We start from the raw sequence: 72,089 nt of genomic DNA, 5'->3' as shown, positions 1-72,089 counted from the left end.
AAAAATGGTGTTCCCACCGGAATTATTCTGGACACTTTTTTATGAAAGTTGATGCGAATAACCATTTGGGAACGGATTTTGAGTTGTAATTTGCCTTTGGGCATTTTTGCGAACCACTAATGTTTATAGCCGAAAATAGCCAACACGCCGAATTTAAAAATGATTGTAATTGCATGGAAAGTTGCACAAACATTGATTAATAAGTGCATAATAGTACATATATTCACAACAATCGATTATCGCGCCTCAAAGGCCCCAGATGCCGATTTGGGCGGGAAAATTAAACAGCAAATATTGCTTTCAATTCGTGACATCGGCTATAAATAATTTTGTGATTAGCCTAAAATGTGTAAAAATTGCTTTTTGTTCATTTAACATGCATAGAATTTACGCATACTTAGGGCGGGAAAACAAACGTTTTCTTACCGTGACTTTAAATTGATAGCAGTTGTAATGAATAATTATAGCATCAACTGTTCGAAAGCATACTTTAGCGCATTTTGAATATAACTCAATTTTAACGGAAAAATTATATGCTACTTTCCAGGCAATCTCTTAATTTTCCCGCCCAACGAGATTTCATCGGCTCCAGTGGTTAGTTTTCCCGCCAAAAATGTCGTTGGGGCGTTCTAAATCCGAGAAAAACAATTTCACTAATTTTATCTGAAAGCCCTGTTGAAATATGGGACGAAAATTCCATGCAACAGCAGTTTTCAAAACTGGGCGTGTTAGCTAGAAATAGCCAGTTAGCTATAAATTGTTTTTACCTCCCTTTATAACATTGGTTCTGAAGAGGCAATTCATCTTCCCGCCCAAATGGCGGATTGTTGACTCAAAACTATACTTGGAAGAGCAATGACCTAATTTTTTTCGAATACGACACATAGTCGTAGGCCGGTGGGAACGGAAAATACGCCACATGGTCGTTCCTGTTTCAAATTATTAATCATAATTTCTTCAACTGTTTCCAAGTTGGCGTCATGCCTCGACACAAATGCACATAACATGATACATTTTCCTAGTTTTTTTTAAGATGAGTTATTTTTTAAAGATAAATTAATAGAGAGATTTGTATTGAATTTGTTTGCGTCAATTCAATTTTTAAAATTTATACCAAATTTACTAATCTGTGTTAAATCGAAAACTTAATAATTTATGTAAAGAATTTATCTAAATGTTTCGAATTCCAGGTTTTTGTTTACACTTTCTAATGAAATCGTCATCTAATTTTTCAAAATTTACTGACAAACCTGTGTAAATTCATAATTTTTTTAATTATTTCCAATTCAAAATATATAGAAACACAAAAAAAATCACGTTATATTTTACGAAGTTTTTTTTAAATCTTGTTCATCCAAAGGGTTTTTTTTAAATTTCGGTATTCAGTGAAAATTTTTTTGAACGAAAGGAATTTCTCATCTGTTTTGAATTATGATTATAGATAATTTCTTTACAAATCTCAAATTCGGCGACATCCTCGACAAAATAAACAAAATTTTGACTTGTTTAATCTGGTATTTTGTCAAGTTTTTTCCTCAAATTTATGATTTTCGTTTGAAACCGCCGATAAATTATGAGCTCGCGGCGGCGCCAATTTTGGGATGAATTTTCGGCGGCGTCGGCGGCGTCGGCGGCGCGGCGCTCCAATTTTATAGGAATAGAAAATCAGATTTATCGGTGGCGTCGTGTAAAATTTTACCGGCGGCGCGTAAAATCGATCGGCATACTCGACCCCTAATCCAAATATCGTCGTACTAATTCATAAAAGACCTAAGTGCAGTCGATGCTTTATTCAGAAAGGACCTAAGTGCACAGAAAAAAAGTAAAAAAAGACCTATGTGCAAGTATGTATTCACTTATGGCTAAATCGCGCGATATATATGAAAAATCGTTTTGGCAAGATATAGCCATAAGTAAATACATACTTGCACGTAAGTCTTCTTTTACTTTTTTTCTGTGCACTTAGGTCTTTTCTGAATAAAGCATCGACTGCACTTAGGTCTTTTATGAATTAGTACGAGGATATATATTTTTTTCAAATTGTTTGTATAATCACGAAACTATACCTCAAAAACCTGTTTCAATTTAATTATTATCATTTCTTACATAATTTCCAATCCGGCGTTATCCTTACAAATTTATGATATTTATCATATCGTATTTTATTAGTTTTTTATCTTATTTATTTTATCGAAATATGTTGTTCATAGTTGTTTTAACTAGCACGACTATTTGGCAACTATTTCCAATTCCTCAGCATAATTTATTTAACTATTCCAAATTCGGCGTCATCCTCCCGCACTAAAATCGTGACATGATACGTTTGACTAGTTTGTTTACATTTTTTTTCCTCCAAATATTTTCTTAGGTCAACTCAATTTGAAAAATAATATTTTTCTTAAGTCAATTCAATTTGTGAAAAATATATGAAAAATATATATATAATTTGAAATCTATGTTAAATCATTAGCTTCATAATTTCTGTAAATATTTCCAATTCGGCGACATCGTCGACAAAATAAACAAAATTATAACATTTTTCGTGTCGAATTTTACTATTTTTTAAAATTTCTTTTATCGATATATAGTTTCGAATTTTTTTTTTTTTTACAACAGATAGCTTTTTGAACCTGTTTGAAAATACTAGTTTTACAATTGCTTCAAAAATTTGCAATTCGGCGTCGCAAAACACATACAAATCATAACATGCTACACTCTTAGAAATCCAGTATTAAAATAATACCAGGCGGTGTTCATATATGACTCTACCAACGTGGTATTGATAAATAATACTGTGTAGTAATAACCCGGTATTAAAGTTTTACAATATTGGTATCAAATTTTTACGGACCGGTATAATTTTAATACCAAGCGGTAGCAACTTGAATAACCGAGAAATCAATACCCGCGTGACTATACCGGATTTCTGACAGTGTACATTTTACTAGGTTTCACGCTTTCTTTGATCCAAATATTTTTGTCGTGTCAATTAAAAATTTTTTCAAACTGTTTCAATCCATGCTAAATCATTAACTTCATAATAATTCCTTAAAAGATTTCTAATTCGCCCTTCCGCCCAAATCGTGGCATTTGACAACTTAAAAAAAAATTCCTCGAAATTTTTTGTTGTGTTATTTCAGTTTTTGAAATGTAATCGTAATCAGAAATTTTGACACATGTTTTTGGAATTCCTGTGTGACATTCGAAATCACGCCATTATCTGTGCTTAACAGAAATTTTATAATTTCTTACACAATTTCCAAATCGGCGGCACCCTTCCGTAAAAAAATCATGATAGTCTAAATTTTACTAGTTTTTTACACTTTCTTCTACTGACAGTCTGGTTCAAGTGCCGGGGGATTGGAACTTAGTACCTGGGAAACGTCACCCAAAAGTTCCGATTCCCTGGACTTTTTAGTTATGCAAGTTACAGGGAAACGGAACCCACTTGTCGCAGGATTTAGTGGGTGCCGATTCCCCGGTACCCTATTAGACAAAAGTTATCATTCCCCGGAACCCAAGATTTTTCTTTGATTTTTCATAAATTGGATATATTTCAGGAAAAAAATTTTATTGTCTCACATTAACCCCCCACAAATGAGGAACATCCGATAAAAAAATTAGAATTTTTTATAGTCGCGCAGGTTCCTAAAATCCCAAATTTCTGACAAATTTGAGGAGCGGGAAGCCCAAATAGGTACGGGGAATCGTCACCCAACAATTATTTTCAGGGAAAAATACAGTTATTTTACAGTTATTGTTATAATTATTACGTTATTATTATGTTACAATTATTTTTCCCTAAAGATAATTATATTTTTCGCAGAAAATAATTGTTGGGTGACGATTCCCCGTACCTATGTGGGCTTCCCGCTCCTCAAATTTGTCAGAAATTTGGGATTTTAGGAACCTAATTTTAGGAACTATAAAAAATTCTAATTTTTTTATCGAATGTTCCTCATTTGTGGGGGGTTAATGTGAGACAATAAAATTTTTTTCCTGAAATATATCCAATTTATGAAAAATCAAAGAAAAATCTTGGGTTCCGGGGAATGGTAACTTTTGTCTAATAGGGTACCGGGGAATCGGCACCCGCTAAATCCTGCGACAAGTGGGTTCCGTTTCCCTGTAACTTGCATAACTAAAAAGTCCAGGGAATCGGAACTTTTGGGTGACGTTTCCCAGGTACTAAGTTCCAATCCCCCGGCACTTGAACCAGACTGACTGAACTATTTTCTGTCAATTAAATTTTAGAAAATTTATATAACAAATTTATAATCTGTGTTAAATATAGCTTCATAATTTCTTAAGCGATTTCAAAAATTTCAAAGATGTTATATTTACTACTTTTGTGCACTTTTTTTCATCCAAATATTTTTAAATTCTTATTCTGTCGATTCAATTTTTGAAAATCATTCATCAAATAAAAGATTAATCTTTATTGCATATAATTTTTTGAAAGATTTTCATTTTGTGCATCAAATCCATAGAAGAATCATAATTCATTGCACAAGTTTTTGTACATTCTTTCGTCCCAATATTGTAAATACAAGTTTTGGAAAATAACCCAAAACATATAATTTTATAATCTGTATTAAATATTAGCCTCATAATAATTTTTAAAAATTTCCAATTCGACGTCAAGAAATATATACGAAAATCATAACATGAAACATTTTCCTCATCTAGGCTTTCCTTCATCCAAGTATTTTAAAATTCTCGTTCTGTTAATTAAATTTTTGAAAATGTATATAAAGTTTTAAAATCTGTGTTAAATCTTAGCTTCATAATTTTTAAAATGATTTCCAATTCTACGTCTGTCACTTGCACGAAATAGATTATTTTACTAGTTTTTTTTATTTTTATTTATTTTTTATTGACAAATTGTTGCTGTAAATAAGTTCTTAACCTTTTGTAGATTCTTACTTATAACTTCCTAAACTATTTCAAACTCGGAGTCATCCTTTAGCACAAAATACTTACGAAAATCGTGACTAGTTTTTTATTAACTTTATTTTATCCAAATATTTCTGTTGCCAATTTAATGTTTGAAAAGTAATAAAAATATTCTGAATCTGTGTTAAATCAATAGATTCATATTTTCTTCGAAGATTTCAAATTCGGCGTTTTTCGTTCGAAATTTTATTAAATAGTCATTTATTTTGAAATAGAAATTTATTTCATTTAAATATTTTTTCGTAATTGTTTGAGTAACTGTAACAGACCGATTTCAAACCTGTTTCGAATTTATTGTGTTATACTGCCAATGAGGCTCTTAGAGTGAAAAGTTTGGAGACCACATGGTAGTATTAATTTTGCGACGTCACCGGCCCAAAAAATGTTTTTTCTAAAAATGTTGCAAAATTGAAGACTGATATGAATATAAGTAGGGAAAATTATTTTTGCCATTCTGTGACCTCTGGGTCACCGCGTAAGGGCCGCTGCTGTTTTGGATTACATTAGCCGAATAGCCGAATAATCCGAACTATTTTATTATTTAACACCACTTATTTTTATTTTGGCGTACAAATCATACGAAACTGAATAAGTTGAACGCCAAAATAAAAATAAGTGGTGTTAAATAATAAAATAGTTCGGATAATTCGGCTATTCGGCTAATGTAATCCAAAACAGCAGCGGCCCTTAAGCGGTGACCCAGAGGTCACAGAATGGCAAAAATAATTTTCCCTACTTATATTCATATCAGTCTTCAATTTTGCAACATTTTTAGAAAAACGTTTTTTTGGGCCGGTGACGTCCCAAAATTAATACTACCATGTGGTCTCCAAACTTTTCACTCTAAGAGCCTCATTGGCAGTAATTATTTACAAAATTTCCAATTTGACGTCACAAAATACATGAAAATTGTAGCATGCTATATTTCACTAGTTTTTCTTATTGTTTTTTATCCAATTTTTGAAAATATATACAAATTTCAAATTTTTGCATAGCTGTGCTAAAATCATTGGTCCATAATTTCTTACAAGATTTCCAATTCGGTGTCTTTCATCCTCCAAATATACGCAATATATATAACATTTCGGAATTTTATTAAACAGTCATTTATTTTTAAATAGAAATTTATTTCAATTAAATACTTATTTGTACTTGTTTGTGTAACAAGACGAAACCGACTTCATACCTGTTTCGAATCTATAGTATTATAAATATTTAGGAAATTTCCAATTCGAAGTCACAAAATACATGAAAATCATAATATGGTACATTTTCATAGTTGTTTTTTTTCATTCAAATATTTTTGTTTTGACAATTTAATTTTTGAAAATTAGCAAGCACACTTACCATCTGTGTTACATCATTAGATTCATAATGTCTTAAAATATTTCCTATTCGGCGACCTAACCCAACCAAATTTTTTTTGTGCAACTTTTGAAAATTTGCCAACTGTTTTAAATCTGCGTTAATTAATGGATTCAAAATTTCTTTAAATATTTCACATTCGCCGTCATCCTTTGGCACAAAATACACAAAACTCTGAAATCATACCATGATATATTTTATTTGGTACAATTTCTTCTATTGAAATATTTTCGTTGTCAATTCAATTTTTGAAAAATATTAAAAAAGTTGTTCATCTGTGTTAAATCATTATAGATTCATGATTTCTTAAAATATTTCCAATTCAGAGACATCTTTTCATATAAAATACAATACTCATGTTACATTTGACAAGTCTTTTTGCACTTTCGTTCATCGAAATATTTTTTTTTGTCAATTACAGTTTTGAAAAGCAGTTACAAAAAACTTTATTCAATCTGTGTTAAATATTAGTTTCATAATTTTTTTTTAAATTCCGACGCGGCGACATCGTATACAAAACACACATAGAAATCATAATGTGATACATTTTAATATTCTTTTTGCACTTTCTTTTCTCCAAATATTTTTCTATCAATGTAATTTTTGAAAAGTTGTTCAAAAGTTTTCAAATCTGTAAATTACAAAATACACAAAAATCTAAAATCATGACATGATATGCTTTACTATTTGGTACACTTTCTTTCAACCAAATATCTTTGTGACGATTTAAATTACACTTAAAAATCGTAACATGATATATTTTTTTCAAATATTCTTGTTGTTTGAAAATCAAAAATTTACATACTGTGTTAAAAGGTTAGCTTCATAATTTCTTAAAAGATTTCTAATTTGGAGACATTCTACAGCACAAAACACACATCACAGAATCATAACATGCGCACATTTTACTCGTTTTTTATACTTTTTCACCGAAATATTCTTGTTGGATCAATTATTAAATAATAGAAACTATTGTAACCTGTGTTAATTCATTATCTTCATAATTAAAAAAAAATTCATTTGTAATTGCAATATCTGTTTGAAATATTTGTGTCATAATTTATTAAAAGATTTCCAAATCGGTGACATTTTTCCACATAGTTAAGAAATATAAACAAGATACATTTTACTACAATTTTACACTTTTTTCACTAAAATCTTTTTGTTGTGTCAATTAAATTTTTGAAAAGTAGTTCAATTTTTTAAAACCTGGGTTAATTCATTAGCGTCATAATTTAAAAAGAAGTTCCGTTACATTATATGATCTGTGTTAAATATTTGTGCCATAATTTCTTAAAAGATTTCCAGATCGGCGACATCTTTCCACATAAGAAATGTAAAAACACAAAATTTTACTCGATTTTTACCCTTTTTCACCGGAATATTTTTGTTGTGTCGATTTAATTTTTGAAAACTGTTTAAAAAAATTTAATCTTCGTTAATTCATTAGTGTCATAATTTGAAAAGAAATTCGTTTATAATTATAAAAGCTGTGTTCAATACAATGCCTACAGCGTATACAGCCATAGTATTATGCCAAATGTACACGGATGGCCATTGTTACACTACACCATCATAACCCTCCAGTTCTTCGCACCAAATAAATGTTTTCATGCTCTTCGAAAACGTTTAAAATTTTTTGACAATTGGATATGCCTACATACATGTTCATAATGTCAAATAGGATTTTAGTTTGAAAATTAAAATTCATAAAAATTCATTTAACTGCATGATGATGGTCATGCAGGGTATATATGGAGAAAGCTCACACACTTGAACACTACATAACCATCAAACCTTTCACCGTCATGGCAGCACCCTACCGTGTACATTTTGAAATTTCTCTCCTTGCCTCTATTGTTATATACAACTCTGTGGTTCAATATTAGTTTCATAATTTCTTAAAAGGTTTCCTATTCGACTATATTCTCCTTCACAAAATCATATAAATCAGGTGTAATACTTATAATGTAATACTTTTCACGATTTTTTACGATTTTTTTAACTCTAAATATTTTCTGTGAATTAATTTTTTTGAAAATTTATATCAATTTATAACCTTTGTTAAATAATGGGTTCATAATTTCTTCAGAAATTTCCAATTCGACGTCACAAATACACACAAAATAATTAAAAATTGTGTTAAACATTAGTTTCTTTAAAGATTTCACAAATGCACAAAAACTATAACTTATACATTTTTTATTTTTTACACTTTCTCCCAACCAAATATTTGTATTGTGTCAATTTAACCTTTGAAAAGTAATATACAATTATTTAATCTATGTTAAATATTAGTTTCTTAAATAATTTCTTAAATGGTTTACAAATCAGCGACATCTAGTGGTCTCAACGGTGCGGTTCGGTTCGGTTCTTGGAAGAACCGGTTTGGAACCGAGAACCAGAATTGAAGAACCGAAACAGAACCGAACTTTTTTTAGCTGGAACCGAACCGGAACCGGACCAAACCGTGACCGAACCGGCGGTTCGGGTCAAACCGGTAGTGTTATTAATATGCAATAAACAACAAACAATGCTAATTCACGTGTTTCTGATGAAATTTCACATACAAGCCAATAACTTATCTGTATTTAAACAAGCAAATTCTAACACATGTCAACAGCAAAACCACTTATGTATGTATTATTGAAGTTAGAAAACAATTCCAAGTTTGGGGTGCAACCAAGTCAAAATTCCATTTTGGAAACTTTGGGGTGTGACCAAGTAAAAATTTCATTTTGGAAACATTGGGGGTGTAACCAAGTCAAAATTCCATTTTTGAAACATTTGGGGTGTGACCAAGTAAAGATTTCATTTTGGAAACATGGGGGGTGTAACCAAGTCAAAATTTCATTTTGGAAAGTTTGGGGTGCAGTCACGTCAAAATTTCATTTCGGAAACTTTTGGGGGTAAAAATTTCGTTTAGGAAACTTTGGGGGTGAAAATTTCATTTTGGAAACTTTGGAGGTGTCATCAAGTCCAAATTTGGTTTTGCAAACATTGTGGATGTAACTGTAACCAGGTCAAAATTTCGTTTTGGGTAACTTGGGGGGTGTGGCCATGTCAAAATTTCATTTTGGGAACTTTGGAGGTACGGCCACGTCAAAATTTCATTTTGGAAACTAGGTGTATTTCGGGAAATTCGTAAAACTTTTTCGGAAATATGATCAACTTAGCTAATGTATTTATGTATGTAGTTCGGTTCAACCCGAACCGGCCGGTTCGGTTCGGTTCTCTAAGACTTGGAACCGGAACCGAACCGGTAATAAAAATTTCGGTTCGGTTCGGTTCTCCGTATAAACCGGAACCGAACCGAGCCATCGGTTCCGGTTCGGTTCTATGAGAACCGAGAACCGTTGAGATCACTAGATACAGTAAACGTGTTCTAAATTAAATCTTTCACTTTCATCAAAAACTTTGATAAAATTTTAAAATAGTAGTAAAATAAATGCTGAATTTTAAAATAATATTTAATCTGTATTAAATTTTACTTCATAATTTGTACAAAATTTCCAATTCGGCGACATTCTTACATCAAACTAATCACGACGTGCTTTTGATTTTGTAAACTACGTTTCACTCTCTCTTTCTCTCAATTCATGTAGAAACTGAGTGAAAATTCTGTCCATTTAATTTCTGAAAATGCGTAAGGATTGCTTATTAGATTCTTTTAAATTTTGAAAATTTATGCAACAATTTTGTGAAATTTTTTTTTCATAATTTCTTCAAAGATTTCCAATTCGTCAACATCTTTATATCTTATTTATGCCGGACAAAATCATGACATGCTTCTGATTTTGTGAACCATATGCCACTCTCTGAATACACAAGGAGAATGTGCAGACCTCGAAAAAATTAATGGGTTCATTTCATCCAACCCGCACCATCATGATCCATATCCAGCCATCCATCCTTTGGTAGTTAGTTAGTTAGCCGTCCATTCAACCATCTCTGGGTGAACTTGGCCATGTGTACAGTGGCCGCGGAAGGAAGCTGTGGGGACATCGGGGGACGTTAACATTGTAGGATGGGGGGGAGATGATGGGGACATATATAGAATACCCGTGGGGACATTGTCCCTCTGTTGCCACACTTCCGCGGCCACTGCATCATATTCATACTTTTGAGTAGCCTGAAATCTTCCAGTGGCCGCGGAAGTCGGGAGGACATCTGGGGGCATTAACATTGCAGAATAGTGGAGGATTTATATAAGATGGGCAAATGATGTGGACATCGAACAACCCTGGGGACATTGCCCCTCTGTCCCCACCCACCCCTCCGCGGCCACTGCATTTGTAATCTGCATGGTCTTTTTGTGTCCATATGGCATCATTATTTTAGCATGATGCATCCTACACACACACATTTTCTCCCCTTTTCAATTCACTCGGTCGCTCAAACAATTTAGTTCCATCCTCGACTACTTTTCCTGCCTTGCTGGAGATTACAAAATGAAAATGTACATGTTGCTTTGCTCACTCTGCGAGGTCCATTCCCTGGCTGGCTGAATAAAAACGGGATATCCGATCCCATCCACTTTGTACTAAATAAAAGAATAAAATGCAAGATAAACTCGCCCAGGGAAAAGTTTTGTTTGGAAAAAATTAGCAACTTTCTTAAGACAGGTGTGGGTTAAATATTTTGGGAAAGTATAGTATTTAACTGATTTGAGAGTTCTCGATTTTTATGCATAGATATGAATTTCAGGGTTAAAACAGCGATAAAAAGACGGGAATCTACGTGGTGAAGGAAAAGGTCGTACGAAAACATTGGCTTTTTGTGAAAAAAATTTTTAACCCGGTCAAAATTCGCTATTTTTGCAATATTTTAAAAACTTTGACAGCGTTTCCCGAGACCACTTTTCCTGCCATGCTGGAGATTACAAAATGAATGAACATGTTGCTCACTCTCCATTCCCTGGCTGGCAGAATAAAAACGGGATATCCGATCCCATCCAGGGATATGCACCACTTTTCTACTAAATAAAATAAAATGCAAGATAAACTCGCCCAGGGAAAAGTTTTGTTTGGGAAAAATTAGCAACTTTCTTTAGACAGGTGTGGGTTAAATATTTTGCTGTATTTTGACCTAAGTTCTTCTAAGGAGGGGAGCTTGCGAGGTTGATAATAACAGATATTGGTGCCCTTTGGATATGTGGTGGGGACCCATGAGTGTACTAAAACCCTGAAGTAGTTTGACTCCATGGCCACATTTGCGCCCGCCACACCCACTCAAAAATGTCCAAAAAACGCTTTCACCCCAGTTTTCACTCACTCAAATCCACGCCAAAAATCCAATTTTACTCGGATTTTGAAATTTCTTTCACCATTATACTCCCAGATAGTTGCTTTCTTCAATCCAATATCAAACTCAATTTTTTCGAAATTTTTAGTATTTTTAAAATTTAAAATTCTGAATGAGCATTGTTGTAGTCATCAACAAAACAAATTATGTTTGCGAAATAATCATCAATAAAATTGAGTTTGATATTGGATTGAAGAAAGCAACTATCTGGGAGTATAATGGTGAAAGAAATTTCAAAATCCGAGTAAAATTGGATTTTTGGCGTGGATTTGAGTGAGTGAAAACTGGGGTGAAAGCGTTTTTTGGACATTTTTGAGTGGGTGTGGCGGGCGCAAATGTGGCCATGGAGTCAAACTACTTCAGGGTTTTAGTACACTCATGGGACCCTACCACATATCCAAAGGGCACCAAGATCTGTTATTATCAACCTCGCAAGCTCCCCTCCTAAGGGATATGATTTCCAGAGCGGTTATACCCACAAAAAGACGAGAATCTACGTAGAGAAAGGAAAAGTCGCACGAAAATATGGGTTTTCTGAAGAAATGAACTCTTTATCGTTGTCAAAACACTCAAAATACTTGCAAGTTTTTAAAAAAGTCGCGAAAACAATGTATTTTGACATCAGTAAAAAGTTATCTTCTTGACAAAAACAAATTTTTCTACAGCGAGTTTTTCTAATTTTTTTTATTTTTCTACATTTTCTAAATTCTCATCTTTTTATCGCTCTTCTAACCCCAGAAATCCAAACCCTACTAAAACACCTAGCCAAAAATACCGTATTTTGCCCACCCCTTCTTTTTTATCGTCGGCAACAAGTAGTCTTCTTTCTAAAATGTATAATTGTCCAAATTTTGTTGCATACAAGATTTGCCTAGCTGGCTGGCTGGATTACCGACCAACTTTACCATTTTCCTGGCTAAACGAATGTCCTAGCGAGCATCTTCTTTCTCTCCTTTCTCGAGATCATGATGCGGATTCAATTTGCTTTGCGCACAGGCAAGCCAAGCAGAAATATCGCGTCCTAAAGAACACAACACTGATACGTACTCCACGAGAACAACTTTGTCCGTACGGCATATCGCGTCCCAAAGAACAACTTTTGCCAGCAAGCAGGGCTCGCTCAGAAATATCCCAAAGAACAGAACGGAACAGAACAGAACCACTTTTCCTACGTACGAGGGCTCGGTCGGTTCGTTCACTTTCCTGGTAAAAAGGGTGGCCCTTTGCTCCTCCGGTTTCATAACGATTCGCACCCTCACCCCTTCACCAAGTCGGCTCTCGCATCTCGTACCACACACATTTTTTTACTACTCTGTCGTAGAAAATACACACATTTTTAGAGCTGCACACACACATTTTTTGCCCTTCTCCTCTCAAATAAATCGGATCTCACACATTCTTCCATTCTTCATTTGAAAAGTTGGTTGGTTCGTTGCACAAAACGAAGCCTCAGAAATAAATAAATAAGCGAGACGACGACGACGACAATTGATCAAAATCTCATTATAACTTTCGGAGGAGAAAGAAGGAGAAAGAAACCGTAGGAAAAAATCAGGGTGAGAATTGAGAGTTCTCCACACAAAAAACACAAAAGGATAACTTTTAAGTATTTCTCAGATTTTGTACTTTCACCTTTTTAGACACGTTCCACGCACAATTTACACATTTAGTTTACCTGTGACTTTCTCTAGTATCAAGTCGCCCCCGAGTGAGTGAAGGTGAGAATGGAGGTCTCACAGTGGTATCCGATTTTGGGGAAATTATTGGTAATTGAGAAGGAATTTGGCTAGGATGAATTTTGCGAAGGAGAAGATCTCACAATTGGCACGTTTGGTAGAGATTTTTGCATTTGAAGAGGAGAAAACGTGCAGAAAAGTAGGAAAAGTGTAAAATTTGTCGATTTTAGGACGCGTTTTGTCCTCTTCGAATCGCGTCTTTAGCAAATTTCATCCTTACTAATTTTTTGATTGATTCAGACTAATTTGCTCAAAATCGGAGAGCATACGCTAATTTTGCAGAGATATTTGCATCCGAAGAGGAGTAAACGTAATTCCAAAAATCTACACATTTTACACTTTCCAACTTTACGACGCGTTTTCACCTCTTCGAATGCAAATATTTCGCGTTTCGCCGAACGTCCAAATTTCATCCTAACTAAATTCCCCCTTCCAAGTTTTACCTCAAAATCTGTAACCACCTACGCTGGGAGACCTCCATTAATTTCCCTGAGAGTGAAAGTATATCAAGCCTCGTCGTGATCATCATCATCATTTCTGGATAAAGTTTCCTTCACTTTCCTTGCCTCCACTCGCCTCCACTCCACATTTCGGTCGGGTTAGTGTTTAATAATATAGGAAGCGAAAGACTAAGGCGAGAGAGAGAAAGACCAATTTCCGTTCGTTCCGAGAAAGACAGCCAGCATATTTGACTTTACACTTTAAAACGGCTCCGCTTGAATTAGCAAGTTGGTTGGTTGGATAGGAATAATTTTGCAATAACTGCATAATTTATTACCAACCGAGGAGGAGGAGGAGGTGGAGGAGGGAAGAAGAGGAGAAAGTCCATCGTCATCGTTGATCGTGCCGGGATGAATTATACATCGTCAAGCCAGGCAGGCCAGGCAGGCAGATCGTGACCAGGCCTGGCAGAAGTAGAGGCAGAGATCCACATCAAATCATTCTCCCGTCCAGTCCAGCTCGGGAGGAATATCCAGAGCTAGATTGGGGATTTGGTAGGAAAAGGTGCATACCTTGGATAGGATGACGGGTAGGTAAATGTACGTCCATACATACATAAAACTGTGTGTATATAGGGGTTACATATGTACGTGATCTCGGACGTAGGCAGCATACCAATTTCTTCCCAATACATACATAAATGGTCACATTTTTGCGAAAAACCTGGCCATATTTTTGCGAAAAACGTACATAAATGTGTATTTGTGAGAGTTACATACGTACATACGTGATCTTGGACATATGTAGGTAGCTCACCCATACCGTATTTCTTGCTCTTAAATGGTCATATTTTTGGGAAAAACCTGGCCACATTTAGGCGAAAACCTGGCCACATTTTACCGAAAACTTGGCCACATTTTACCGAAAACCTGGCCACACTTTAAAGCTGAAAAATCCATCAAATTGCATATTGTAGAGGAATTTTCTCGAAAAAAAACTGGGCACATTTTCCCCTAAAACGGGCCACACTTTAAAGCGGAAACATCATCATTCATCAAATTGCATACTTTATAGGTAGGTAGAAAGAAATCCTGGCGAAAAAAAAGTAGCGTGCGTACGTACATACGTACAATCTGGTGCTATATATGTAGATATCCACTGTATGTACATACATCCCACCCTGCAGCTTAGCCAACTCTGATCTCATCCACATCTTGCATACTTTCCCAGCCAGAGAGAAAGCCCAGCTTGGCTGCTCGGCCAACCTCAGAAAGATGGAAAGTTTCTCTCTCTTTCTCTCCCAGCCTCACTTATTAGTTGGGTCCGTACATAGAATAGAAGAAGAGAAGATAGTCCTGGTGGTGGTGGTGGTGGCCCTGGTGGTGGTAATACATTGGTCGGATGATTCTGGCTGCTGGACTGGATCCTAAAATCCGAGGACCGATCTCTCCTCTCTTCGTTCGCCTGGATTCGGTTCTTCGGAGTATCCGCACTTTCGATTTCGACCCAAAAAGTGGTGGCTCTCCCCCTTTCGCTCCCAGCATCCCGAGGTCCTTACACGTCTAGACTTTCATTTCTCATCCGACCTCGCCACCCGGCGTACCATCTCACTCTCTCACTCACTCTCTTCATCCCCTCCCTGACTCACTCACTCTCGGGTACAAAATAGCTGACTGACTTGGGTTCAAAATTTGGGATAAATTTCTGAGGAAACATAACTAACACAGGAGAGGTTACGCCGGCTTGAGATAAGTAATAATACGGGAAAAGAAGCAGGAGAAAGTACGGGTAGGGACTTGTCTTGTCGGTACAAAGAGGAGGAATAGGAAGGAGGTCGTCGTCTCAAGTAGTGCGGAAAAGCATGAAACTTTTTGCCTGGGGAAGAAAATCTTCAATCTTCTCCTCTCCTCTTCTTGCATCCAGTCAACATGCAAAGATCAAAAGATTGAGGTATCCACTCTTGGAGGCTCTTACTTTTAGCTGTAATATAATTGCGATAGAAGAAAAGTAACGGTAACGACGACTTAAAGAAGAAGCGAAGGCATCTTTCTCTCCATCAAGAAAAGTGCTGGAAGGTAAGTACGCAACACTTTTTTTTGCTTAATTATCAGCTTTTAAGGGATACTTTTGATGTGAATATAAATGAGGAATTGAAAAGTAGGCATGGTTTGAAGAAAAGGGAGAAAGGAAGGAAAGTTTGATTTTTTGAGAAAATTTGAAGAATTCAGCGGTTTTAATAGTGTGAAAATTTATGGGAATTTGAAATTCGGTATGAAACGGATTTCGGGAGACTGAAGAAATTTACGAGAATTTTAAATTCAGTCGGAAACTGTAACTTGAAAGGAAGACAGAAAATTTGAGACACACATTTTTACTGAAAATAGAAATCTTTGTTGGAGACTCAGATTCCTCAGATTTTGGAAATAAGAAAAGTTGCTGACTGAATTTTAATTTCAGTCGGAAACGAATTCACTACAGTCACAACTAATTTGAGACAAAGTTTATTGAAATTTTAACTTCTGGTGAAAATGGATTTTAAGAGCCAGCAAATTTTCGGGAATTTTGAAATTCTGTCAGAAACTTATAACATGGACGAAGGAAAATTTTGCTAGAGTCATAATCTAATTTGAGACAGAACTTGATTGAAAGTTAAACTTCTTGTGAAAATGTATCGTTCAGATTTTAAGAACCAGCAAATTTTCAAGAATTTAAAATTCCGTCGGAAACTTATAACATGAAAGACCGAAAATATACTAGAGTTACACACAACTCACAAATAACTTATTTACTTTTGCTCCGTTACTCTTAAAACAAAGCAATCAGTGTTTCATCGTCGTGTCGGTTTTATTGTCGTGTCGGACACTACGTCAATAATCCCACGGACACAAAAGTAGCCCTTCTTCTTCCTCGTTCATTCCTGATTTGATGACTCAGACTCAATTTTCAGCTCTGCTTTATTGTGAAGCTATAAATATAATGGTGTTCTTCTTCTCTGAGAATGGAGGTCTCCCAGCGTATGCGATCCGATTTTGGCTAAATTAGTGTGAAGAGATGGCAAATTTAATTAGGATGAAATTTGCGAAAGACGCGATCTCCCAATGGGCACGTTTGACAGAGATGTTTGCATCATAAGAGGAGAAAACCCCCAATAAATTTGCAAAGTCTAAAACTTGTCGACTTTTAGGGCGCATTTTCTCCTTTTCGGATGCAAATAACTTTGGCAAACTTGGGAATTGAGAGATTGTGTGGTTTGCAAATTTCAAACTGATTAAGTCTGTGATAGATAACACTAAATTCGCAATCAAATCACGCATAGGGCAAATTTAGTTAGTATGAAATTGCACAATTCTCCAATGCTAACATTTGGCGGAGATATTTGCATCCGAAGAAGAGAAAAAGCGCCCTAAAAGTTGACAAATTTTAAATTTTGCAAATTTACTGCACATTGTCTCCTCTTCGGATGCAAATCTCTCTGCCAAACGTGCCCATTGGGAGATCGTGTCTTTCGCAAATTTCGTCCCAATTAAATTTGTCCTCGATTGACACTAATTTGCTCAAAATCGGTCAGCATCCACTGGGAGACCTCCATTCACCGAGAAGAAAAATAGAATCCACTTTTTTTGCCCACCGATTCATTTTCCCATTAAAAATTCGCCCAATATTTTCTTTCTTCCTTTCCTCAGATTGCTGGCAAAGTGGTCACTTCCGCTTATTCCGAATTAAATCTCAAATCACGTTTTCCATCTCAAATTCACAGCGATCTAAGGAGAAAAAAATCCATCTCAACTTTCTCTCAGCTCAAGCGCAGTGGCCGCGGAAGCTTCGGTGGAGACGGAGGGACAATGTCCCCATCATCTCCCCATCTTATACAAACCCCTCCCTCCCCTCATCCTACAATGTTAACGTCCCCCGATGTCCCCACACCTTCCGCGGCCACTGGTGTCAAGTGCAGTATCAAAGTTAAAGAATTTTTTCTCCCAGGAAAAAAAATTAAGGCAAAGTAAAGTGAAAAAAAGAACTTTACTTTCTCCCCAGTCTCGATCTCGATCCTTTGTCCGGGTTGGTTTTTTAAAAAAAAGTGTGGATAAAAAAAATCTGACCGAGATAAAGGGAAATTTCTTAACAATACCTATACACACGGAAAGAGAGAGGGAAGAAAAGAGGGAGAAAGTAAGTAGGGTTACCGGTGGTAAAAATAAGTTACCGAATTTACCGGATAAAGTGTTCCCAGTTTTTACCGAGAAAGTAACTAAGGCTAGTATTGGTAAAAAAACGTGACAAAATTCGCCAAAAAAAGTGCGGGTTTCTTAGGTTTTTACCGAGAAAGTGAATAGGGTTACCGGTGGTAAAAATAAGTTACCAAATTTACCAGAAAAAATGCAGGTTTAACAATTTGTATTGAGAAAGTAGGGTTATAGACTGAAAAAAGGTGTTAAATTTACCAAAAAAAATTACAATTTTCACAGTTTGAGCAAAGTTTTGAATATTTTTGAAAATCTATTAATTTTTGTAATTAGAAATACTTGAGTATTTCCGTGGTATTAAAAAATTAATTGTGAAATGCAATAAAATAACCGACCAAAAAGACAAAAAATTGGATTTTTATGGTATCATTATTTCAAAAATGTTTATCCAGATTGACTCGTCGACCTAACTTATATTTATTCATTTATTAATATTCCAAATTTTTACTTAATGGCGTCCCATTAACAATTTTTTTAAATTAATATTCCAAATTTTTACTTAATGGCGTCCCATTAACAATTTTTTTAAATTATTATATTTTTTTACAAAAATCTTTATAGTTTCGTATGTTTCCATTTTTCATGGTAAAAACGTATTTGAAAAGTGTGTTTTGCACGGAAACTATTCAAAAACGTTATTCAATTGTGGATCTAATTTATATTTAATTACTTCTGAATTTTTCAAACTTTTAGTTAATAGCTGAAATTTTTAAATATTTTTGAAAATATATTTTTTTTTACAAAAAATCCTTATAATTTCTTACGTTCCTATTTTTTCACGGCAAAAATCACTATTTTCCCTGTGTGAAAAATGTGTTTTTACCCGAAAAACCCGAAACCCTGGACTGCACTTTCTCCAAGAAAGTCCACCACCACCAGCACGACTTTTCTTTTTCTTTTCATTTTCATTATTTTCTTATCCAATCCTAATATTCTTTTTTTAGTTCCGTCATGTCTTCATCTTCGTCTTGCTACTTAACTTTTCAAATTCGAACGAGACCACCAGGAAGAAGAAGAAAAGGGAGAAAGGGAGAAAGGAATGATGGAAAGGAGGAGAAATTGCCCGAGGTGGGATTACTAGTCACTAAGGTGTCATTAAGTAGCACAGACCAGACCAGAAGAGAAAGTCCTCTTATTACTTATTACCTCTTTTTCATAGTATATTTTTAGTCTTAAGAAGACCACAAAGAAAGGAAGTAAAAAAATAGCAGGGAAAAAACATGAAAACTTAAGAAATAATATAAATTTATACGGATTTCTCACTCTGTGCGGAGCATGGGAAAGGCGACAAATGTCAGGAAATGGGTAACATCTTATCCAAGGTGGTGGGAGACCACCTGGTTATTTGATCATCATTTTTTGGCAGAATGGAGCCAGTTTTTTAAATTATGACGCATACTAAATTTTGACGATTTTTGGAGAAGACAAATCATTTTGAAAATTATCTAATTAAGTGTATCAATTGGAGGTGTGATTAAGTAGCACAGACAGACCAGAAGACAAAGTCTTCTTATTACTTATTACCACTTTTTCATACATTTTAAGATCACAAGAAATACGAAATACTGTAAAAAGAAAAATGGAAACTTTTTTGTAAAGAGAAAAATAAAGAAATATATAAATCAACATGGATTTCTCACTTTGTGCGGACCGTGGGAAAGGTGACAAATGTCGAGACGGCCTTACTTTCTTAATGGGAAATAACTTACCGGTGGGAGTAGAAGACTGGTTATCATCATCATTTTTTGACAGAACGGAACAAATGGTCAAGTTGTTCATTATGAAAATTGGAGCAAACTTAATTTTGAAGATTTTTGGAAACGAAAACAAATTTTTAACAATCTTTAATAATTTTCTGAAATGTTTAATAATTTCTGCCAATTTGACACATTTAAGTAAAAAAAAATAGAAATTGGAATAAAAAACCATCATTAAGTTAATTCACAGTTTTCAATTAGCAAAATTCTAAAAAATCCACTTTATTATGTTTTAGTCAATTAGTTTACCCTTCAGTTTTCAAGAGAAGAATATACGTATTTTTAATTGCAAAGATTAACAATTTTTCAAAATTGGACGTCACGAGCAAAAAATTGTAATATGCTTATTACAAAATTTTGTACATTAGGTGACTGAGCTTGATATTTAAAAGTGTTTTTTAATCGTTTTTTTTTACTTTCTTGTCAGTCACCTTACGACAGAAATAGTCAAGTTTTTACGAATATTAAAAAATTCATTACATTTTAAAAAATGTACCAATCAGACGCCATGAAATAAAAAATTAGGGGATTCGAAAAAGAGAGTCATGAATTAGAATATTGGGTAGAAAATTCTCAGTTTTGTGAATAATGAAACTTAAAAAAATTCTTTTTTATTTTTTCATCAGTTATTTATTTTACCCTTATTTTCAAGAGGACAGAAATACTCAAGTTTTTTTAATTACAAAGATTAGTAGATCTTCAAAATATTGTGCCAGTTTAACACCCTTAAGTACAAAATTTGGGAATGGATAATTAAAGAATTATAAATTAGATCAGAGGATTTGGAGGTTAAAATTTTTCAAGTAATAAAACTGTAAAAAAATGTTTTTTATAAATATTTTCCAGTTTAAGTTATTTAATCCTTATTTTTTCCAAGAGGACAAGTAGTCAAGTTTTTTTAACTACAAAAATTAATGCAAAAATATGAAAAATAAAAATTGTTCCACATGGACGCCATTCAATAAAAAATTTGAAAACTCGTAAAATAAAAACCTGAAATTAGGTATAGGCTTTTCTTGTTTTCCACCTTATTTATTATTTCTTTCTTATTTTCCAAGAAGACAGAAATAGTCAAGCTTTTTTATGTAACTAAAAATTAATAGGTTTTCAAAAATATTTTAAACTTGTGTGTCACTTTAACATCGTAAAGTACAAAATTTGAAAAATTCGAGAAAGATAAAATGTAAATTAGATTAAATAATCTATGAGGCTGGTTTTGAACACTTTTCAACAACGAAGTTATAAAAAAGGCCACTGACTTTCGCGTCAGTGATTTTACCCCTTTTTTTATCAAGAAAACAAAACTAGTCAGGTTTTTTTTAACTGCAAACATTAATAGCTTTTCACCCAAATGAATTTAATATTTGTTACACGTGGACGTCATTATGTCAAAATTCAGGGAAATCAGTAAATCATGAAGTAGTCTTTAGGTGAGATCAGACATCACAAGTCACGCATAATCCAATCAATTTTTGAAAATGTGAAATAAAATAAAATGAAATTAGTAACGAAATAATTATAAATTAGGTAGATGCCAAATTTAAAAAAATAACGAATTTTAACCACAAAATTGTACAACAAATTCTACTTTTTGACTTTGCCTTGGCAAAAATCTAAACTTATTTCAAACCCATTATTCTCTCAGCATTCATGATAAATGAAAAAAAGAATGGGAAAAAAATCCAGCCCTAAATCTATCCGGGTCACCACCACCACGACCAGGATTCAACCAAACCACCCCACAAATAATCCTTCCTCTTCTTCCTGCCTGCCTGGTGCACTTTCTGGTCTAGTCAACCATTTCATTGGATTGGATAATATTGCATTCTCTCCTAGAATAATTCCTAACCCCGAGTATTTGGCACTTTATTGTGCCCTCTGTCTGAATCAGTGGCCGCGGAAGGTGTGGAGACAGAGGGGGACATTAACCTCTTTTGTACTACCGAATTTTCAATAAAATTTCCCTCCGGTACGATGCTGATTTCATATATAATTACACGCTAATTAACATTTTCAACCAGTTTCCAATTTTTGAATTTTTTGGGGAAAAACACGAAAAATCCTCTTTTTAACATTAATCGGTATAGGGAAAATTCCAAAAGTTGGGAAGAACAATATCGAAAAAATCTTCGTTTTAGTATCGATTTTTCCACAAAATACCAAAAAAATTCTCTCTTTTTTCATAAATATTCGATGCTATTTGTTTATTTCGTCGATAAAATAAAATAAAAAAAACAAAAATGTGTGTACTTCGTCGTTAAGAGGTTAACATTGTAGGATGGGGAAGGCAGGAGGTTAACATTGCAGGATAGGGGTTTCCATATCATGGGCAGATGATGGGGACATTGTCCCCCTGTCCCCACACGCTTCCGCGGCCACTGGTCCCTCCCCAGTATCCTCTTCTCATTACACAGTAGAATACACGCCATACGCCACCCTGACTGGACTGACTCTCTGGCCAAAAAGGGATCAAAGCCTCTCGCTCTTCTTTTGTACGGGACGAATCGACAAGTTGGGGTTGCATTTATGCATTGTATCTCTCAAGTTAAAAAAATCCTGCACATTTTATTTGTTGATCGGATTCAGTTCAATTCAATACGAGTGAGTGAGTGATGCAGATGTGGACAAAAGAGTAGAGAACTTGGTTGGATTGGAATTATGCCGGCAGAGATGGGCAAATTTTGAGCTCTGTTCTTCTCAGGGTTTGGATTTCCGGGGGTGTTACACCCACAAAAAGACGAAAATCTACGTGGAGAAGGCAACAATCGTACGAAAATGCATGTTTTTTAAAGAAATTAACTTTTTATCGGTGTCAAAATACATTGTTTTCACGATTTTCTAAAAAATAGAATATTTTGACCCCGATAAAAAGTTAATTTCTTCACAAAACCCGTATTTTCGTACGACTGTTGCCTTCTCCACGTAGATTTTCGCCTTTTTGTGGGTGTAACACCCCCAGAAATGAAAACCCTGGGAAGAACAGAGCTCAAATTTTAACCCAGTATTTTGCCCACGCCTGAAATTATGGATACAAAAATGATGCGTCTTTTACCTCCGGAAAAAATGTAACGAAAATCTTCTCTCCATTTCTTTTACCGTTTGCATTTGTTGCATTATTCATTAAATTCATATCCGCCAATTTATTCACGTTTGTGTGATTGTCAGGGTCGATAAGGAGGAATTTATTTACCCCAAATTTCGTCACATTTCCATCAACAGCATTATTCCGTGTGTATAAAAAATATCCAATCCAGTCCAGACCACGGATATTATTTCAGCAGACACATTTTTTCCACTTCCTCCAATATCATCACAGGAGCGATAAAAGTATAGGATAAAACCCACCATTTAACACAAGCACACACGCAGCTTTAATACTTATACTTCTAATCACAGACATATGTACGGACTCATCTCCATATTAAAAAAAAGTCCAGAGTGCAGCAGCCCGAGTCAGGGTACGTGTTACTAAAAATGTAAGTGGGAATAATTCCACCAAAACAATTTTATTTTATTTTTTCGACACATTTTGCTAATTTTCGAACTTGCATAATTCTTAATTTTGCATGATGTACTTGCTTTCAAAATTCCAAGTCGATTGGATAAGTTTTACGGACTAGACAGACAGACAGACAGAAAATCATGGTGGGTACATAAACCGCCCTTTTACTTGATTTTCCTCACCTTTGAAGTTGATTCCTAATTTTGCAGATTGTGCATCTGTGCGAAATTTCTGTGCGAAATTTCAGACAGACAGGTAACAATGCCGGGTACATAAGTCCTGACCCGATTTTGCTCATCTTCAACTTTGCGATTCCTAATTTTGCAGATTTTTTATCTGTACAAAATTCCAATTCGATTGCTTTACGAGCTTAATCGATATACAGACATACATACACACACCATGACGCGTACATAAGCCCTTGTCCGGCCTAAAAAGTCAAGTACGTACATATGTAGAGTAAAATCTTGGTCGTCGTCAGTTCGTCACCATATCATTCATTTCAATTGAGGACATTCACTCATCATTAATAAACTCTCTTCCATACCATACTTGTTGGCTAAACAAACTAATCTTCTTTACTTAACTTGGAAAACCATACGATCCAAACTAACCGACCAAACCAAACCAAACCACAGCCTGTTCCTGAACAATTTTCATAGATACACGACAAACTTACATATTTATTAATACGTATGTATCACTCATGGTTAAAGAAAAACATGGAAAATAAGTAATATTCTGTCTCCTCCGCGTTGGAAAAAAATTCAATTCACAGTTTTATTTTAGCTCACTCGCCGAATAATTCACGCTACACGGGACAATTATCAAGTATTATTTGTCTGCTTCTTCTCCCCCCGAAAAAAAGCTTTTAGGAAAAAATGTTAAGTAAATTTACAAAAAATCATAATCCGATTCACGTTTTAAATAGTTTTCTGAAAGGAAAGAGACGGGGAGAAAATGGAGCTAAATACTTAAAAAAATATTTAAACCGATTTGTGCCCCGTGAGTCGGAATTGAATGTGGGAGAGAAATTAAGTGAATATTTACTTTATCGTGTCAAGGAAGAAAGTGAATGTGGTAGTTTTCATGAGGATTTTTTCGGAATAAATTTTGTGCAAATTTTGGATTTTTTTACGTCAACTTGTGACACTTGATTTGATTTTAATAGAGTTTTGGACTCGGTTGGGCTTAAATTTGAAGGTAATAACTCTTCTTTTTTATGTAAATTGCACGTATGGAAGTTTAGGGGGCATATTTTTCATAGAAATTTTTTATATTTATTCCCAGCGGAAAAATTTATTTCGATTTGAAGATTTCGACTTTTAAAATATTTTTGGGTATTATTTAATTAATAATTAATTTTTGTTGAAAAAAGATTGAGAAAATTAATATTTTTACAGTTTTCTTAGAAATATTTTCATAATTTCTTAAGCAAAGCACGTAAGGTACAAAACATCTTTTAAACTATGTGAGTAATACATTTTTTTCAAAAATTATTAAAATTGGAAGCAAACATGTACAATTTTTCATACAAAACTTGTACTGATATTTATTTCCATCGGAAATTTTTACTTTTAAAATATTTTGACATTGAATTATAAATCACATAAAGCGAATATTTCTTTTTACGTTTTAGGCCTTTTAAGATGGCCTTATATATTCGTCAGGATGTCTGTCTGTCCGTCCGTCTGTGCGTCCGTCTGTGCGCACGATAACTCTCTTTAAAGACAAGCTATCGACTTGAAATTTTGCACACTTCATCTTCGGGTCAGAAGTAAGGATGAGTTCGAAGATGGGCATGATCGGTCAAGTGGTTGGCCGGTGGGGGTCTTTTCCACCGAAATGTGTAGTCGTTAACTACCAAGATGGCATTAATGCCATCTTAAAAGGCCCCGCAAAGTTGCTTGGAGTAGGTTTTTCTTAGAAAGCATTAACGAAATATTTTTAGAAATTACGAAATCTCGGTTACCCTTTCAACTATTTGGATAATATATTTTTCCACAAATTATCAAAACTGGAGGCAAACATGCACAATTTTATATACAAAAACTTATAATACTTATTTCAGCTGGAAATTTCAACTTGAAAATATTTTTGGGCATTATTATTCAATTAATCATCGTAAAAAATTTCAGAAAACTAATATTTGTTTACGTTTTTCTTGGAAAACATTAACAAAATAATTATAAGAATATAGAAATGTCAGGAATCTTTTGAACTACTTAAATAATATTTTTTTCGGAAATTATCTCAATTGGAGATAAACTTGCACAATTTTCGGTATAATTGCAATAATATTTATTTCTGTTGGGAATTTCAACTTCAAAAATACTTTTGGCCATTGCTCAATTAATAATTAATTATAATTTCGCGCAAAAAATACCCAGAAAATTAGTATTTTTACGGTTTCCTTAAAAAACATTAAAGAAATAGTTGCATGATTAGTGATTGGCTATCAGTTTAATCTTTTGAACTATTCAAATAATATATTTTCTATAAATTATCAAAATTATTTAGAGGGAAACTTGCACAATTTTCTGTACAGAAATTATTTACCCCTCATTTTTTTTTAGCTTTTTTTATTCAAATGATGGCAAAAACCGACTCAAAATTATTCAGTTAGGATTATAACAGCTTCATTAAAATAAAATGTACAAGGAAATATTTCTTTTAAAATCATGTATTTAAGAGTTTTTGGGGTATTATTACTACAAGAAATTATAACTTTAGGCAAATTCCTAAATACATATTTTTTAAAATATTTCATATATTTTTTTATATTTCAAAAATATTTTCATAATTGTACACTTTCATAAACGTAAATACGGCTAAGATAAAATACGTCCACAGCACACCTTAGAATAACTTTTTAATTATAATTTTCCCAAATATTTCAAAATTGGGAGCATAGATATGCATTTTTAAAAATATAATTTCGCATTGAAAAAACAACTTTTTCTATAATTTCCCATCCAAAAAATAGACACGTTTTTGAAAATATAAATGCCCACCCAAAAATAACAGGAAAAAATTATATAATTTGTGACACAAAAAATAAAATAAATTTTTGTATCCAATTTCCCACTCAAAAATAAAAACCGCTTCAAAATTATCAACTTATTTAGTCATCCGTGCATGCATCCGACCGAATAAATCGCTTCCTTCAATCCTGTCCCATCTCATTTCCTATCCTTGGCTGCTCTAATAAGTCCTAATTTCACTAATATATCGCATCTCCTCTCATTCTCCTCCCACGAAAAAGAAGAACCTCAAAGAAACCAAACTTTTAATTTAATCTCCACTTTTTTTCAACTCCAAAAAACTTTCTCCGGTTACGTTATGTTACAAACAAAAAAAACTTTTCACTTAACTTTCTCCCCTTTTCTAAGAAATCCAGAGTGCAGACTTATTTAGCCCGAGTCAGAGTGTTACCAGTATTTGAAGTGGATACGATACGACCACGACATTAAAAAAATAATTTTTCGACAAATTTGGCTTTTCATTTTCGAAATTGATTCATAATTTTGATGTTCTACGTGTGGGTTTGATCTCATTTTCGGAAAACGAGGTAAGAAAATCCACACGGCCCGGTCCGTAAAAACGGACCCTAGAAATTACTCGAAAATTCCCGGAAACTATTAACATTTCAGAAAACTGTTCGAAAATTTTTGCGGAAACGTTTAAAATTTTAGAAAAATTCTAGAAAATTACCCAAAAATCTTCTAATATTTCCGGAAATATTCAAAATATTTTCACATGGTGTCTGACGCAACTTTTTCCCTGCTTTCCCTTCAAATACAAATCGAATCGAAGGAACTACATGTGTGTAAAATTTCACGTTGTTTCGATAAGTTTTTAATACGAGCATAATCCATAGATAAAAAGACAAACAGACAAACAGACAGACACCATGCCGGCTACATAAGCCTTGACTCGGACAAAAGGAAAAGTTTTAAAAAAGTAGTAGAACGAAACCACAAATACAAAAATAATAATAAACTCCACTCGGAAAAAGTATGTAACCAATCTGTAATTAGTGGAAGGAAAATAAAGTCAAGTTTTTTTTTTCAGGGGTAGATTTTGAGGGTAAATTATTCACTTGATACAATTATTCCTGAATTTGTGGTTGATTTATGTATGTACGGGAAAAAGAGGGGAATTACGAAATTATGTAAGGACTTTAATTGTTTTTGTTTTATGAGGAATTATGGATCATTTGGTTTGGAAGAATTTTATTTAATATGGAATTTGAACCCCGTTTGAGCGAAAATTGGGAAAGTTGTTTAGAAGAAATAAAGCTTAGATCGAGTCTTGCTCATAAAACTTAAAACGTTTTTTTTAATCGGAAAAAATATAAAAATACGTTTTTATAAAGTACAAAGGAATTTTATAATTATTTTTATTATTAGACGCAAATTTGTTGAGTGTATGGTGAATTTTTTAATGTGGAGTTTGAACCCCGTTTGTGCAAAATTCTAACGTTATTAAAAAAATCGAAAGATAAATTCAACTTGCTTCAACAATTTTTAAATGTTTTTGTTTAATCGGAGAACAAATAAAATTACATTTTATAACCTACATCAGAATTTTATATTTATTTTTATTATTATTTGCGACCTTGTTAAGCTTGGATGAATTGTTTAATCCGGAATTGGAATGCCATTTGTGCGAAACTGTAAATGTAAAATTGTTTGGAAGGTATCTAAGATAAATTTGATTTGTAGGTGTAATAAATTTTAAATTTTGAACGTTTTGTTTTTTTAATACGAAAAAATATAAAATTGTGTTTTATAAGGTATATAGGAATTTTATAATTCGTTTTATTTGCAGACACGATGTTTTTTAAATGTGAAATTGTAACGCCATTTGTGCGAAAGTTGGAAAAATAAAGTTGTTTAGACGAAAAGAAAGATAGATCTCCAATTACATTCTACACTTCAAAATCTATAAACAGCTTATTTACTGAACTACATTATAAAGTTCATTTCTAAACATTTTTTAAATCTTGAATTTTAAGTCTTACCGTATTTTACATGAGACAAAATTGTCAAAATAAGTTAGGAAAATAAATTTGTATGTTTTAAATTGTTTTTTATTATTTAATAAGGGAAAATTGATAACTTTTATTTTTCCCACTTTTTAAGTCCTAATTTTTAAATTTTCAGTCTTCTCAAACCATAATTTTTCACGTACATACACACACATATATTTTAAATGAGGCATGCCCACCATTTTTTTGAAATTTTCTACATATTTCCACCCACTGCTACACCCACGTCAAATTTTTACATCAAAAGCCATCTCTTTCTCATCTTTCTTCTTGAGCCACATCAAAGGGCTTCTGATCCTCCGCCTTCTCAATTTTCCTGAATGGGTGTTAATTTGGTAGTTCTGAAGCAGCAGAAGCAGTGTCGTCGTCGGTGGCCGCGGAAGCATGGGTGCGGACAGAGGGACAATGTCCCCACGGTTGTTCGATGTCCCCATCATCTGCCCATCTTATATAAACCCCGCCCTCCCCCCAGCCCACAATGTTAACGTCCCCACATGTCCCCACACCTTCCACAGCCACTGGTCGTCGTTGTCGTCATCATGTCGACGACGACGACGGAGGGATTACTTGAATGCTTAAAGGGAGGAGGAGGCAAGTGGAGTGTAAAATGAATACAAGATAAACAACGACTCCATTAATTTCGCCTTTCCTCATTAACTCCCCGTTTCAACAAGGATCTTGTTCACAGACATGATACGCACCCCGTATTTAGCTCATTCTACTCTAATAAGTTACACATAAAGTAAATACAGATACGCTACAAAAGAGTCAGAAAGTAGAGGACGCAGATTCCACACAGGAATTGAAATTAAGAGACAGAGATAAGTTTTGCCTTTACAACGGGGAATAAATATTCTGTGAAATAAATTGTTGCCAAAATTGGCATTTGTTACAAAAATCCGGTATAAAATATGATTAAAATTTGAATTTTTGTACAAAATTTTGAACAAAAATTGCTTAAAATTTGAGGAGAATTTGGATTTCTATTTGCATCGTTTGTTTTTTTGTAAAACTGGTTTGCTTAAAAAATTTAAAAATTTGAATAGGGTTTGAATTTTCTAATTTTGACACATTTTTGTAAACATAATCTCTTAAAACAATTTGCATTTTTAACGATTATTGGAAAATTTTCTATATAAAAAATCACACCTAAAATTTTACTAGTCAGAATTTAATTGCAGAATATAATTATTTTCATACATGATACATTCCTCTGGCTAATTTGTCATTATTTTTCTTAACCACGAGCCACAGGAGAGGAGATAAGCGACGAGATTGAGATAATCCATCCATTCGGCTCAATTTGGCTCGACAGACGGTCGTCTTTTTAATTTAATGGGATTGAATTCAACATTTATTTAATTTCCAGTTCGATCCATCCATCCATCCAACTTGTTTTTGAAGCTTAGATTTAAGCATACATAACTCTTTTGTGCAGTGGCCGCGGAAGCTTGGGTGGGCACACGGGGAGAAATTTCCCCACGGTTATTCCATGTCCCCATCATCCGCCCATCTTATATAAACCCATGCCTTCCCCACCCTACAATGCTCATGTCCCCACGGCTTCCGCGGCCACTGATTACACAAGGATAACATACTTTTATGCAGGGGCCGCGCAAGCGTGGGTGGGGACAGAGGGAAAATGTCCCCACGGTTGTTCGATGTCCCTATCATCTCCCCATGTTATATAAACCCCTCCCTCCCCTATCCCACAATGGTATTGTCCCCCGATGTCCCCACGGCTTCCGCGGCTACTATTTTTACGTATAGTCGAGAATTTAATCAACCGCATGCATGACTAGGCCATACTTAATTTTTGTCGTATTTTTTTATGTCGTTGACGAGCTCACCATCTTTTCTTATCAGAGGAAACCAGACCATCGTCGTCTGTACTGTGGGATTGGTTATTCATCAAACGCGACACGTAATGAAGTCATGCAATTGAAATTTGGTACAAAATTTCCAAAATTTGCGCATTTTTTTTCTTTATAAGTTTCCCGAAAATGCGGAGCCATTCATGTAGAGATGTCAATTATTAGCCGCATTTAAACATTTATTCGTCTAATTAGACACGTAAAGAAGAACTCATACAATTCAAAACTCAATGAATTTAAATATTTTTATAAGAAACTTCTGTTACTTGTTTTTGAAAATTGTCCAAAAAAGTGAAACTACAATTTCTTTTTAGTTTCACATTTTTGGAAAATTGGAAGATTTTTGGAATATTTGTGACAATTACTCATAAAAGTTAAAGTCGCGGCAAATGTTTCAAGATCTAATTTAACCTATAAACGTAACTACAACAATCCTAAATGTCTAAATAGACTCTAGAATTTACCATTTTTTCAAAATTTCCGAAAAATGTGTAACCATAAACTAAAAGGTATATTTTTTGCCGCATTAAACTCCTGATAAGAAGTACTAAAATCAATTAAAAATTAAAAATTATAAAATCTATAAAATCAAATGCCAAGTGAATAAAAATCTTTGACGACACAGTTAACCAAAAAATTTCTAAATCGACTACAAAATCTGTCGTTTTTTCCAAAATTCCCAAAAAATCTCAACGTCTCACGTAACACCTACATATTTTCATAAAAAGTATTGAAACTTATCTAAGTATGTTTTTTAAAATTTTCTAACATCAGTCGACACATACACATCTTCCTAAACTTATAACCCAAAAGAATTCAAAATTTTTAAATCGACCACAAACTCAGTCGTTTTTTCCAAAATTTCCCAAAAAAATCACACCTAACATACTATCCTCGCACTCAGCCCTTGCACCTCATTTGCATATTTTAACGCATTCGCGAGAGCCATAGAGTTTATTCAACATGGAAAGCTCGTATCGCCGAAAATGGGCTATTGAGATTTATGCAAATGAGGTGCAAAGCCTAAGTACGGGGATAGTATTGAAATTGCTTTATAAAACATTTCAAAAGTTATTTTCAGAAATTTTTCAAAAATACAACTTCTCATCAACATCTATTTCAGTACTATTAACGACCAAAGCAATCCAACAAATTTTAAATCGACTAGGAACTCTATCAAATTTTTTCAAAATTCCCCCAAAAAACATCCCACAGCTACCTAAGTGTCAAATCTAACCCTTTATTCTCCCCACAAAAACATAATATTTTCACCACCCAATTATAGCCATCCTGCTTAAAAGAAAGTTTACTTTTCCCCATATTTCTTCTTCCTTCTCTTCGTAATCCGCACGTTTTTTGGTGCCTGTTTTCCAACAAGGATTTCCGAAATCTTGTGACAAAGACGAATTACACAGGACGAAATGTTTGTTTACATTTCCTCTCTCACGAACAGATTGTTTCAGGCTTGGTTTTCACCCGGATTTTAAGATTTCCTCTTTCCTCACTCAACCAGAGTCATGTCATGTTTATTCATTTAGCATTTTCTCACCCTAAAAAAAGCAATATTGACACGACACTTGACACTAATTGGTTAAAAAAGTGAAGAGAGAAGAGAGAAGAACAATTAATCTCTTTTAAAATTTTGGTTTTAATTGAATCCTGCATTTTCACGGGATCATTTATTATTTTAAAGTGAAAAATGAGCCTCAATAAAAGAGCGACGTTTATTGTAAATCCGTCCAAATTCTAGGCACCGAAGTAAAGACACGCTAAATAATGGTGAGGACAAAATTAGGTGCTTATGTGTGGGAACAGTAGAAATTTAAGGGGATTGGGATAAATTGATTCTAAGCGGGAAATTCCGTGCACAGTTACATACAAGTTACAGAAATTCTGTTAAGAAATTTTCATTTTTTAATCGAGAAATTCTGTAAAAATTTATGTAAAAATGATTGCCCACAAAATTCATGAAAAATTTATTTGGACTAATTTGGAGCGAATTTCATTCTAAATTTTGAGCGACTTTCAGCAAATTTCATGTAAAATGAAACATTAAAGAAATTCCATTAGAAAAATTTCAGTCATTCTTTTATAAATTCTGTTAAAAACAGTTGTTCACAAAATTGATTTGAAGCAAAATTATGGACAAATTTAAAAAATGTTGTAATTTTTAAGTACAAAATTTAGCACAAATTTAAACTTCATAAATCTACATAAATATTATTGCACGTTGGAACAATTTTTCTGGTAAAATTTGCAACTGTTGATGAAATTTTTATTTCACGTTTCATCAAATTTACATATATCTTTTTACAAGCTTTCACCTCTCCAATTTTGTCCCGCATTATTCAGAGTGCCTTCTGTACAATTTGATCCCTTGGCTAGGCACACTAAATAAATAAATCTTTCCCCTTCCACTTTCATCACTTTCACCAAAAAAGTGAAAGTCGTCGTCGTCGCATCATCGCCAGGATTCAATTAGGGTGAAATGTTCCAAAAGAATTTGCAGAATCCGCTCTCACCTCTCCCTCATCCTCATCCTCTCATTCTCCGTCCGTATAAACACACATAAGAAGAATATGAGTTGCAGTGGCCGCGGAAGGTGTGGGGACATCGGGGGACATTAACATTGTAGGATTGGGGGAGGCAGGGGTTTATATAAGATGGGCAGATACTGTGGGGACATTGCCCCCATACCTGTTCAAAAATTCAGTTTTCCTTCAAAAGTCAATCATCCCGATTTCTGACTGAAGATTTTCATTCACATTCAGTCATTTTCATTCAAATTCATTTCATTTCACTTCATCCGACTTCATTTCTTACTTCGCCCCATGTATTAAGCATACGTGAAAAACGAAATGAGTGTGAAATCCTTTCATTCACAGTCATTCATCCGAAATGACGGAATCTTTCATTCATTTTCATTCACCATCATAATCAGTCACATGAATGAAAGTGAACAGGTATGATTGAAGTGAGAAATCCAATCATTCACAGTCACTCATGTGAAATGAATCTTTCACTCATTCAAATAACAGGAAATTCATTTTCAGTCACCATCATAAACAGTCACATGAATGAAAGTGAACAGGTAAATATGTCCCCACCTACCCTTCCGCGGCCAATGTTCCCTGTTCCTCACGGCTGGAAGGATAGGATTCTAGAAGTCTCTCGAGTAAGACAAAGAGCTATCGATTTCAATTAAGTGGAGAGAAAGTGAGTGAGTGAGAGAGAGAGGACGAAACCGCATCATGCCATCGGCTCATCAGGGACACCAAAACCAGCCCTTTCCTTCCTTCCTCGATGGGATTTACTTGTATTTATTATGCCGTGGAACGTTCACACATTTCAGTTTTGCCTACGAGACAGAGAGACAGACCTCTAAATTACCGGAGAAAGACAAAGATTCACACTTAGACGCACAGCATGGCGGTGTTTAGTTTATTATATTCTCGCACTTCGTCATCATCGTGAACGGAGGAATTGTGTACACGAAACCAAACCAAACCACGGAAAGGACTTGACTAAACTCAATATGAGCAAAAGCAAGTCGAGCAAAAGGCTAACATTTCTCGGGAAACATGGTTTGCCAGACTTTCTCTCCTCTCTTGGATTATGTATCTGTAACCACTTGAATCAAAATAGTTTGAGGAACATGAACGCACGATATGATACTATACGATATTGTTAAGTGCAGAAAAATGTTTTCGAGGATACCAATTTTTTCAAACTTTAGGGGTAATTGTTGCCCATAAAATTTATTAATTGACTGACCCAAGAAATAAGTATGCATCTAATTCTAAACTAAATCACGAATTGTATTTATTCAATATTATCGACATGCCAAAATGCTATTTGCGCCATAGTTGAAGAAACTCAATAGATAAGCATCTAGCATGCATGGGTGCAACTTGGTAAAACAAAAGTGGGAGACAAATGCTCTCCAGAAATCATTTTTTGTGAAAAAGTGTAAGTTGGTAAAAAACGAATTGTTTGCCATAAATGTTCTTAAGAACCCACGCATTATTGTTTTTTTGAACATATTATATTTCCCAAACTTACGTGGAATTGTTGTCCGAAAAATATTTAATAGCTCATCCAAGCAAGAACTGTGAGCATGTATGCCAAAAAGCGAGGCGTATTACAACATGTAATCAGAGACACCTTTCTTTCTTGGAAATATTTTATTCTGCAAATTTTTTCCGCAATTATTGCACATATCTAAAATAGTTATGGTTTAAAAATAGCTATAAAATACTTATGGCTGGCACTCACTCAAGTAATAAGTACCTACATAAGTGATTCCTATTCTAATTAAATGACGGATTGTGGTACAACTTTTTTACGCTAATCGACATACCGACACGAACCTACAACTTTATTCTACCCAAAAAACTTTAAGAATTTAAATTGCCTCCGTCTCAACAAATCCATTTCATTTCGTAAACGTGACATTTTTTCTCGAACCTGCCAGAGAAAGAAAATGGTTTTGGAGAAAGTCCAATAATAATTGGGCTCCTGTATGAGCGAAGCAGTGGCCGCGGATGTAGAAATTTTGTCGTGGGGACATACATTAATTTGTGTTTATTCCATCTTTAATTTTTAAATAATGGAAACTTTCAAAATTCAAACCATAATTTCAAAATTATGTAACAATACCGTAATTAAATTGCGTTTATAATCCAATTTCAAGATATCTAATCGATTAAATTGATAACGTTACTTGTGTAATTATTTTGTAACAATTTGCTAAATTAAGTCTGCTAAATTGAAAATTTAAATTGAAAATTTAATTAAATTTTCCTAAAATGAAAATTTTTATTTCCAGGTCTAAATCATAATTTTCCGCGGGGACGGTTGCAAAAGGTGCGAAAACCGAACTATCTTGGAACAATCAGGTAAGTTTAAAGTTTCCTAAATTTTTCTTACCTAACCATAAAAATTTATGTTCCCACCCATCCAAATCATTTTCCGCGGGCACTGATCCGAGGAGAGAGACAATAAAAGACGGAAGGATAATAATTTCTACATTTTTATCCCATTGTTTTCACATTTTCTTGACGAAAATACCAATTTGAGTGGATTTACGGGATGATCGGGTCGGGTTTAAGGAGGAGAACAAGACCAAGAGAAACTAAAGTAAAGCCTCCACGTGTCAATCAAGCGTCACTCTGCCAGACCAAAACTTCCAGTCGGTCGGGTGGGGCGTGGGGGGTCTGAAATTGAATTTCCCACTCTTTTTTCACACTTTCACTCACTTTCCAACTACTTTTTTCTTTCTTCTTATTTCACCAATGGAATTTTAGGACGAATCGAATCCTACAAATTTTTATGTAACGGAAAAGCACTTTCACTTTGGTGGAAATTAGACTGAAAATGAAATGAGTGCATTTCGAAAATTTTTAAATTGGGGAACTTTCACTTTATTCGTAAAAATTACAAATTACATTGAAAATGAAGTGTTGTGTGTATTACTCAATTTTCAATTTCGAGAACTTTCACTTTCTACGTTTAAGTTAGGCTGAAAAAGAGCAAATAGTGTATAACCTAAATTTTAAATTTCGGAAACTTTCACCAGTTGAAAATTCCACCGAAAATTACGAAATATTGCGTATTTCCAATGTTTAAATCGTAGAAAATTTTGCTTTCTTTGTGGAAATTAAACTAAAAATGAAAAATAGTATATTCTACAAAATTTTAGATTTCGGGAACTTTCACTTTGTGGAAATCATAGTTAAATTTACGAACTCGTGCATATCGCCAATTTTTAAATCCGTGGAAACTTTCACTCTTGTTAGATATTAGACTGGAAATTACGAAGTATTGCGTGTTTCTAATTTTTAAATCATGGAAACTTTCACTTTTTCGTGGAAGTTAGACTGAAAATGAATAAATAGTGCGTACCACTAAACTCCAAATTTCGGAAACTTTCCCTCTCTTCATGGAAATTAGATTGAAAATAAAATGAACAAATAGTTACATCCCTCCCCCATTTGACACAATACAAATACTTGACAACATGATAAATTAGTGTGCTACCTCCGTTCGTATAAAGCTCTCCTCAAGTAGAGCCTCTCCTAAAATTTTTGAAATTCGTGGGAACTTTCACTTTCTTCGTGGAAATTAAATGAAAAAAATAGTGCGTACAACTAAATTTTAAATTTTGGAAACTTTCACTTCTCCGTAGAAATTACGAAATAAATGCATATCACCAGTTTCTAAAACGTTGTAACTTTCACTTTCTTCATAAAAATTAAACTGAAAACAAATAAATAGTGCGTACCACTAAACTCCAAATTTCGGAAACTTTCCCTCTCTTCATGGAAATTAGATTGAAAATAAAATGAACAAATAGTTACATCCCTCCCCCATTCGACACAATACAAATACTTGACAACATGATAAATTAGTGTGCTACCTCCGTTCGTATAAAGCTCTCCTCAAGTGGAGCAATCTATCCCAGCCATCAATCCCGCACTAAAAAGGAGGAGAAAGTCCTTTTTCTTTCGCTTTCGTTTTTTGCAATCAGCAACCTTTCTTCTCACTGCACAATTTAGACGAGATTCAATTACGGACAGTGTTTCGGGTGAAAGTAAAGCAAGTAACCACGTGCAAGAAATAAGGGGGATAAAGTGGTTTCTTGTAGGCAAATATTTTGACGTGAGAGAAATACAAGGCGGGAGAAACTAAATCCCGCGGCTAGAAATAAGTCATACGGCGCGTGGCTAGATGGCGCATATTTCTTGCACTTTCTCCTAGTTTCTTGCACTTTCTCCCAGTTTCTTGCAGTTTCTTGCATCTCGAATTTTTTAATGGGGAACTGTTTAATGGTGGGAGACCGCCTGGTCATCTTCATTTTTTGATAGTATGGGTCAAATGGTCAAGTCTTTATTATGAACATACTGAATTATGAGTATTTTTGAAAAGGAAGAATGGTTCCAAATTTTTTAAAAATAATTCCCGAAATGTTGAATAAGTTGTGTAATTGGACGCCATTAAGTAAAAAATTGTAATATTCTTATGACAAAGAGTTATAAATTAGATTGAACGTAACGTTTAATGTAACTTGGAACGGCAAGTATTGAACATTTTTGAATTATAAAAAAAATTTAGTTTTTGACTCTTTTCCTGGGTTATTTTACCCCAAATTTTTCAAAAAAAGGACAAAATTTGTGGCACTTTCTGGCACCCGGCATTTCTCTAGGTTTTAAGTGCAACAAATGTATTAAACCTGCAAAAACAGATTTTTATGTAGCGTCCACAAGCAACAAACTCATTTAATGTTCCCAACCCTGTTTATTTTCTCGGAAACATTGTACAGAAACTTATACATACACAATGCATACAAAATAATCACGGCCTATAAAAGAAAAAAAAATTGGGTGGGTAGATCAGATTGAAATCACGGTGTCATCATCATCAGGCTCGTTTTCTTCTAGCTCGTTATACATTTATTTTAAGTCGTTGTCGTCGTTTCTGAGAGAAAACAGAAGGCCAACGACGACGACGACTTTCACACGAGAGAAAGTTAGGCGAACATGGCAGTTTGGTAAGAATTTCTTGTTCTTGGTGTCCCTTTCAGTCGGTTTTTCCCGTGCGTGGTGAGAATCTCAATTTCCTGTTGGGCTGCAGCAGTTTTGGGGATGCGGACAGTGGCCGCGGAAGTTTTGGGTGGGGACAGAGGGGCAATGTCCCGTGGGTTGGATTTGTGATGCGAAAATATTTTGAAAGTTTACGTTAATTTTGTAGCATTTATTGGGAATTTTTCGAGTATTTTAATAACTTTCCGAGCATTTTTAGGGACTTCTAGAGCTTTTTTGGAGCTTTTTTTTTAAAATGATTTTTAGGAACTTTACGAGAATTTTTGGAAATTTTCCTGCATTTTTATGAACTTTCGAACATTTATTGGGAACTTTCCGAGTATTTTTCGTAAATTTTGAAACTTACTGGGGATTTTCGAGCATTTCTTAGGAAATTTTGACCTTTTTTAGTCCGTATTTTTACTCTCTGTACGAAATTTTCTTCCCCCCGTTTTCCGAAAAAAAACAGAAATCTAACCCCCACGGTTAATTGATGTCCCCCTCATCTGCCCATCTTATACAAACCCCTCCTTCCCCCATCCTATCATGTTAACGTCCCCCAATGTCCCCACAACCTTCCGCGGCCACTGTGTGCCTGCCTCCATTGTCATTTTGTCGTCCTCCTCTCGTTCGTTCCCTGCCACCGTCACACGTTCCTCTCTCTCTCTCCACTGGTATGTGGGATGACGATGGTGAAAGTGATACGGTTTTTGGGGAGAGCGAAGAGAGAGGGGGAGAGAGAGAGAGATGAGGAAGGAAGTCAGGCAGGACCGATACCAAATCTATCTATACCCTTCAGGACCAATCATAAATACGTATCGGGATACGACATGTCAGCAACAAATATTTATAGGTGGCTAAAAACCGACTAGAATTAGGAGTCAAGTTTGTATAAAATGGATCTGATATGTTGGCAAAAGTGGGATATTTTGTAATAATAAAAAACTGGAATTTTGCAAATAATAGTGGACGTTTTTTTGCGGAGAATTGACTTTTTACTAATAAAATTTGGAGTTTTTTTAAAAAGAAAACCGGACTTTTTAGTAAGAAATAGGTACTTTTTGCCAAGAAAACCGGACTGTTTGCCAAGAAAACTGTACTTTTTGCAAAAAGATCGGGACTTTTTTATCAAGAAAACTGTACTTTTTCTCACCCAAAACCGTCTTCTTTTTACCAAACGTAACAAACATGCATCCAAAACCATACCAAAAACAAGTCCTGTTTTTTTAAAAAAAAATTCCCCAACTAATTGTTTATTTATTTATGTAACTATTTATCTATCAAATACACAACACTATTTAAAAACTTTTACAGTCCTTACATATCCTTTTTTCCTTGTTGGTTCAAAATTTCTAACAAATTCTTTACTCCCGAAAAAGGAAAAAAGAGGAGAGGAAGAAAATTCTTCTCTTCGGGAGAACTTTCACTTTCACGAAGAAACGCTTTCGCTTGGATTTCTCTCCGCTTGAGCTCATTGTCTCGTTCTCATTCTCCTGTCTGCTCCCATGTCGCTGGAATGATACTTGAGAACACGACCTGAATAAGCAATTTCTTACCCCAAATCGTGTAAAATCGAGGAGGGGAACGTTCATATATTACGTCTGCAAAAAAAGGAAATTTTTACACCAATCATCCTTCCCTATTCCACATCGTTAACACAAGACTAGTCATTAAAATCGTCAAAATCAACACATTTTTAATAATTTCGCCTCTGCTCTCGCCTCTGGGAATTTATTTCAAAATTTTGGACTACAAATTCGTAGAGAAGGTCGTTACAAATTTTGTGAAAATATACACTCCAGATTTTGATACTTTTTGAAGGAGGAGATCTCAAGTTTAAGAAGCCTTCAGAAAAATTGTAACTCGTCGAAACTGGCTCAAAAAACTCAACGCCATTCTATTTATCAACTCACTGACTGCAAATTTGTCGTCCAGAATTTTAAAATAAGTTCCCAGAGCGGAGAAATGGTTAAAAATGTGCTGATTTTGACGACGCGTCATCGAGTCCTACGTTAAAAATCTGGTAGTCAGATATATACTCTGAATTGGTATTGTTTTGGTAATAATTTCCTATCGGATTGGTTGTATTTTGTTTACGTTTTTCATTACCGTCGGTCAGTAATGATTTAATACCAGTTTTGATGTTAGGCAAAACTACCCACCCACTTTTTTGTCGACGTAATACATGAACGTCCCCTCTCTTCTCCGGCCACCCATCCAATCCAACTTTTCTCGGGAGAAAATAAAATGCCATGCCAGCGACAGGCAAAAATCGCTCCGTTGAGTTGACTTGAGAATTGAACAGTAAAAATCAAAAAGTCGACAAAAACTTGCGAATGAATGAACACCAAGAAAAATACAAGTTTCTTTAAAAACTTTCTCTTTCTTGCTCCCTTAATTTTCGGGGAAGGAGGAAAAAAATGACTAAATATTTGCACCACAAAGTTTCTGAAGAATGGATTAAGGAGTGAATTGAATAATGCCAGAAACACGATTTGAATATTATTGTGGGTGAGTTGGGAAGGATTTAGTTGTGGAAAAAATTGTATTGAAGTCTAATCTAGGCTGGAATTTAGGGTTTTCTGTACAATTTTGTGGTAGGAGAATAAGATAAATTATGAAATATGGATGGATTACAAAGCTGAATTTTTGTAAATTTTCGAAATTTATTTATACCAATGTTTAATGTGTACACTAATTTTGTGACGCAATAAAGCCATAAACACTTATGCACAAAAAAATAAAATTTACTGAATCGCAGATTAAAATTGATGATATTCTGAATAATTTCGTCATTACGGAGATAAATTATGCAATTTAGATTTGTTACAAATCCGAATTTTTTAAACTTTCGAAAGTTTACTCCTCCAATTCCTTACGTTATCTAAAAGTAAAATATAGACTGAAATTTACAATTTAAAAAAAATAATAATTTCATTTTAAGCGTGTGATGAGTGATGACAAATTACGAAATTCGGATTTTCGAATTTTTTAAATTTTCTAAAACTTACATTTTCAAAGTGTACACACTAATTTGGTCATCAAATCGTAAATAATAGAATATCCGTCTCGAGTAAACTTTCAAAAGTTAAAAAAAATCAGCTTATCAAAATATTCAAATTTTATTAGTTTTCGAAAATTTAGTCACAAATTCTCAAGGTGTCTACTAATTTTCTGACCACACTTTATACTAAAATATCCCTCCCAATTATTCTATTCATTTCTCCCTCTCTCTCTCACTCTCTCTCTCACTTTGTCATTTCACTTTAATTTTATTCGAGAATCTCGTCTGATTTTATGAAAGTGTGTTCACTTCACTTTCTCTATGAAATCGAGAACGTAGGGAGAACCAAACCAAGAGAAAGTGTAATTAATGAGCGAATTTCGAACGGCACAAAACCAACTGCGCCCTTCAATCAATCTTCTTCTTCTTCTCTCTCTCTTTGGAGCTGGGCTGAACTTGGCCGGAGAATGGAACGAGGACCACGAAAACGTCACCCGAGACCTGACTAGCAAATCTATAGTTTTATATTCTGTCATCCTGTCCCCATTGTTTTCGCCTGAGTGACTGAACGAGTCGAGCCCAACTCGAGGGACAAAACAAATTACCTAAAATGCAGAGATAAATAAATGTGGGGAAATGCCCCGGCATGAGTTTCTGTAACTGGATTCCAAAATTTTGTAAGGAAATTTTATAAATTTCGTAATTTTTGTAACATTCATCTTTTTAAGCTGTCGGAAATTTGCTTTGAATTTTAATCGATTTCATTACAAGCAAATTACCTAAAATGCAAATATAAATAAATCTGAGTTTCTTTAACGGGTTCAAAAACTTTGTAATGATACTGTGGATGAAGTTCTAACCCTGCAGACTTATTACACCGCTTTGTAGCATTAATTTCACGACGTCACCGGTCAAAAAAATTTTTTCCTCCAAACTGGTCCAAAATAAAAGTCTAGCATGGGAATAGTATAGAAAAATTATTTTTAGCGTTCTATGACCCCTGGGTCATGAATTAAGGGCCCCTGAAGGGTCAAATAGCGTTCCCTGATAACCCCATGCAAATGGGGTATCAAATTAATCCCTGGACCAGGGGAACCAGAAAAATATTTTTATAAATTTTTATGACCCTTGAGTCGTGAACTAGGAGCCCTTGAAGGGTTAAATATCATTCCCTCACAACTAAAGGCAAGTGGGGTATCAAATTAATCCCCTGGACAAGGGGAACCCAAAAAATATTTTTCTGATTCCCCTGGTCCAGGGGATTAATTTGATACCCCATTCATAGTTACCATGGTTACTATGTTGACCCTTCAGGGACCCTTAACTGTTGCCCGATAGGTCAAAAAAATTCAGGAAAATATTTTTATGCTTGCCCTTTGCCAGGGGATTAATTTGATACCCCACTTGCATGGGGTTACCATGGTTACTATTTTGACCCTTCGGGGGCCCTTAACTCTTGACCTGAGGGTCAAAAAAATCCAGAAAAATATTTTTTGGGTTCCCCTTGTCCAGGGGATTAATTTGATACCCCACTTGCCTTTAGTTGTGAGGGAATGATATTTAACCCTTCAAGGGCTCCTAGTTCACGACTCAAGGGTCATAAAAATTTATAAAAATATTTTTCTGGTTCCCCTGGTCCAGGGGATTAATTTGATACCCCATTTGCATGGGGTTATCAGGGAACGCTATTTGACCCTTCAGGGGCCCTTAATTCATGACCCAGGGGTCATAGAACGCTAAAAATAATTTTTCTATACTATTCCCATGCTAGACTTTTATTTTGGACCAGTTTGGAGGAAAAAATTTTTTTGACCGGTGACGTCGTGAAATTAATGCTACAAAGCGGTGTAATAAGTCTGCAGGGTTAGAACTTCATCCACAGTATTTCATAACACAATTATTCATGTGATTTTGGAAATTTTGTAAGCTATGAATTTCTTAGTAAACATTGGACCAATACAGTTGTGAAAATCATAGCCAAATAGAATTTCCACTGCTTCGGGTGGGAGTAAGTAACCACTTGCAAGAAATAAGGGGGAGAAAGTGGTTTCTTGCAGGAAAATATTTTGACCTGTGAGAAATGCAAGGTGCAAGAAACTAGTTCCCGCCGCTATAAATAGTTAGTACAGCGCGTGGCTGGATGGTACGCAGTTTTTTGCACCTCGCATTTCTTGCTTTGCAGTGTAAGAAACGAACACTGAACATCTAAAATTTAAGAAAAAATATCAATCATTTTTTTAAATGGTAAAAAATGCGAGTTTTTTCTCAGCCAATTTAGTAAATTAAGCTTGATAAGTTCGTTAAATTCGAGCAATGCATATGCTTCATTAATCCCACGTCCAAGTCTAACTTTGGGGGAAGATGTTCATCTCATCTATTTATAAAGAGTTAAAAATGAAAATCCAAAAATTTCCAAATCGACGCTAAAATCGTCTATTTCTTGTAAACTTTCTTTATAAAAGTCGAATTCACATCAAACCTTATCAAAATTCAATTCAGTTTAGAGACGATAAATTCGATTATTTCGTCATTCAATCACAATCTAAATCTAAGGATAAGTCCCGATTTATATCTATTAGAAAAAAGTATTTCCAAAACAAAAACTCCAAAATTTCCAAATCGATGCTAAAATCTTTCATTTTTTTCAAAATTTGTCTTTAAAAATGTGAACCCTGGTTCAATCCAATTTAGGATTAGTTCGTATAAACTCCCAAAACTCGATATAATTTCGAGAAAACATTGAAATTAAAGCAGACTCAAATTCCCACTTAAACAATATTTGTATCTGTTTTTTTTAATTTCTAAAACAACAATCCGAAAATTTCCAAATTGACGCTTAAATCCAACATTTTCCTAAAATTTCGTCAATTCCCATCAGAAATATGTGTTGGCGGAAATATGTAGTAACCGAGATAATTCAGAGAAAGAGATAAAATTGAAATTAATACAGAGTGAAATTCGTTTGTTTACCTATTTATAAAAACAAATTTAAAACAAAAATTCAAAATTTTTCAAATAGACACTAAAATCCTTCATTTTTTTCAAAATATCATTCGATTCTCATCTTATCCAATCCAATTTAGTCCCGAATCTAAACTACTCTCAAACCAAGCTAATTCCGAGAAAGATATCAAATTGAAATTAAAACAGAATGGAAATCCGACTCACACATCTTTTTTTAAAAACAAAGCTAACACAAAAATTTCCAAATTGACACTAAAGTCCCCCAATTTTTTCAAAATATCTTATACACATCAAATTCTCCTCATCTTATCCAATCCAATTTAGTCCCGAATCTAAACTACTCGCACACCAAGATAATTCTCCGGGAAAGAGATAAAAGTGAAATTAAACCAGAGTGGAAATCCATTTTAAACGTCGCTCATCTCGTAATAGGAATTTCCCTCGAAATGTTTATGACACTTTGGGCTGCTCCCCGCAGTGGCCGCGGAAGCCGTGGGGACATTGGGGGACGTTAACATTGTAGGATAGGGGGAGAGACTGGATTATATAAGATCGGCAGATGATGGGGACATCGAACAACCGTGGGGACATTGGCCCTCTGTCCCCACCCACGCTTCCGCGGCCACTGAATAAAACTATGCTATACTTGGGCAAGTAAGCAGTGGCCGCGGAAGCCGTGGGGACATTTGGGGACGTTAAAATTGTAGGATAGGGGTTTGTATAACATGGGCAGATGATGCGGACATCGAATAACCGTGGGGACATTGTCCCCCTGTCCCCACCCACGCTTCCGCGGCCACTGGCTGCTCTCCCCCCGTTCTCCGTTCTTCATCCATATTCATTTCCTGTCAGTCTGGCTGGCTAAATATTCAATTGAGTGATTGGCACCTCACATATGAGGCAAAATTGTGATTTCGTACTTATCTTTGCGTCTACCTACGTCGAAAAGTGTCAAGCCACTTATCTGACTCGCTAGATTTTTTCCCCACGTGTCAAAGTCAACCTGTCGCTGGGATAAATATGTAATGTAATTGTGTTACGATTTCCTTCTTGCATGAAAAGATTTTGACTGTACTTATCTCTTTGTTGAGGATAAGGTGGGAAAATGGGAGGGGATGACTTTGAGACGTTTTTTTTTGGAATTTTGAAGATAATTTTGAGGCATTTTGAACGATTTTTAGGAGGGCAGCATTTTCAAGGATTTCAAGGAAGGCATCATTTTGAGGCGTTTTGGGGAATTTTGAAGCAGTTTGTAGGAATTTTGAGTAATTTTAAGGAGGGCAGCATTTTTCGAATTTGGAGTCGTCTTTACAGAGTCTTGACGCATTTAATGCGGTTATTGGACATTTTTTAAGGGAATTTTGAGATATTGCTAACGGAATTTTGAGACACGAATTTTGTCACGAAATAATTTTGAGGTATGAAAATCTGCATCAAAATTACCAAGAAAACTACAACCAATTATGTAACACGTTTAAACTTGGGAGGAAATTCGATATTAAAAATTTGAAACCCCGACTTGAAAATTCGACAATTTTGTCAAACCGATTGCAAAAACGGGATTAATAGTTAGCAGCAATTTATTTTTTTTAAATATACCAAAAACTCCACTGAAGTGCAAAAAAGTAAGTTCCCAACCAAAAATAACTTATACCTCAAAGTTTTCAACTTTGCCAACAAAGAACGATATAATCTGTATTACTATTGTTTACAAATAAATATTTATTTCTTACAAACGACGTGGCGACGTTTAAAAAATAATTACAAAAACTCAATATTGTTCTCTTCGAGGGCAAAAATTGTTTAAAAAATCTCCCATATTCCAAATTTTGAAAAATTTTACAGAAAAAAAACATTCGCATTACTATTCACTAATGTTTATTTGTTAAAAACGTGCAAAAATAAAATTAAAAATCGTCCCAAAAAACGAAATCTTTCCCTCTTAACCATATTGCATCACATCATTCTCTCCGAAAGGATGTGAAAGTTGGGCATAAAAAACTTCTGGCTCTTTAATAGCCCCATGATGACGGGTAGTCGTCGGATGTTACTTATTACTCTGGAACGACGTCAACTTTCTCCATTAACCTAAAATAAGTAAGTAAAAGTGGTGGAGGAAGAAGTGTGGCATGACAGGGAAGCTATCGTCCTCCAGCAAAGTGGGGATTAACTCTAATGGACACAAATTAATCCGATCTGCTCCAACCAACCGAATCTCTTGTAGAGAAAGCAAACCTTGATTTCGTTTGACACAGCCTTTCAACATTTTATTAGTGGCACAGATTTAATCAGGGGTGGTGGATGTATGGACAAACTCGGCATGTTTTTCATGTCCAGGTGTGTATTTAGTGTTTCGGGGGCAAGTAGAGTAACGACTTGCAAGAAATAAAGGGAAAAGAGTGATTTTTTTAGAAGGCTTTAGAACAAATGTTGGATTTTAGGGTGGATTTGGAAATTTTTGAATTTTTGTTTTAGCTATGTTTTTATAAATAGATTCTATAATATCCTCAACGCGGTATTAATATCAAGCCTTATTTACTAATTTATGTGGTAAGGAAAAATATAACATTTTTTGAGCAATTAAAAAAATATGGATTTTTTAACCTCTTTTTTAACCTTTAACATTTGCATTGACACTTTAATGATGCGTGTCTCGGGTGCAAGTAGCACATGCAAGAAACAAGGTAAAAAGTGGCTTTTTGCAGATATTTATTTTGACCTGCAAGAAATGCAAGGTGGGAGAAACTATAATTTATAACGCACATGGTTAGATGGCGCATATTTCTTGCACTTTCTCCCAGTTTCTGGCACCTCGAATTTTTTGCGTGGTTTACTTTGCAGTGCAAGAAATGTATGTAGCAAAACCTTGATTTTTCGTTGGACACAGCCTTTCAGCATTTTATTAGGTACCTAGATTTAATCTTCAGTCTACAAATTTGGCATGTTTTTCATGTCCAGGTGTGAATATATCTTGTCGTTTACAGATTTGCGGAAGCCGACCCATTTTTTGCCTCTCGATCTCGGCGGCCGGCTTTCACTCTCACTGTCCATCTCAATTCCTTATCATTCACCAGTCCGGTGCGTTTTATGTTTTATCAACTGGACGGAGAACTGATAAGGGCTTGAGCATGGGCACATTCATCGCGGAAAAACAGGAGGAGGACGAATTCTGCACACATAAGAGGCATAAGTAAGTAGTTTTTAATATTTCGACAAATTTGTGGACATGTTAAACCTAAAGTTGATGAGATTGAGTGTTAAGAAGATTTAAAAAATCAAGATGAATCAGTCCCATTATTCTCCGCCAAATTATTACAACGACACGAATTGTAAGCTGTTTATAGTTAACGTGCAATGGAGGTCTCCCAGCGTATGCGATCCGATTTTGAGCAAATTAGTCTCGATCGATCACAAATTTAGTTATGATGAAATTTTCGAAAGACGCGATCTCCCAATGGGCACGCTTTGCCGAGATATTTGCATCCGAACAGGAAAAAACGCGCAGTAGATTTGGAAAGTTCGAAATTTGTCGAGTTTTCGGCGCGTTTTCTCCTCTTTGGATGCAAATATCACTGCCAAACGTGCCCATTGGAAGGTTGCATCTTTCGCAAATTTAAGTCTAATTAAATTTATGGTCGATTGACACTATCGGATAAAATGCGTTAGTTCAGCAGAGATATTTGCATCCGAAAAGGAAAGAAAAACACGCAGTAAATTTGGAAAGTGCAAAATTTCTGCAATTTTAGGGGTGCTTTCTCCTATACAAATAGCTTCGCCAGAACCTAGGCTTTCAGCAATCACGTCTATTGCAAATTTCATACACTATTTTTTTCCAAATAGGAGATCACCGAATTCAATGTGACCATAGTTCTGGACTAAATTCAAGTTGAAGCAAATAGCAAGAGCAAATCTTATTCGTATCCAATCCAATCCACCAAAATTCGGTAACAATTTTGTTACCAAAAGTACAAGTACTTTCACTTTCTCGCTTCTATTATCCCTTTCAAGACTTATAATTGTAAAAATTTTCGTGTTATGCAACCACTAAGACGGCGGAGAGAAAGTTTTCTCCCACGCAGCTTTCTTGGCGTGATTCAGGTGAAGTTGTCTGCCGGAGGAGAAAGTGGTTGCATTTTGTTACCAAAAGTACAAATATCATTTTCTCTATTTTTAAATTTAACATGTTTGAATTTCATGCCGAAATATTGTTACCAAAATTTAGAATTTTGTTACTAAAAGTATAAATATTTCACTTTATCCTTCTTCTTGTTCAAGATTTATGTATAATTGAATATCAAATTTCATTCTAATTAAATTTGTGATCAATTGGTACTAGTTTCCCCAAAATCGGAGGGCATACGCTGGGAGAGCTCCATTCTTAGTTCAAAAATATGACCATAGTTCTGGACTAAATTCAAGTCAGAAAGTAATTCAAATACTCCAATTTGAACTTCATTCAGTTCAATCTAACAAAATTCGGTAACAATTTGTTACCATTTTGTTACAAAAAGTACAAATATTTCACTTTCTCTCTTTTTCTCCATTCAAGAGTTACTTATAATTGTACAAATTTGCCCTTTTTCATGTGTGATGCAACAACTAAACTAAACCAAAACCACGAAGAAAGGCGGACGCGGAGAATGTTTCTCCTTTCTTGGCGTGATGCAGGCAGGTGAAGTTGTCCGCCAGAGGAGAAAGTGGTTTGATTTTCTCCTCTTGGGTTGCAAATATCTCTGCTAAATCCAACCCATTAGGAGATCATGTCTTTTATAAATTGCTAACTAATTAAATTTACGATCAATTGCTCAAAATCGGAGAGCATACGCTGAGAGACCTCTTTTTGTTAGGTCAAAAACAGTTCTGGACTAAATTCAAGTTAGAAAGTTCATTTAGTCCAATCCACAAAAATTCAGTAATAATTTTGTTACCAAGAGTGTAAATAGCTCGCTCGCTTTCTTTATTTTCCATTCAAGATTTGTTTATAATTGCAAAAATTTTCCCTTTTTCGTGTGATGCAACACCAAAACCACGAAGAAAGGCTCAGAAAGAAAGTTTCTTCTTCTTTCTTGGCGTGATGCAGGCAGGTGAAGTTGTGTTATCCGCTGCCGGAGGAGAGTGAAAGTGGTTGCGGGCGGGCGGAGAGTGAGGTGAGTGATACGATACTTGATGGGAGGGCATTGAATTTCATGAGAGTGGTTTTCGATCTCCCTCCAATTGAATTACATTGCATTAGCTACACACCAACCACTTTTATCCATCCATCCATCCAAAAACCACCCATAAATGGGCAGCCCACTACCACTAACGTCACACTTACTTACCATCATCCACGTGTGTACAGGGAAAGTAAGTACATACACGCAATACCACTTTCACTCTGGCGAGATGGTGGGGAGACCATTCACGAATTGTATAATTTTCTGAAAAGAAAAAAGCTCAGTGTTTTCCATTTTATATAAGTTTCTGAATTTTTCATTATTTTTTGTATTTAAACATGCTTTCACTTTTATTCATAAATTATATAATTTTCTGCAAGACAAATTTCATAGAGCTATAAGTTTCTGAATTTTTACGTGTATATGGTTCGCCTAACATTTTATTCCTAAGTACTTGACTACAAATTATACAATTAAAAAAAAAACTCAAAAAGTTTTCAGTACGATATAATTTTCTGAATTTTTATAAGCCTATATTTTTCACAAATATTTTACTCCTACTTTCACTCTTACTTAATTAACAAGTAATTATATATATAATTTTGTTAAAAAATCTCAGTTTCCATTTAAGTTTCTGAATTTTTACGTGCTTATTTTCGAACGTCCCTACTTTCACTCTCATCCGATTGGTGACCATTCACAAGTTACATAGCTTTCTAAACAAAATGCTCATAATGTTTTATTTTTGATAAGTTTCTGAATTTTTATATTTTATTCGTACTTTCACTCTCAATGGGTGGACCATTTCATTTTTTGAAAAATTTTTCTGAATTTTCACAAAAATATTTTCCCCCCATCTTTAATTCCCACCTGGTGCATAAAACGTCTCATGGCGAAATGGTGTGTGATGGGGACGACGACGAGTTGAAGGTGAAAGTGGTTTCGTCGTCGGTCGTGTCAAGCTCAAGAAAAAAAATAAACGGAGTGTCGTGGTCGTGTCGTAAGTGAGCCCATTTTTTAAGCTGGGATCATATCAGGGTATGCATTACATCAAAAAAAGTGTGTACAGGGTGGCCAACTCGAAAAGGAAAATTTTTTACTAACTTTTTTTGCATAGGTTTCTAATTTTCAAAATTCTGACAGCATCGAATCAAATTAAAATTCTAGTGGGCTTCAACTTTTTGCAATTGGTGCCAAGAAAAGGACAAAATTTTTGTAACGATTAATTACCAGTGATGGTAATAATGCAAAATTTACCAGTGGTGGCTATATTATGGGAGAAACTTATAGAAATGCCACCAGCCTGGATTTGTCAATTTTTGCCAAAATTATAAGAAATTTAAATTCCGTAGTAGCAACACGTTCAGAATTAATTTTTTATAAATGCCCAAAATAATAGAAACATTGTTAGAAAAATCCAACACCAAAAATTACAAAACGACCAAAAAAAAATTCAAAATAAAATTTAGCAAATTTAAAAAATCCAAAATTTAATGGTTGTAAGATCCAAACGCCTTTTGAGAAACATGCTTAAAACTGAAAATAACACATTTATCGTTCAGGTTTGTTGATCAACATAGCCACTTCAAGGTTTCTCTAATTTCCAAAATTTTCAAGAAAACATTCCAAAATTCCCCAAAATTTCTGAAACCTGCAATGCGGTCATACAGGACGAAAATAGACACCTTTCTCTCCCCTGCCTTTTCCCCTGATCTGGTGCTCCTCATACCTCATAAGTAATGCATATCACCCACCCAATAAAACTGCCGAGCCACCAATTGCCTGCCCAGGAGAACTCTTAATTTCCTCCGCCTCGCTCCTAAACAGGAACAACGGTCGCTCTCATTTTCAGCTCCCTCCACTTTCACCGGTGCAGTGGCCGCGCAAGCCGTGGGGACAGAGGGGGACATTAACATTAGGGGATAGGGGAACGAGGGGTACGTATAAGATGGGGAGACGATGGGGATATTAAACATCCGTGGGGACATTATCGCATTCTCCCCACGCCGTGGAAACAGAGGCCGTGGAAGTCGTGGGGGCATCGGGAGACAATATTAACATTGTAGGATAGGGGATAGAGGTGTTCGTATAACATGGGGACATCGAACACCCCTGGGGACATTGTCCTCCTGTCCCGATAGTTCCGCGGCCACTGTATGTAACAGACAGTTGTTGATGTCGTGATTCGACCGCTTGAGATAACCAGTGGCTGCGGAAGCTGTGGGGACATCGGGGGATATTAAGATAGTGGAGGGCGGGGTTTACATAAGATGGGCGGATGATGCGGACATTGAATACCCGTGGGGGCATTATCCCTGTGTCCCCACCCACCCTTCCGCCGCCACTGGACCCACCGACCCACCTCAATCTACAGAATACTCCTGCTCGACACGAAACGAAATGACCCCACCAAAGTAAAAAAAAATACTATAAAATCACAAAATTGGTTTGATTACGGACACAAAGATCGCTGCCCAGACAAAAAAAATGTTTCCCTGTTTTTGTCAGTGTTTCGTAGGGAAGAAATAAATGGGTGAAAGTGTTTTTTTTGCAACTACGTATTTTGACCTGCATGGAATGCACGGTGCAAGAAATTACCCGACGCCACGCCGTTATAATTTGTACGGCGCGTTACTAGATGGCGCTTATTTGTTGGACTTTCTCCCAGTTGCGTGCAATTTCTTGCGTGGCTTGCTTTGGAGTGCAAGAAATGTAAAAAACCTCAAGGAACGAAACACTGCTTGCAAGAAATAAAGGAAAGAAAGTGGTTTCTTGCAGAAAATAATTGGCCTGCAAGAAATGCACGGTGCAAGAAACTATGCTCCGCCGCTATACTTCACACGGCGCGTATTTCTTGCACTTTCTCCCAGTTTCTTGTACCTCGCATTTCTTTGCTTTGCAGTGCAAGCAATTTGGAAAAACCCGCAAGAAATGAAGCACTGAAAACATTTTGTCCCAGGATTTCAATTGATCTCTTGTCGCAAGAAGTAATCTTAATTTTAGCTTAATTTGTTATAAGTAAGATGAACACGCCGTTTTACAAATTAATGAAAGGTTTCATATAAATATCGTAGCACAGATATCACTGCCCCGGGTGTCAGTTTTATGATGAAATTAATTCCATACGCAATGCAAAATGTTTAAAACTCTGATCTAAATGGGACCAATTTTATTTTGTTCACCACAAAAAATAAGCAGACCAGTATTTTTGCATTTTTCCTAATGCGCTAATTTGAGCGCGAGGCGCGAATTTTAAACTGTTTTCTAGGCAAAACCTCGGTTCTTAAAAATTGTATAAATTTTCTAATTTTAGCGCGAATCCAAAAATTCGAAAACATGTATCTTCGAAACCCTGATTTTTTTGTGCTTTCACCTCACCTCGCCGTGAAAAGAATGGAGACCGGTGACGAGAGATGACAGGAAGAAGACGAGGCTGCTTTTTCATTTTAAATGGATGATAATATTTCTACGTGCAAGAAATACACGGCGCAAGAAACTAAATCCCGCCTCTATAAATACTTTATGCAGCACTTGGCTAGATGGAGCGTATTTCTCACACTTTCTCCCAGTTTCTTGCACCTCGCATTTCTTGCATTTCTCACTTTCCCGTTCAAGAAATGTGGCAAACCTTATAAAAAACGAAACCCAGATTTTTTCCTGCTTTCACCTCATCTCGCCGTGAAAAGAATGGATACCGGTGACGAGAGATATTTACGATATTTTTCTTCACAAATTTAGGAATTTTCCCTATACCGACCAATGTTAAAAAGTGATTTTTAGTGTTTTTCGTCAAAACAAATCGAAAATTGGTCAAAAATTTTATTCGTCTGCAAACCTTATAAAAAACGAAACCCTGATTTTTTCCTGCTTTCACCTTACTTTCGCCGTGAAAAGAATGGAGATATTTATTGTTAGGTATATGTATGCCTACGTAGATATGTATATGTAATTAGTTATGAATCTGTACATCACTCCATCTTTAACTGTCTCCTAATAAATACTCTCCTCTGTCTCCTCTCACTGTGTACCACTTATTTATGTATAATCATATATACATAACATTATGATATTTTTCTTCTAAAATTTTAGAATTTTCCCTATACCGACCAATGTTAAAAAGTGGATTTTTAGTGTTTTTCGTCAAAACAAATCGAAAATTGGTCAAAAATTTCATTCGTCTGCAAACCTTGTAAAAAACGAAACCCTGATTTTTTCCTGCTTTCACCTCATCTCACGCTGAAAAGAATGGAGTCCGGTGACGAGATATGACAGGAAGACGAGGCTGCTTTTTCCTCATTTTAAATGGATGAGGACACCACCACCACCTTAACTTTCTCCAACTTTTCTCTCTCCCTCTGCCTGCCTGCATCCAATTCGACCGACCAGCATGCCGGCAGCACGCCCCAGAGAAAGCGAAATGTGATGAGGGAAGTAAATTACTTTTTAATTAATTAAAACGCTAAACAAGTCCATTTTACATGTTGATACAAACTAAACAAGAAATTTCGTCGGGACCGGGCTCCTTGTGAAATGGGATGAAATGCTGTTCAGAAAATAAATAAAGAAATGAGGTGTAGCAAAGGGGTGAAACCAAATTAATGGGATGTCCGTTCTTTACTTCCGTGAAATAACGTAAAAATTGACATTTTCGACGTATAACCGCGTCCACGAGTACGCAGAAATGAGCGCGATTTTTGAAATGGCCGCCTCAAACTACGTCTGATTGATACGGTTGAAACAAAAAAATCGACATTTTCGATGTATTATCCCGTCTACACAGTAACAGGAACATATAAATGAGCGCGATTTTTGAAATCGCCGCATCAAACTACGTCTAAAACGGTCGAAACAGAAAATTCGAAATTTACTTATGACCGTTTTCGCCATGGTGTCAGACATCTTGGCGCCATGACCTTTTGACCTACAATGAAAATCTCTGAAATTCCTCCGTATTTAAAAAAATTACAAGGGCTTTAGTGAAAACCACCCGGATTTCGAAATTCGAATCCGGCCAATAGTTGGAACACTTAAGGACGGATGGACAGACGGACAAAACATTCCTATAAAGGGTTCCCATAATAAATATGTAGGCAGCCAGGCAGATTTGAGGAGACGGTGGAAAAATAAATTTCCCCATTAACAGAAAAGTAGTTAGAGTTGGAGGAAAGAGAGGAATGAAAAGCGAGGAGAAAGTCCATTTTGAGCAGAAAAGTTATTATTATCTTGTTTTCTACGCAATTTATTAATTATGTAAGTACTTATCTACTTACTTATGAGGAACCTGCATTTTCTCCTCACGAGAAAGAGGATGTTGACATGACATTACCGGTTGGGTAACAAAAAAATTGGTAACAGTATTTCGTTTCTGTACGAAATGTTACAATCGTGTGCAAATATTGAATGGAAAAAGAGAGAAAGTGACATATTCTTGGAAATTTTTGTGTAAACGGGAACAAAATTGTTGCTGAATTTTGGTGGAATGAATTTGATATGTATACATATCCAATTTCATGGATATCCATTTCATGTATTGAATTTTTGAAATTTTCTTTCATGATTATTAAAACATAATTCTTGTTTTCTACGCAGTTAATTAATTATGTAAGTACTTATCCACTTATGAGGAACCTGTATTTTCTCCTCCTGAGCAGGATGTTGATGTGACATTCATACCTGTTCAAAAATTTAGTAATCATTCAAAAGTCAGTCATCCCGATTTCTGACTTAAGATTCAACTTCATTTCACCTCACTTCGTTTGACTTCATTTCTTACTTCGCTTCATGTTTTAAGCATAATTTGAAAAATGAAATGAGTGAAAAATCCTCTTATTCACAGTCATTCATCTGAAATGACGGAATCCTTCAGTCATATTCATTCAAATAACAGTAGTTTCATTTTAATTCAGTATCATAATCAGTCAAATGAATGAAAGTCAACAGGTATAGTGACGTTACCGGTTGGGTAACGAAAAATTGTGACAGTGTTTCGATTCTTGTTAAATGTTACAATTATACACTACCAGAATTTATATTTTTTTGTGACAAATTCTGATTTTCTACCAGAATTTACATTTTTGAATTTTTATTTTTAAAAAACTTTAATTTTTCAGCTTTGTCAACCCGCGACGAATTTTAAACAACCTAAAGTTATTTAAAGTTTGTAGTTGACGACAAAAGTAAGTTTTCGCGACGTGAAAGTCTTGAGAAAATGGATCCCAAAATAAATGAAATTCGTATAAATTTCGAATGAAATTTATGTTGTAAAATTATTTTTTTAATTGATCAATTTTTTAAAAATTTGATATAATAAATTTGATATATTAAATTTCCCAAAATTACTATTCCAAGAAAACAAGAGCATGTAAAACCAAATAAAGGTTGTGTTAATATCTTTGTAAACATTAAGCTGTAAATGTTGAATGGAAAAAGAGACAAATTGTGTCATATTCATTGTACTTTTCTAGATTTGAGTATAAATAGTAATAAAATTGTTAGCAAATTTAAGTGGATTAAATTTGCTGTTAAAGGGAATAATATTTAGTAACAAAATTCAAATTATTGTAATTTGATCTTAATTAAATATGTAGCTAGAGTTTGACGACGCAGGGGAATAATTTGGATATGTAGGATAACTTAAGGTGATTAGATAACACAATTAATTTGGTAGTTTTCAAGATTTTGACATAAATTTTTTTGGAATTTTAAAGATAATTTTTGGACAGGAAGTATTCGTGTGTAACTAGAACCTTTGCACTAACAATGGAGGTTTCCCAGCGTATGCTGTTCGATTTTGAGTAAAATAGTGTCAATCATTCACAAATTTAATTAGGATGAAATTTGCGAAAGACACGATCTCCCAATGGACACGTTTGGCAGGGATATTTGCATCCGAAGAGGAGAAATCGCGCAGTAAATTTGGAAAGTCTAAAATTTGTCGACTTTACTTCGCATTTTCTCCTCTTGGGATGCAAATATCGATGCCAAACGTGCCCATTGGGAGATCGTGTCTTTCGCAAATTTCATCCTAATTAAATTTGTGATCGATTGACACTAATTTCCTCAAAATCGGAGAGCATACGCCGGGAGACCTCCATGCATTGTTAAGAAATATAACTACTAATTTTACTTCTAAATAACTTGCATATATTTTTAATGCAAAGTTGGACTACGCATAGCAAAATGATTTTGTTACTTGTTTATTATGATTAGATCTGAATTTTAGTATTATTGTTTTTTTTACACATTATTGTAAACAATATTCACACAAACTCTGTTTATAGTGAGGAATAAATCTTGCAATTTTATTACCAATTAATTTTTTTAAACGGGCAGAGTTGGACGCCGCTACGGAATAATTTGGAGATTTGTAATGGCTTAATATGTTTAGATCCAATGTAGACGGACATCTAGGCATAGGCATCAAGACATTTTGGATATTAAATTATGAAATTTTAATGTGAATTTTCGAAATAATTTTTTTCATGCAAAGTGCTTTTGCAGCGAGAAATTTAATGTTCAGTGTAACAATGTATTTTGTTGTTAACTTCTATTTAAAAAGTTTCAGATTTTCGGTTACTGATTATAATTCGATTCAAATTTTAGTATTATGTTTTTTACAAATTATTAAACACAATTTTCGTGCAAAGTTTACTTGCAGTGATAGATTCAAATTTTGCAATTTTGTTACAATCTAAAATTTTTAAAGGTAAAGAGTTTGACGCCATTAAAGAATTATTTGGAAATTGTCTATAAATAAATATGATAAGATTGGACCTAAGCAAACGTGTTTTAGAATTTTTGTGAAATTAGGATTTTGTAAATTTTCAAAATAATTTTTTCACGGAAAATATTGTTTCAATGAGAAATTTTACACTCGGCGTAACAATTTATTTTGCTCCCAACTTATTTTTAACGTAGAGTTGAAGAATGTGTGACAAAATAATTTTGAGAGTTACGTTTATTTTCATAATTTGAGTCAAGCTTTAGTATAATATTTTACAAATTATTAAAAGCAATTTTCACTTAAAGTTTACTTCACGTGATAAATCTCAATTTTGCAAATTTTTTTAAATAATTTTTTTTAATTTTTAAATTTTAAAATTTTTTAAAATTTTAAAATTTTAAAATTTTTTAAAATTTTAAAATTTTTTGAACAGAATTTGACCCCGTTACGGAATAATTTGGAGATTTGCGGTCGCTAAATATGGTTAGATTTGAGATGCACCGATTACACAGAAATTTTATCAAATAAAAATTTTGTGAATTTTCGAAATAATATTTAATCATGGAAAGGATTGATGCAGCAGGAAATTTGATTAAATTAGATAATAATTTATTGTTCCCAAACTTATTTTTGTTGGAAAGAGTCTGACGCCATTACAGAATAATCTGGAGATTTGGGATTGTTAAATATGGTTAGATCCGTTTGGGACCAGGGTTTGGAAAACCCCGGGGTTTTTGTAGAAAAACCCAACCCCTGGGGTTTTTCCGGGGTTTTTGGGGTTTTTGTGGGTTTTTGGGTTTTTGTGGGTTTTTGTGGGTTTTTGTAGATTTTGGGGCAGGTTGAACCAGAATTCCTAAAATTATATATTAGAGATAAACTAATTTTATATACAATTTTAACATGCAATTTTAACCGTTATCATTGATTTGGACTGTTACATCGAAAATTTATGTTTGACATGTAAATCTGGATATATGCAATGATATTTGTAAATTCAAGTCGCAAATGAAGATTCTCAAAATTTCAAGATGAAGTAGAAAAGTTAATTAGCATTGATCTACGTTGTAGTTTAAGGGATTTTGTTTCAATCTACCTCAAAATCCTACAAAAACCCCGGAAAAACCCACAAAAACCCGCAAAAACCCCATTAAGCATTAGGGTTTTTCCGGAGATTTGATACCCCAAAAACCCACAAAAACCCCAAAAACCCCAACCCACAAAAACCCGGGGTAGCGAACCCTGTTTGGGACGTTACGCTTTACGAAAGTTTAATTTTTTTAATTTTCAAAACCATATTTTTTTGTTCCCAGTAGCGAGAAATTTTACATAGGATAACTATTTATTTTGCAACCAACTTATTTTTAGTGTAGAGTAGAATAATCTATTTTAAGAATAATTTTGACTTTTGCGTTACTTATTAAATGATCAGGTCTGAATTTTACTATTTTCTTGCAAATTATTATAAACAATTTGACGTGAAGTTTGATTGCAGGGATGAATCCATACCTGTTCAAAAAAATTTTGTATTCATTCAAAAGTCAGTCACCCCGATTTCTGACGGAAGATTTTCATTCACATTCAGTCATTTTCTTTCAAATTCATTGAACTTTTCATTTCACTTCATCGGACTTCATTTGTTACTTCACCCCATGTATTAAGCATGGGGTGAACAGTGGGTGAGGCGTCAAATTGACCCAGTCAAATTGACCCACGACATATTGACCCGCTCATAATGACCCAGCGACATATTGACCCGATACCATATTGACCCAGCGACAGATTGACCCATGGTCATATTGACCCAGCGACAAATTGACCCAATACCATTTTGACCCAGCGACAGATTGACCCATGGTCATATTGACCCAGCGACAAGCAAGCTCACTACATCTTTGTGCAGCCAAGTACACGGTCAGTTCCCTTGCTTTATTTATCACCTTTCGCCGGTTTCACTGCTCTCCCTCCTATGACAACAATGGAATCATTGAAGGAAATTGTGACCAGTGACCCTAATCTCAAGGTTTTCCCCTCTGGTAAAGGAAAGAATTACGTAGCGACGTATAAGGGATTTTTCTATACGTACCACAGGGACGGGCTGGAAAAAACCACATTTCGGTAATTCACCTCCTTGGTAATTTTTGAGTTCTGGTCACGCATTATTCTAATCTGTACAGGTGCGGGGAGCGACTTAAAGGGTGTAAGGGCCGGATTCACTTATCTGAATCACGCAAATCCGTTGTTGATGATTCACAAGCCCAGGAGTCGTGTCACACCCACGGACCGGACCCATCGAGATGCAACGCCAAACTCCTTATGTCAAAGGTCAAGTCAAGCGCCACAAATTCGAGAGAAGCAACTACTTCAGTGCTTGCTGTTCATCTTCAAGCTGTCCCTTCTTCCAGTCTGGGTGTATTACCGTCTATGAAGTGTATGAAACGAACAATTCAAAGAACACGCCAAGCAGCACAAATTCACCCTATTGTCGCAACAACGCGGTCTGAAATCCCTGACCTGAGTGGAAGGTTTTTAACAATTGATGGTGGCGACTTTTTGAAGATTGATGTCACGATCTCCTCCCCTAATGAAAGAGTTCTCGTCTTCTCAACAAATAAAAATTTGGATTGGCTGCAAGCGTCGCACCACTGGTTTTGCGACGGGACATTCAAGTCGTCACCGTCGCTATTCGACCAGCTGATAGTCATACATGGACTACGACTTGACGGAAACAAAGTCACGTGCTTTCCTCTTGTTTGCATTTTGGCCCCCAATCGCCTACAAAGGACCTACTATCGCATTTTTACAGAATTAAAGTCGTTGCAACCAGGATTGGCCCCCATTTCAATCATGACCGACTTTGAGACTGGATTAAGAAATGCATTTGTAAAAGCTTTTCCCCAAGTGACCTTGCGAGGATGTTGGTTTCATTTTCGGCAATGTAACGTTAAGCACATCCAAGGTATTTAAGAATGCATGGGACGGAGGCCAGCCAGAACCTTGATAGCTCCACTTTCGCTCCCAGTGACGAATACTTTTATTTTAGTTCTCAGCAAATCCTCAGGTGGCGCGTAGTTGCTTACAAATGAATATGAAGTGAAATACATTACTAATAACTCACCGCCACCACTCACGAGTCGTGAGTCTATACTCCTTATTTCGAGTTGAGTCAACAACTCGAGCTTTTCTCTGCTTTTCCTAACACATGATAAACTACTCTACTTTGATATTTAAAAAAAAATTACAAATTTCGCTCAATTTTGAAGATATTTTGATGTTCAACATCTCAAATTGTTCACAAGAACATGGTCTATAATTGCCTTAGAGGAATTTTTGAAATTTTGTTTCTAATAATTTCCACCAAATTTTTAAACTTCGCATTGGTGTAAAAATGATTACAAACAAAAATCCAACAAATCATCTAAGACGATTATAGAGCATGTTCTTGTGAACAATTTGAGATGTTGAACATCAAAATATCTTCAAAATTGAACGAAAATTGTTATTTTTTGTAAAAATCACAGTAGAATTACTTAGCATGTGTTAAGATAGGAAGAGAGAAGCTCGAGTTGTTGACTCAACTCGCCATAAGAAGTCGCTGGTAGTGGGGGTGATTTGCGGTTAAAATAATTTTCAATAATTTAATAAGTCATTTCTTTATCCGCATTTCAATATAGTTTTAAATTTTAGGAGATCCAGAGCTCAAAGAGCTTGTTTCGACTGATCCTGATTGGGCATTAGAACTTCGGAAGCTGATTGCGTTGTCTTTTGTCCCAAAAGAACAAGTTGTAGCCGCTTTCGACGAAGTGGAGTCTTCTCGACCATTTGTCGACAATTCTGAGGTTCTGGAACGATACATGGATTATTTTAACAATACATGGATTGGTGGTTTTGATCGCCGCGGAAATAGGAAACCCCCATTGTTTTCAATTGAGTCTTGGAATTGTTATGAATCCGTAATTCAAGGTTTGCCAAAAACCAATAATTACTGTGAAGGATTCAATAGCGCCTTCTCCTCCATGCTGTCCGCCCATCATCCAACCCTGGATCGGTTTGTTCAAGACGAAACCTCCTGAAACGACAGAGACTTACGGAATGCAGCATGGAACAATTCTTGGCTGGAACGACCCCTAACCCCCTGCTGCTCAAATGAAAAGTTCCGAAAAACTAAAGCATTCCGTGGAACGTTATGGTGAAATGGCAACTCTTGATTTTTTAAGGGGTGTTGCGTACAATTTTAGCATTTAGTATGTAAGGATTTTGTGGGGTATGTTAATCTCAAATTATCATTAAGTTTTATTGTTTTTATAAGTATAAAAATAGATGAAGGAATTTTACAAAAACAGGATAATTATCAGACAATTAAATTTTTGATTGGAATATTTGACGTGAATTGAAGTATAAAATAAAGTTGAGTATTTTTCTATGTAAAATGCAGTAAGTACAACATGTGTATCATGGGGTCAATACATACGACTTGGGTCAATCTGTCGCTGGGTCAATATGACCATGGGTCAATCTGTCGCTGGGTCAATATGTCGCTGGGTCATTATGAGCGGGTCAATATGTCGTGGGTCAATGTGACTGGGTCAGTTTGACATGCAATCGAACAGTGAAAGAAGTTAAACAACCTTCATTCAGTCAACTATTTAATTTCTGCCCAAATTATTTTGAAAGTGTTTAGAGTTGGACCACATGTGGTAAAATAATTTTGAGATTTAAAATCCGAATTTTAGTATTATTTATTTTTACAAATTATTAAAAACCGTTTTCAAAGAAATATTGCAAATCACAAGTTTGAAAGTCAGACGTCGACAAAAAATACGTTGAAGATTAGAGATGATTTAATCTGACCAGATTATATTCACCTGGGATGACATCATTTTAGAAAATTTGACACTATAATTTTAGAAATATTCAAAATAATATTTTTCCATACAAAATTTTACATTACAGTAATTTACAGTAATTTTACATTACAGTTGCAAGCAACTTATTTTGAATGTGGTGATAATGCATTACAAGAATAATTTTGAAATTTGCTGTACTTATTAAATTATTAGATGTGAATTTTAGTATTATGTTGTACAAAATATTCGAAATATTGTATTATACAAAATATTGTACAATATATACAACGTATTCACAAAAATTTGTTTTCGAAAAAATCAAAATTTTTCAGTTTTGTTACCAATTAAAATTTTGTTCAAGTGGAGAGAGTTCGACGTCCTTTCAGAAGAGTCAAGAGACAGGACGAGTTCGAAGATGGACAATGTGACATCGTCACATTGTCATCGTAACTGTGACGAAAAAGTGCCACATTTCAGTTTTGGCATGTGACACATCATTTTTAACTATTTTTCAACGTCGAATTCAATGGTGGCCTCCATTTTGACCTCAGAGGTCATTTAAAGGTCATAGGGATATATGTGTCAATTTAACAGGAAATTTAACCCCGAATTCAATGGTGACCTCCATTTTTACCTCAAAGGTCACATCAGGGTTATTAACTGTTAAATTTGACACATCTGGGACACAAACGTCCAAGACACGTCAGAAGTGTCAATTTTAACAAATTTTTGAACATAACATGATATTCACTTTGACGTATGACGCACTTCTTTCACCCCTTGGTTACATGCGTTGTAACAATTTATTTTGCTCCCAACGTATTTTGAGGGTCTTTAGATTTGGACGATGTGTGGCTAAATAATTTGAGGTTTGCCATTATATGGTTTAGTGTTAACATTTGATCCAAATTTTAATATTTTTTATAAATTATTAAAAAATAACTTGTATGAAAAGTTTGTTTGCAGTGAAAACAATCGTGAAATTGTGTTAACAATTAATTATTTTGGAGTGACAAATTTTGACGCCGTCACAGAATAATTTGAAAGTTGACTATTGGCAAATGTTGATAGATAAATAGTGTTTGCAACTATGTTTTTGAAGTTTTGAGATATTTTAAATTTGTGAATTTTCGAAATAATTCCTTCTCGAGGAAACACGGAAAGTATTGTTCAAGAGAAATTTTAATCGTTTACTTTGCGTACTTTTTGAACTGATTAAAATTCATGCAGAAAAGAATTAATTGAAAATATGCAAACATGTGGCCTATTTGTTCATGGCTATCCATGTCGTCAATAGCGCTATACCAATTTAGAAAATAATAGATAAAATAATCTGCCAGGAAACCTCTCAGATTTTTTTCAGACTATTAATATCGGCTGAACAGTAGTTTAGTTCCTTACAGGGTTCGCTACCCCGGGTTTTTGTGGGTTGGGGTTTTTGGGGTTTTTGTGGGTTTTTGGGGTATCAAATCTCCGGAAAAACCCTAATGCTTAATGGGGTTTTTGCGGGTTTTTGTGGGTTTTTGTGGGTTTTTCCGGGGTTTTTGTAGGATTTTGAGGCAGATTGAAACAAAATCTCTTAAACTACAACGTAGATCAATGCTAATTAACTTTTCTGCTTCATCTTGAAATTTTGAGAATTTTCAATTGCGACTTAAATTTCCAAATATCATTGCATATTTCCAGGTTTACATGTCAAACATGAATTTTCGATGTAAAAGCCCAAATCAATGATAACGGTTAAAATTGCATGTTAAAATTGTATACTAAATTAGTTTATCTCTAATATATAATTTTAGGAATTCTGGTTCAACCTGCCCCAAAATCTACAAAAACCCACAAAAACTCACAAAAACCCAAAAACCCACAAAAACCCCAAAACCCCGGAAAAACCCCCGGGGTTGGGTTTTTCTACAAAAACCCCGGGGTTTTCCGAACCCTGGTTCCTTACAGTGATAAATCCAAACTTTGCAATTTTGTTACAAGCTCAAATTATTTAAGGTTACAGAGTTGGACGCCATTAAAGAATTATTTGGAAATTGTCTATTAATAATTATGACAAGATTGGATCTAGGCCTATATGTTTTAGAATTTTTGTGAAATTAAGATTTTGTGAATTTTCAAATTAATTTTTTTCACGGAAAATATTGTTTGAATGAGAAATTTTACACTAGGTATAAGAATTTATTTTGCTTCGGACTTATTTTTAATGTAGAGTAGGATAATCTATTTTAAGAATAATTTTGACATTTACCTTACTTATTAAATCATCAGGTCTGAATTTTAATATTATGCTTTATAAAATATTATAAAGAATATTCACAAAAAGTTTGATTTTGAAAAATTCAAATTTTGTAATTTTGCTACCAACTAAATTTGTTGAAGCGGACAGACTTCGACACCCTTGCAGAATAGTTTGGAGATTTGAGATTTAGTAATTATGTTGAGATTTAGTAATTATGTTGAGATTTAGTAATTATGTTGAGATTTAGTAATTATGTTGAGATTTAGTAATTATGTTGAGATTTAGTAATTATGTTGGGATTTAGTAATTATGTTGAGATTTAGTAATTATGTTGAGATTTAACGTGTCGTACTATGTTTTAGAAATTTTATGAAATTATGATTATGTGAATTTTCAAAAATAATTTTTGTAGGGAAAGTATTGCTACAGGGAGAAATTTTAAATTCAGCATAACAATTTATTTGGAAGATGTGTGGTAAAATCAAAATTTTGAGATTTACTTTCACTTTTAAAATTCGATTCAAATTTTTACAAATTATTAAAAACAATTTTCATGGCAAGTTTGTTTGCAGTGAAAAAAATCGTGAAATTGTATTAGCAATTAAATTTTTTGGGCAAGCGAAGTTTGACGAAATTTGTTTGATGAAATTTGGAAGTTGGCTATTTCTAACGTCCTTACATTTTTTTGAAAACTGAAGATGTTTTATAAATACTGAGATATTTTAAATTTTGTAAATTTTCAAAATAATTCCTTTTCACGGAAAGTATTATTTCAGCGAGAAACTTTCCACTCGATATAATAAATTATTTTGTTCCCAACTTATTTTGATAGTATTTAGAGTTCCGCGAATACACGTACGTTGCAAAAAACAATTTGAAATTTGCATTTAATTATTACAATTCAACCAAAATTGTAGTGTTATTTTTACAAATTCTTAAAAACAATTTTCCCGTGTAGCTTTTTTACAGTGATAAATCTAATCTTGCAATTTTGGCAACGAATCATAATTTTCTAACATTTTAACCAGTTTTCAAACTACACCGGGATTGTCGAACGAGTTATATCAAAAAATCAAGCCAAAAATTAGGAATCACAGGACACCTATCATTCCGTTGAATGGCCCCTTTGAAGAAAAATATTGGCGGAACAGTTTAATTTTTCAGTAAATTTTCTCTCCCTTTCCCTCCATGAAAACCTAGGCTCTCGAGGGTTCTTTGACCACCAATATTTTTCGTCAAAGGAACCATTCAACGGAATGATAAACGTCATGTGATTTCTAATTTTTAGCTTGATTTTAACTCGCTCGGTAGTCTGTGTAGCTTGAACAAAGGTTTAATTCTAAGTTGGCAGAGTTTGACGCTGATACGGAATAATTTGAAGATTTGTGATTATTTAATGTGGTTAGATCCGTTAGGTATATGGCGTTCTATAAATTTTACAAAATCAAAATTTTGAAAATTTTCGGACTCAAAAATAGTATTACTGCAGCGAGAAAAAAATTTTAATCTCTGTATAACAATTTATTTTGCTCCCAACTTAGCATAAGAGTTAGCTATATTTCATGTTAAACCAATCCTCATAAATCACATAGTGGCGAAACTGATGAACTCGGTGGGGTATAAAGTTCACAAGTTTCGGTGGGAATTTTGAATTTTTTGCAAAAAACTGCAAATATCATCTGGAGTTGTTTACATTTTTAGTGGTTTCCAGTGGGAAGAGTATGTGTGGTAGGAACTTCCCACTACACATACTCTATGACCAGTTGAGACGAGTCACAAAAAGTGGTTAAATTTTGATGTTATTTTCACTTTGCGAGTTTCAAAGTGCACGCAAAAGTTTGAAATTTTCACAATATAATTATCAATAGTTTTGCAACTAACTACCTTGGACCGATTAGCAATTGTGATGGTGGTTTTATTTATATTAATCAATATTTCTGTGATATTGGGATTATTGATTAATATAAATAAAACTATCATCAAAATTGCTAATCAGTCCAAGGTAGTTTGTTGCAAAACTATTGATAATTATATTGTGAAAATTTCAAACTTTTACGTGCACTTTGAAACTCGCAAAGTGAAAAATCAGGTCATATTTCTGGACCCATGCGTAACATGGTGAGGAAATGCAGAGCGAGAGCTCTTCTCGCTCAATAGAGTGACGAGAAAAAATATAACGCAGGCTTAAACTTGGATTTCGACAATGTATAGAAAAATAATTTTTAGATTTTCGTTTGCAGATTATAATTAGTGGTCTCAACGGTTCTCGGATCTGACGGGAACCGGAACCGGTTCGGTTCGGTTGGAGAACCGAACCGAAGCTTTTATTACCGGTTCAGTTCCGGTTCCAAGTTTCTGAGAACCGAACCGAACCCGCCGGTTTGGGGCAGCCCGAACTTTTTAAATTATAGGTGAATTTTTATTTTCCCTTAAGTTTCCAAAATGGAATTTTCACTTGGTTCTCGAGAATTTACAAAATGAAAGTTTGACTTGATTCCAACTCCAAAGTTTCCAAAATGAACTTTTGACATGGTTACACCCCCAAAGTTCCCAAAATGTATGTTTCACTTATTTACACTCGAAAGTTGGAATTGTTTTCTAATTTCAATAACTAATGATTTTCCCTTTGAAATGTATTATAATTAGCTTGTTTAAATAAGTTATTGACTTGTCTGTGAAATTTCATGAAAAACATCTCAATTTTCATTGCTTGTATTGCACCTATGAAAACATTACCGGTCGGAACCGGAACCGCCGGTTCGGTCACGGTTCGGTTCCGGTTCCAGCTAAAAAAGAGTTCGGCTCTTAATTCCTGTTCTCGGTTCCTTGCCCGTTCTTGCAAAAACCCTACCGAACCGGACCGTTGACACTACGTATTAATTATAATTACAAACAATTTGCAAATAAAATGTTTTAAGGGTACAGAGTTTGACGCCGGTACGGATATTAAATATGTTGGAAATTTTGACAAAATTAGCAACATTAGATCGGTTCAATCTCTTCATATGGATAACAAATTAATTTCATTACGCAACTTTTAAATATTTTTCTGTACTAATTTTCGATAAATTTCAGCATATTTGCATATTTTAAAAATATTTTTTTTTCAAGAAAAGGAGAAATTTCACATTTTGTAAGTATTTATTACTTATTTTGCAAGTATTTAGAGTTAAACGATGCGAGGCGAAATAATTTTGAGATATTCGTTTCCTTATTAAAATTCGAATCAAATTATAGAATTATGTTTTATAAATTATTAAACACAACTTTGACACACAACTTTGACGTACAGTTTACTTGCACTGGGGCAGATAAAGTTTCCAATTTTGTTAGCAACTAATTTTTTTAAGTGGAAAGATTTAAACGCCGGAACGTAATAACTTAGAAAATTTTAACATATCTAATATAATTAGATCTGTCTTCCATCCATTAATTGAGAATTAATTTACGTAACTTTTTAATTAATTTCTTACACTACACTAATTTCCAATTCACCGTATCAATTAGTCCATTATATATTAAAAAATTATGTCAAACTGCGCTAAAAATAAGTTGTTATTGGCTTAAAGCTGGTTCCAATTTATTAGAATTGCAAGTTAAAATTCTTGCTTTCTGACGAATTTAATTTTGACAAGGTTACGCATTAAATTGGCAAAAATTATTAAGCTTTTTTCGTAAATTTTAAGAAACGATATATGTATTCACGTGATGCGAATCATGTATTTGTTTATATGCAAGTAAAATGGTCATCGAGATTTACGTTTGGCTGAATTTTAGTATTTTTTTTTGTTTTACGAATTATGAAAAAGAATTTTCGTTTAAAGTCTCTTCGTAGTGATCAATCTTGGAATTTTGTTAGAACATTTTCTAAATATTGAATTTTCGTTAAATTTACAAAATCGACGAAGGTTATAATGAGCTATTTATCTAATCATATAAATCCAAAATTTCAAAATTATTCAGTTCCGACGTCAATCTGCGAGACTAAATTTGTTTAACTGCTTACTTTTTGAGGTATTTTTCCCATTAAATTTTTACAAGGTGGAACAATTATATATATAATTATATAATTCCTTAGTCAAAGGATGTCCAAAATTGGTGTCTACTTTAGAATTATTTGAATTTTAGTACTATGTCGCAAAAATTATTAAATACGATTTTCACAGAAAACTTCGCAGTGATAAATAAATCTCACAATTTTGTTACCAATTAAAATTTTAACCCGTCAGAGTTTAACTCCATTGCAAAATAATTAGGAAATTTGCAATCACTTCACGTACTTAGATGCTGGAACGTATGTGTGTCATTATGAAATTTTGTGAAATCATAATTTTGAAGATTTTTAAAATAATTCATATTTACGGAAAGTATTGCTACAGCGATTAGTTTTAATTCGATATCTATTTATTTTGGGCCCAACTTATTTTGAATGTAGAGTTTGATAATGTGGAAAAATAATTTTAAGATTTTCATTTACTTATAATTCGATTTAAATTTTAGTTTATTTTTATATAAATTATGGTGAACACTTTTCGCGTACAGTTTACTTGCAGTGAGAAATACAAATATTTATTTTTTTTAACAATACAATTATACAAGTGGACGGAGTTTGACGCCGTTACAAAATAATTTGGAGAATTGCAATTACTAAATGTGTTTAGACTCGTGAAGGATAGGATTAATTTTTTGTGTTTTACTTTTTTTGTTAAATTATAATTTCAGGAATTTTCAAAATAATGTTTTTTCGCGGAAAGTATTACTGCAGAGAGAAACTAAGTATAAGTATCTATATAAGTATCTATTTGACTCACAACTTAGCCTTTACCAACTTACTTATAATTCCGTTCGGATTTTAGTCCTTTTATTTACAAATTATTAGAAACAATTTTCCCATAAAGTATACTATATGCAGTGATAAATAAATCTTGAAATTTTGTTAACAAATCAATATAATTTTTTTGAAGTGGATAGAGTTCGACCCAGAAACTGAATTATTTGGAAATTTTTAATCGACTATTATATCTAATTAGATATTTTCCATCTTTAAAAGTTAAGTTACGCAACGTTTGTAATAATTTCCTACTCACCACTCTAATTTCCACGCATAATCAAAGATCTTAATCAGGATGACATTTATTATAATCACACCTGTTCAAAAATTAAATTTTCATTCAAAAACCAGTCATCCCGATTTCTTACTGAAGATTTTCATTCGCATTCGATCATTTTCGCTGAAATTCATTTCACTTCACTTCATCGGACTTCATTTCTTGCTTCGCCCCATGAATTCAGCATAGGGTGAAAAATGAAAAGAGTGAAAAATTCCTTCATTCACAGTCATGCATCTGAAATGATAGAATCCTTCAGTCATTTTGATTCAAATGGTAAGAAATTCATTCTGATTCACTATCATATTCAGTCAAATGAATGGAAGTGAACAGGTATAATTATAATCGTATCAATTAGTCCATCATATATTTATGAAAGATATGTTCCGAATTATCATATTTGTGTGATGCATATACCTAAATAACGGGAAATGGAAGAGTGCTTGTTTGCCCAGCAATATACAAAATAGTGGTTTGCGAAATGACCTTCTGACTGTTTAAGTCAAAAAAGTTCGCTAAAAATTTTGTATTCAAACTGCATTATACAAAGTGACATGCAACCAAAATTAAGTTATTACCTGTTTGAAATTTTTCATTTTTGATGCATTGAATTTTTACGAGGTTAAATTTTACCCCTTAAATGAATAACAAATATTGAGGTTTTTCCATAAATTTTAAAGGACGTGATGCATATCGTTTGTTATACGAACGACCTAAAATATATTTTGGTCGATGGAGTTTGACGCCGTTACAGAAAAATTTGACAATTTATGATTCCTAAATATGTTTAGATTTAGATCCACTTGATTTGCGTTGCAGCGAGAAATTTTACACTTGATGACAATTTATTTTGCATCCAACTTATTTTGAATGTAGTTCGTGTTTTCGAAGAATAATTTTGAGATTTACGTTACTTATTAAATGATTAGGTCTGAATGTTATTATTGTTTTTTTTTTACAAATTATTAAAAACAATTTAAAGTAGGACTCCATGACTGATCAATAAAATCGTAAAAATCAACATTTGTAATTATATCTCGGCTCTAGGAATTTAGCTATTTTTAAATTTGAACGACAAATTCGTAGTCATTAAGTCGATTAATAGAAGGTTTTTAAGCCTGGTTTTTAATATTTTCAATTGGCTTCAATTTTTCTTAAAGTTTCGAAAAATTAAAATCTCCTTCTTCAAAAACTGACAAAATCTGGAGTGTATTTATTTTTCCCTCAACTAATTTCGGAAGTCTTCAGTTGGATGATGCGTGGCAAAATAATTTTGAGATTTGCGTCTATGTTTTACAAATTATTAAAAACAACTTTCACGGACAGTTTATTTGAACAGTGGCCGCGGAAGCGTGGGGGGAAGGGTCAATGTCCCCACGATTATTCGATGTCCCCATCATCTCCCCATCCTATATAAACCCCTCCCTCCCCCCATCCTACAATGTTAACGTCCCCCGATGTCCCCCCCACCGCTTCCGCGGCCACTGATGGGGCAGAAAAATGTTGCAATTTTGTTACTAATTTTTTTAAGTGAACAGAGTTTGACGCCAGAACATAATAATTTTGAATTGCTTAATATAACTAGATGCGTATTCTATCTTTATGTTGAAAATTAATTTACGCAACTTTTGAAATAATTTCATACACTACACTAATTTTCCAAGAATAATCAACACGTTAATCAGGAATCCTGATTCAGGACGATATGATTTCCAACCGTATCAATTAATCCATTTTATTTCAAAAACATGCATGTGATCCTTTGTCAAACTGCGCTAAAAATAAGTTGTTGCCAGCTTAAAAATTTTAAGCCGGTTCCAATTTATCAGGATTTCAAATTAAAATTTTCAATTTTTGACGAATTTAATTTTGACAAGGTTAAATTGACAATAATTATTAAGATTTTTTCATAATTTTTAAAGAAAAGATATATTCACGTGATGAGTATCATGTAAATATTCATTTGTTTATATGCAAATTAAATAATTTGCGAAATTTACGTTTACGTATTATTTACATTTTAGTATTTTTTATGTGCAAAGACAATTTACATTATTTGAAGTTTATTTGTATGCAGCCATGCAGGTCATTAACTATCTAATCGTATCAAGAAATCCAAAATTTCTGAATTATTCAGTCCCGGTATCAAACTTCAAATTTTTATAAAGATCACGGAGTTTGACGCTGGTTGGAATGATATTGAAATTTTGGATGGAACATAAAAATCGCAATTTTGTTACCAACTATTTTGAATGATTAGAATAATAGAATGATTTGGAAGTGTGCGATTTCTTAATGTGATTAGATGCGAATTGGATAACGATGTTTTTTTTAATTGAAATTATAATTTTGGGAATTTTTGGAATAAATTTTTTTCATGGAAAGCTTTGTTACAGCGAGACATTTTACGTTTCATCCTACTTAAAACTTACAATGCGATGGTGTGAAGTGTAACCCTCCGATTTGGATGAAATTTTGAAATTATGTGGTCCATGTCAATACAACCAACGTTTCTTCAGGCAGTTTGTGCGATGGTCAGAATTTGGCAAAGTATTTGAGGGAAAATTTGAAAAACGGGCGATTTTTACCAGGCAGAGGAAGCAAACTCAACTTCCATTCACTTCCCGTGCTAAAAATCGCGTATTTTTTAACTTTACCTTAAAAAAATTTGGCAAATTCTGACCATCGCAAAACTGCCTGAAGAAACGCTGCTTGTATTGACTTGAACTACATAATTTGAAAATTTCAACTAAATCGGAGGGTTACACTTCAAACCATCGCATTGTTAGTTCATTGCAAAATTACAAATTTGAACTAATTTGTTTTTTATCGCTGGTGGAACAGAATAATTTGGAAATTTACAATTAATCGATTCGATTAGATTAATATGACACAGGCGAGCGCCACTACGTATAGCAAACCCCGTTACTTTCTGACCCAAATGTTGGTTATATGACTTGAGCTTTATAATTCCAAAATTTCAAAAAAATCGAAGGGTTGCACTTCACACCATCGTATTGTTACTACTTTTTCCCCCATTTAATTTTTATAAGGTCGAATTTCACGTATTAGATTGATAGTGAATACTTAGCTTTTTTTCATAATTTTGAAAGAAATGACACATTCAAATCACTTGATACGCATCATGTTAAATAATTAATTTTGCAAGTGAAATGCTTGCCGAGAATTGTGTGCACGTAGAATTTTCTGAATATGTGTATTATTACGTTTTA

This window comes from Folsomia candida, unplaced genomic scaffold, assembly GCF_002217175.1.
Source record: "Folsomia candida strain VU population unplaced genomic scaffold, ASM221717v1 Fcan01_Sc040, whole genome shotgun sequence".
In the NCBI taxonomy this organism is placed as follows: Eukaryota; Metazoa; Arthropoda; class Collembola; order Entomobryomorpha; family Isotomidae; genus Folsomia; species Folsomia candida.
Note: the sequence above shows the minus strand (reverse complement) of the source record.